Here is a 60948-nt window from a genome sequence, read left to right as displayed (position 1 = left end):
CTAAGTATATTTTTTGATTTTTATAAAAACATATTGCCTCAAGTTTGCGGAGCTGCTCAACCTGCCCCAGCGGTATTAGTTAAGCAATAGTGTAGGGTAAGTTGAGCAATCAACAAATGAATGAATATGCACGGTGCGAAACTTGGGTGAATTATCAATAAAATTTTCACTAACAGTTAGCGTGTATAATTTATAAACTTTTTATTTTATACACTTTAATGACATAAGTATGAGAAGAGAAAAAATTAAATAGTGAGAAAACGTCATTAAATTAAATATAGAAATATTATTTTATACAACTATCTTGAACTTTTAAGCCCGATTTAAAAATTATTTTAAAAATATATATAAATAATGAACCTTGGATTATTTTTCATCAAAGTTTTTTCTTTGTGTTCTAAAATTCAGTTTTATTTATTTTTTTCTAATCTGCTCAAACCCTACTCGACTAGGTGACATATTAGTTAGGTTTTAAAGAGAACAGTAAAATTTATGAAAAAACGGGTAATTTTAATCGAAAGTCCAATAAATTGTTAAATATCAACACAAGTGATGTCAGATAAAAAAATTTAAAAGCATCTAAGAGAAAAGTAGCAAAACTTTTTATTTTTTACTTTTTTGGTCCAAAATAGAAAAAGTGCAGTAATAACTTGTTGCGCATTGTGTTAAAATTCTAATTTCCCTAACTTTCACTCATTATATGTTTTGTCATGTAATGCGTAGGTTTTGAGATGTTTTAATTGCCCAATATGCCTGTATGCTCAACCAGCCCCGCTCTACCCTACTAATCTATGAGGTTTCGGTCGGGCCGTCATAAAAGAGTCAGACAGTCGACAGGTCAACAACGAGTTTGTTTACTTAATAATTGTTCAATAATAAAATTCGCTGAGTATACATTAAAAAAAATTGCCTTTAAATATAAATAAAAACTACAAAATTAAATAATAAAACTAAATTATTTACAATAATTCATTTCAAGTATTATTAGAGTCTATTTTACTTTGCGAAAATTTTCGACGTCTTCAAAAGTTAACGGTCCTTTTGGCATTGCCACGAGATTATAATCTTTTTCAAGTATGTATTCTGCATCTTCTAATAATATAATATGCATATAAATATAGGAAACATAAAAACAATAAAGAATCTATTTAGATGTCTGTTTAAAAAACATAAAATCTACATAAATAGGGAGCAATAATTTGAACAATTCTTGCAATAGGCCTTTACACCCAAAACAACCAAAAAAATTTACTTATTTTTATTTTTTAATCACTTTTGGATTAAAAAAAGAAGAAATGTTATTAATAAAAAAAGTTGGTAGGGGCGGTAATTAAAGGTTGAGGTTTGTGTTTTACAATATTGAAATAAGCAAAGTCTAAGTTTGAAGTGGCGAGAGAGTTTTTAATCGGGATCACAGTGATAACGTGACTACCAAATCTTGGGGGCCACTTTTTTACTCAATTTAAATGTCAACATATGAAAATATTTTTGTACTTGTTTCTATTGGTGTTGTTGTTGTTTCTATAAATAAATATCTATTTAAAAAAAGTTTTTATACAGCTGTATTTATTGAAATTCTATCCTTCGTTGTATAACAAGAACATGTGGGGTATATAATAATTTGGAATTAGCTCCACATAAAATGTCAATAATGACATCACACTAAAATATAGGTGGATATAGTAAATACATCAAATGATTTAAGCAGACAGTTTCCTCTTGCCGCAATAAGTACTCTTTATCTAAGTATCTGGAGAAGGAAAAATATAAGTTTATTTCTTTACCATTATAATATATCTTTTTTAGAGTATGTTGTACATTAATTAACTATTTATCTTGTTAAGTAGTTAATTAATATACAACATACTCTAAATTTTGAAGTTTTCTATTTTGAAAAATTTATTTTACAAAATAGAAAACTTCAAAATTTAAGAGATTAGTAGCTATTCAACTAATTGATAAGTTGTTTAGTTGATTTTATATCAATTTTCTATACAAAGGTCTTTTTAAAAGTAAAACTTGTTTCAGTAAACGGCCATGTTTACATATTTTATAATCATTATAACTATATTATAGTTATTTTTTTCAATTTCTTTTTAAAATGATTTTTTTTTAATTGTAAGACAATAATATCTTACTTCAATTAATAAATCTCCAAATCTCAAGATTTGACCTTTAAAGTCTAGGTCTGGTAAAATTTTGAATCATTAATTTCTAACCACACTTTTAAAGTTGTCCTTAGTAGACAACAATCTCCTTCTAACCCATTAACTTTTGAGGTTCATCACAAGATTCTTTCCATGGTCATATGTTGTTCTTTATTGATGATCTTTCTAATCTCTAAAGAAATTGTTAATGACAAAACTAAATCACGGAGAAAGTTTGATTGGTGCTAATTAAGATGGTAATTTATATTATATAAATTTTGTAAACCTTGACAAAAAGTAATAACATTTTGATCGCACAGAACAGAAAGCTAATCTTAAATCTGATGCTCTTCTGTAAGAGCTTGGGGCTGAGACAATGGATGCTGAACTATAACCCAAACAAAAACCAGTTGTTTATCCCTGATAATTACCACAATACTACTGATATTCCTCGACTACTATCTCTTCTATTGTCCGTGACCTCTTTTGACTCTCATTTATATAATCTATTGCAAAGTTTGCATTAGCTAAGTTGTCACTCTTTATTGTGCACACCATTTTTTTACTCTTAATTTCATTCTTTACTACTATAAACCTTTTTTTATCCGTGTATGAAATACTGCAGTTATATTAAGCTGGTTTCTTTAAATAAGACTCTTTCATTTTAAACATGGTTCAAATTTGTATTGTAAATGTTGTTGAGCCTCCTTTATCTACCTTATCTAGTTAAGCCACTTACCTCCTTATCTAGTTAAGCCACTGTCCCATGGTCATAAAATTGTGTCTCTTTTACTTCTATAAAAATACTATCATGGACAAGCAGGCTATCTTTACTTGTTCTATTACATCACGAGCAAGCTACTATCACTTGTTCTATTAGCCAAAACTCAATATCATGTGACTTATTGTGACTACCAGCCTTGTTGGGAGTGAACTCATTTCATTAAAAAAAAATTACTTTTTTCATACTGTAAACTTCTTATTTTTTTAAATTTGGTTGCAATCAAATTTAAAATTTATGCAATTTTGTTTTTAAGTATTGGCAATGTTATTTGCAATAATTTGTTGGTGCTCAGTCATACTTATTCTAGTTTTTTAACATTTTATTCTCGAACATTATTTGCTTGTGACTATTCAATGGTACTAGTTTTAATTAAACTAAAATTGCAAGTTATTTAAACAGAAAATGTGCTAAAATTAGGTCAAAAGTGTACAGATTGCAAAATATTTTTTGAAATCAGTACACTTTAACACCACTGTTTGAAGTGTACTTACATCAGAGATGTGAAACTGACTCAACAAAAAGTCTCCATACGCATTTACTTTTTATGCAAACAACCTCACACCAGCTTCTACTTCACTAACGCACCAGATGAACCAACAGCAACAAACCCAAAAAATTAACTAATTTTATTTTCTGATACTTAAGTAAGAAAGAAAATTACTTTCTGCTTCACTTACAAAATTAACAGCATTTGATGTCACTCAGTTACAAAAGATTCAAAAGTTTACCTGGTCAATATTTTGCCTAAATTAGTTGCAATAAAAAAAACAAGAAACCTTTTAGTTTTTCATTTCTTTCAAATAGAATTCACCCCCAACAAGACAAAGAAGTTAGTTAGAGAGCAAAAAAGCAGATGACAGAAGATTGAGGAGAGAATTTGATGAAGAACCGATGTTCAAAGAAAAAAACTTAACGAATAAAAGTTTGTTGAACATAAAAGAACAGTTAAAGTAAAAAAAATTATGAAATGTTAAATGATGAGTCATGGGAGATTTAATTTTAGTTGATAAAACAAGATGGTAGCTCATTTGAGCAGTAACCATAACAGTGTTTATAGAAAAGAGAGAACCTGACGATGGAACAGTAGCTTAGCAGCTAGAGCAGATCTTACAACTTTTGTGCTTACCTAAAAGTTTTTAAAAATCAAAAATCACAGTTGTCATTTTCCAGCAAGCAGGAAAACAAAAATTAAGTTATTTACTTGTTAAATGAGTAATGACGAGTCTTTTATAAGACTGATGGGAAATTTTGTGTGGACCACAAGCTGAAGAAGAGTTTAAGTGGGAAATAGCTTTACCAACATAAGCAGGAATGCTTTAAGTTTCTTACAATCAACTAACCTGATTCTTTGGGATGACAATGGATCTAATGACCAAGAGTGTGGTCATTAGCCACACTCTTGATCATTAGATTTGTCTCATTATCCATGAGACAAATTTTTTTTTTTAATTTCGACTCACTCCTAACATGGCTGCAAGCAGCCACTATTAAGTTGATAGTTATAGAGCAAGGAAACGGTTGACAGAAGACTTAAAAAGTTGAAGGTTGTATGAGTTATGAAAATATGAAGATGGGAGAGAGTTCCAAAAGGTTGAAGTGCCAGGAAAAAAGCTATATGAATAAAAGTTTTAGGAGCATGCAGGGACAGATACAGTAAAAGAATAAGACTTTGGTGAATGACAAGTCAGGTGAGAATGAGTTTTGGTTGATGGAACTAGAGATGAAAGCTCCCTTGAGCAGTGGCCATGATAATATTTGTAGAAAAAAGATAGAGACACATTTTTACGATGATGGGAAAGAAGCTCAAGCTTAGCAGATAGACTGGGTCCAACTACGTTTACAATTAGTTTTTGGACCTTGCCTAGAAGAGAAAGAGCATCATTAGAAGAACCAGCCCAAATATGACAACAGTATTCCATACAGGGATGAATAAGAGATTAGTAGAGATAGAGAATGGAATCAAGAGAGAGAAAATGGCAAGCACAATAAAGAGAAGCAACCTTAGCAGATGCTAATTTAGCAATCGATTGTATATATGGTTTCCATGAAAGGTCAGTGGTAAATGATAATCCAAGAGAACTCAGTGAGAGGGTTGCCATTCATTAATACTATTTTTTTTTTTAAGCATCTTCGCTTCCAACAAGGCTGCAAGGAACCACTAATTACAGTTGGAAGTTACTGGAAAAGAAACGATGAAGATTGTAGAGCAAGATAACAATTGACAGACAACTTAAAGGATTGTAAATTATATGAATCTGAATCAGGAATACATGATGAAGGAAGCCAATACCAAAGAACTGATGTTCAAGGAAAAAAACTAGAGGAATAAGAGTTTTTGGAGCACTTAGGAACATTCAAAGAAAAAGGATTAGACTTAATTGAATGACGAGTAACACAAAAATGAATTTTAGTACATGGCACAAAAGACACTAGCTCTTTAGAGTAGTGCCCATTATAGTATCTGTAGAAAAGAGAAAGAGAAGCAACACTATGACAATGCGTTTTTGCACCTTGTCTAAAAGAGAAAGGGCATCATTAGAAGATCCGCCCCAGATATGGCAAAGGTATTCCATACTAGACTGGATTTGAGATTTATAGAGATAGAGAATAGAATCTGAAGTAAGAAAGTGTCTAGCTCAATAAAGAGATGCAACCTTAGCAGATGCTAATTTTGCAACGGATCTGGTTTCCAAGAAAGATCGGAAGTAAGAGTTAATCCTAGAAGATGAAGGATAAATGACTCATCGAGTACATTACTGTTCATTAATATAGGAAGATCTAAATTATTGCAATAACGATTGGCTGAAAAAAATTGAGTTTTATCTAAATCAGCCACTGTAAGGCCCATGCTGTAGCATAAGTGAGATCCTTTTCAAGCTCAAATGCCCCCTCCAAGCAATCAGAGTGTTGGCTTCTTATTATGACAAGAATAAATGGTATCATCAGCAAACAATACCACCTTAGATGTGAGAATATCTGGAAGATCACTAATGTAAATTAAAAAGAGTATAGTGCCATGGATAGAACCTTAAAGAACCCCAGATGTTAGAGAATAAGAAGAGTGCTGTCCATCAAGGACAACTTTTATACTACGATTGGAAAGAAAGGATTCAATAATATTAAAGATGTTACCAGATATACTGTAAGAAGAAAGCTTATGGAGAAGACCAGCATACCAAACTTGATCAAAAGTTTTGGAAATGTCAAGAGCGATGGCCTTAACCTCTCCACCTTTATCTAATGCACAATAAAACCTATTGATTATTACAGTTAGCAAACAGCTGTAGAACAAGAAGATCAAAATCCATATTGATGAGCAGAAAGTAAGTTATTAGATTTAAGATGAGAGATTAAGTGTTTGTTAATTAAAGAGTCAAAAACCTTGCTTATGATAGAAAGAAGACTAATGGGATGTTAGTTAGATGAATCAGATCGCTCTCCAGAATTTTTGAAAATAGGGATAACAGATGCAGCAGGTTGCCTTTCCAGCAGGCTGGAAAACAAGACTCTGATAAGCACTTGTTGAATAGTTTTGAAAGTATAGATGACAGCTCTGGAGAACACTTCTGCAAGACTATAACAGGTATGTTGTCTGGGCTACAAGCTGTAGAAGAGTCTAAGCAGGAAATCACTTTAGATACAGATGCTGGAGTGATGCAAATGTCAAGCAATGGATCAACCTGTTTGTTGGCTATATCAGGTAGAATGCAACTAGTGGAATCAAGAGATTATATTGATGAAAAGTTTTAAGCAATAAATTCAGCTTTGTCTTTAGGTGAGGTGACAAAGTCTGAACCATACAAGAAGGGTGGAATTACAGATTTGCCCTTATTATTGATAATATTAAAGATTCTCCAGAAGTCACGAGAGCCTAATTTTCGCAATGAAATACGAGATTTCATGACTTGAGAATAGTGGACTTTGGCGTTAAACAAAACCTTTTTACAATGGTTTCTAGCAGTAATAAACAGACCCCTGTTTTCTGGAGAATTGTTTTGCTGATAGATATGGAAGTAACGGTTTCGATTGGTAATTGCAGCAGCACAATGTAAGGAAAACAATGGAGAAGAGTGAGGCTTGACCTGGAATTGTCGAGAGGGAATAAAAGATTCCGTGCCTGCCTGAGTCCACGAAGTTATGTAAGAAGCACATGTAGATAAGAAACAAAAAGCACATGTAGATAAGAAGTTACTGGAAATGAAGAAGAGTGTTGGCCTTTAAGGATGACTTTAATAAAGCGTTTAGAAAGAAACGATTTGATAATCTCAAAAACTTTCCCAGACACACCATATGAAGCAAACTTATGCAGAAGACCAACATGTCAAACTTTATCAAAAACCTTAAATATGTCAAGAGCAATAGCCCTAGCCTCTCCGCCTCTGTCTACTGTATTGATTGTCTGATAAATTTGTTTATCAAAAAGACTTTGACTCAAAGACCTTGCTTATAACAGAAAGAAGACTAATTGGACAAGAAATGGAGGGGTCAGAATGTTCACCAGAGTTTTTGAATATTGGAACAACAGATGCCATTTTCCAGCAGGCAGGAATACAAGACTCAGTCAAGCACTTACTAAATAGTTTAGAAAAAATTGAAGAGAGTTCTGAAGAACAATTTTGTAAGACTGTGACAGAAATGCTGTCTGGACCACAAACCGTAGAAGTGTTTAATTAAAATATGACTTTAGCAACAGAAGCTTGAATGACTCAAATGTCTAACAATGAGTTAACCTGTTTAATTGGAATGGAAGAAAGAGAATGGCCATAAGATTGGAGAGTCAAATTAGAAGGAAAGTTCTTTGCAAATAGTTCTGCCTTATCTATAGGAGAGGTAGTAATTCAGTTCCATGAATGAGAGATAGAATATTAGACCTATCTTTGTTAATGACACTGTTGAAGATTTTCCAAAAGTCTCTAGAGCGTAAATTCTGAGATAAGATTCGAGATTTAGTGAACTGAGAATAATGAAGCGTAGCATCAGAGAGCACCATTTTACATCAATTTCTTGCAATAATAAATAGCTGTTTGTTCTCAAGAGAGTTGCTCTTTTGAAAAAGATGAAAAAAAATTTACGATTAGATATAGCAGCTGCACAAGAGGGTGAAAACCATGGAGTAGAATGAGGCTTGACTTGGAACCAACAAGAAGCAATAAAAGCATCCCTTCCTGCCTGAATCTAGGAGGTTACATAAGAGGCGCATTTTTCAGCTGAGTGGGAAAAGACATCAGCCCAAGGAATGTCACAAACAAAATCCTAAAAAGAGTCCCAATCAGCTTTAGGGTAGTAGGAAGTAGTGCGATGATAGGGTGAGTCTGAAAAAGAAGTACGAGATGAAAGATTTAAAGAGATTATTGCATGGTCAGAACCACCTAAGGGAGAAAAGGGAGGAACTGAACACAAGCTAGGATCAGAGACCAGACATAAATCAAGGAGTGAAGGATAATGATTATGGGATACGAGTCACAAAGTTAACTATCTGAGTAAGAGATTGAGAAATGATTGAGACGTTATAGCCTTTAGTGCCAGCAGGATCAGTGGCGTTAGAGCCAAGCCATTTAGTGTGATAAGCATTAAAGTCACCAATAACAACAATATTGGCAGAGGGATAAAGAGAGAGGCATGGTCAATTTCATCAGAAATTACATCTAAAAGAGTGCAGTCTTGGGAAGAAGGAGAATGATAAAGAAGAAAGAGAAAAGTGATAGAGTGAAGAGGTGCTAAATGGAAGCACATAAAGGAATAGTCAAAAGATTCGAACCTGATTTCACAACAAATAGGTGAATTGATGCGTATGTGTACTCCAAGCATTTGACTATTGGAGTCTTATTATATTTAGGCTAATAGAGAACTTGACTCATTCATAGATAGAGCACAGCCTCCCAATGCAATGAGCTATTCAATTTTCTCAGTCCTGTTAATTAAGTCGTAACATAGGGCTCCTTAAATGGCCTCAATAATGTGCAACAAAAGCATTAACAGGGACACCATCCATGCGCAACATGGCACTGTTAATACTCTGTTGATATTTTGCAGCTGTTAATGGAATAAGCCTCTCTGAGAGCTACCACAGAGTTCAGGAAACCTTACTACCAGCCAGCCTCAGAACCATTAAACTGAGTTTTAGAGGTGAACCCTTATTAGGAGATAACAGGAAGAATTGCATAGCCACTATCAAGGAGGCACAAGCAAAAACTAATGAGAAAAGTCAAGAACTAGCATTAGATTAATAATTAGAATCCAGCATTCATCATCCAAGACAGGAAACAATATAACACAGGTTTACATCTACGCCAGCCTAATAGATGAAGAAGGGGTTCGAGGCTGGTCAAAATAATTATTCTGCTTACCCCTAAAGTCTTTGCCTTGGAGGCCTTATACAAGACAGTAACTGGATGCAGTTAACATCTTTCCAAGATAAGTATATTTCTCAAGACACTATCTTTAGCCTTTACTAAACCAAGAACCCCAGGGCAGGGGAAATTAAGGTGGATGCAGTTAACATCTACCCAAGATGAGTATTTTTATAGAGACACTGCGCCAGAGGTTCAGACAGAACACAAACATACAGATAGTTTAGATAAATTAGAGTAAAAGCTCTTTGCAAATAGTTCTGCCATATCCTTGGGAGAGGCAATGAGATTAGATCCATGTATACTTTTTGCATCAATTTCTTTCAATAATAAATAGATAATTGTTCTCCTAAGAGTTGTCCTTATAAATTACTGAAATATTCAGACTAAAAATATAATCGTTTACAAATATTTTAATATAACAATCCTTACTTTTTATTCGCTCCATTTTATTCCCGTAAACCATATCATAATTGTAAGCAGTTAAGAATCCTAATGGAATAATAGGTCCAATGAGTATAGGTTTTTTAGTTCTTGTAAATCTTAAAAAATTAAAAATACTATTTAACATTCAAAAATTTTTATATTCAGGATTATTTTATTATATAGAACACATTTAGTTGTTGAAGAACACTTACTTAAAAGTGTTCACACAATATACAAAAGTTGATTTCACTTGTATAAACATAAAACTAGAATTAACAACTTATTTTTCTATTTAAGATTACTAAAATGTTTTCAAAAACTGGCAATAAGTAATTAAAATAATAATAATAATAAAAATAATAATAATAAGTAACAAAAAACAACTTATATAAGTGCTTTTTCATTTTTCAAGACTTAAATTAAAATTTATTATTTGGGGTGTTGTTATGACTATTGACTGCTGCAATTCTAAAATAAAAGGACCTTTAACTCCTCACTAAATTTTCAAACTGAAGAAGTTGATTCTAAATTTCAACATCTTTATGGGAAGGTACACTACTTAAATGATTACAACATGGTGGCCACAAAATTTTAAAACTTAAATTCCAGGACATTTCAGGACTTTATGTTGCATTTTCAGGGATATTTTATACCTTAATAAATGAATATTATTATCTTTTCATTAGATTTTCTTCATACTTACTGAATAATAGAATATAATGTTAATATGAGTTTTAAATAATTTGGCTGTCAACTAAATTGACTATATTTTTAAAATTGTCTGAATAAAAATTTAATAACCATATATGAATACACACACACACACACACACACACACACACACACACACACACACACACACACACACACACACACACACACACACACACACACACACACACACACACACACACATATATATATATCAGCAAAACAATTCTCCAGAAAACAGACGTCTGTTTATTACTGCCAGAAACAATTGTAAAAAGGTTTTGTCTAACGCCAAAACCCGCTATTCTCAGGTCATGAAATCTCGTATCTCATCTCAAAAATTAGGCTCTCGTGACTTCTGGAGAATCTTTAATAATATCAATAACAAGGGCAAATCTATAATTCCACCTCTCTAGTATGGTTCAGACTTTGTCACCTCACCTTAAGGCAAAGCCGAATGGTTTGCTAAAAACTTTTCATCAATATCATCTCTTGATTCCACTAGTTGCGTTCTACCTGATATTGTCAACAAACAGGTTGATCCATTGCTTGACATTCATATCACTCCAGCATCTGTATCTAAAGTGATTTCCTGCCTAGACTTCCCTACAGCTTGTGGCCCGGACAACATACCAGTTATTGTCTTGCAGAAGTGTTCTCCAGAGCTGTCATCTATACTTTCAAAACTATTCAACAAGTGCTTATCAGAGTCTTGTTTTCCAGCCTGCTGGAAAGCGGCATCTGTTATCCCTATCTTCAAAAATTCTGGAGAGCGATCTGATTCGTCTAACTACCGTCCCATAAGTCTTCTTCCTATCATAAGCAAGGTTTTTGAATCTTTAATTAACAAACACTTAATTTCTCATCTTGAATCTAATAACTTACTTTCTTATCATCAATATGGATTTCGATCTTCTCGTTCTACAGCTGATTTGCTAACAGTAATAACTGACAGGTTTTATCGTGCATTAGATGAAGGTGGAGAGGTTAAGGCCATCGCTCTTGACATTTCAAAAGCTTTTGATAAAGTTTGGCATCCTGGTCTTCTCCATAAGTTTTCTTCTTGTAGTGTATCTGGCAACATCTTTAAGATCATTGAATCTTTCCTTTCCAACCGTAGCATAAAAGTTGTCCTCGATGGACAACACTCTTCTTCTTATTCTGGGGTTCCTCAAGGTTCTATATATGGCCCTATACTCTTTTTACGATCTTCCAGATATTAACGATCTTCCAGATATTCTCACATCTAAGGTGGCATTGTTTGCTGATGATACTACCATTTATTCTTGTCGTGATAAGAAACCAACACCCTCTGATTGCTTGGAGGGGGCATTTGAGCTTGAAAAGGATCTCACTTCTGCTACAGCATGGGGCTCACAGTGGCTGGTAAACTTTAATTTAGATAAAACTAAATTTTTTTCAGCCAATCGTTATCGCAATAATTTAGATCTTCCTATATTTATGAATGGTGATGTACTCAATGTCATCTACTCTTCATCTTCTAGGATTAACTCTTACTTCCAACCTTTCTTGGAAACCATATATCAAATCAGTTGCAAAATTAGCATCTGCTAAGGTTGCATCTCTTTATCGAGCCCGTCACTTTCTTACTTCGGATTCTATTCTTTATCTCTATAAATCTCAAGTCCGGCCTTGTATGGAACACTGTTGCCATATCTGGGGTGGATCTTCTAATGATGCCCTTTCTCTTTTAGACAAGGTGCAAAAACGCATTGTAAACATAGTTAGACCTGCTCTTGCAGCCAACCTCCAACCATTATCACATCGTCAAAATGTTGCTTCTCTTTCTCTTTTCTACAAATACTATAATGGGCACTGCTCTATAGGCTAGCGTCTCTTGTGCCATCTACTAAAATTCATTCTCGTGTTACTCGTCATTCAATTAAGTGTCATCCTTTTTCTGTGACTTTTTCTAAGTGCTCTAAAAACGCTGATTCGTCTAGTTTTTTTCTAGATATAATTTGCAATCTTTTAAGTCGTCCGTCAATCGTTATCTTGCTCTACAATCTCCATCTTTTCTTTTTCAGTAACTTCCAACTTTAATTAGTGGCTGCTTGCAGCCTTGTTGGAAGCGAAGATGTTAATATATATATATATATATATATATATATATATATATATATATATTTTATATATATATATATATATATATATATATATATATATATATATATATATATATATATATATATATATATATATATATATATATATATATATATATATATATATATATATATATGTATATATAATATGCTTCCTGATAAACCTACTCATGGAGAAATAAGCTGTCGAAGAAAATCAGATAAGTGTTTTTACTAATTTTTTATTGCTCTGTTCTTTAAGAACATTGAGCACTCTATTTGTAGAATACACTAACATAATTTATATATATTTCATCCCCTCTGTATATATATAATAGTTAAACAGAATTTTTATAGAAATCATACTCTTTAATGGAACTATATAAAAAAAATATTTACAAAAAAGATAAATAAGACTCAAACAATAGAAACGCTTTTTACACATAAAGCTTTTTCTAAAGTATCAAGCTTTTGCAATTTTAAAAATTTATCTTTTGGTAACTTTTTTAAATCATTTTAAATATAAAACTCAAATCCTTTTTCCCCTCAGCTTTTAATGCATAACTATCTGTTTCTTTTATTAAATCATCAGCTGATGCCTGAAGTAGCTTTTTTCTCCAAACAATGTCATTAATTTCAACGGTAACAGCTTTTCTTTTTAAACTTACAGTTAACAACTCTTTAACTTTTTTTTGCACTTTCCAACTCAACTTCATATTGCATTCTAGAGGATTTTATAGATTTTAACATTTCTCTAGTAATTGGAATATCTGCAGCATTTTGTTGCTTTGATTACATGTGATCCTTTACAATTCTTAAGGCAATTAGAGAATCTTTACTTAAATTTTTAACATTTTCAGAAAACATTGATATAAATAGTGAGTTTAGTCCTTCACGTGATCTTTGAAACGACTTTGACAAACCCACAGGTAAAACCCATCTAATTTCAGTAGCTATTATTTGTTCATTTATATCCAATGTTTTGATTTTTCAATAGTCTGAACTATACTAGTTTTTAAAGGTGATGATAATCGATTCTGCAAATAATTGCATAATGAACTTAATACAGGAGACAATAACTTATGCTTTTTACTTTTGAGATAACTTGTTAACGCATTTTCACACATATTTCTAACAATGTCTTTTTTACAAAAAATCCAATTTTTGTATTCAGGTGCTTGCAACCATGCATTCAAAAAATGTAAATCTTGAGGCATTCAACTATTTAAACTTTTACTATTTACACTTTTCCATTACTTCTTTTTTTTTTTTTTTGTCAGATTAGAACACCAGTTAAAAAAAGCTAATAATAATAATTGATAAAATGCTAAAAAACGTTTAAAATCTCACCCTGCTAGAAGACCTAGAGACACAGTAGCAGAAAATGCAGCAATCCAGGTAAACATTTCCCTTTGACGAGCAAGTTGCATAGCCATCATTTTTTGTTGAAGCAACTGCTGCATAGCCATTTGTCGACCTAACTAGAATATAGTGATAAAATGATAAATTATCAAAAATTATCAATAACTGCTAATGACAAACCATGTAAAATAATTGATGTATATGTATTTGTATAATTCTTCATGAAAGTGATCAGTGTATTAAAGAAATTAAAACAAAGCTATTAAAGCTGTCACAAAAACAAATTTATATTGTATATACATATATATATATATATTTATATATATATATATATATATATATATATATATATATATATATATATATATATATATATATCTATATATATATATATATCTATATATATATATATATATATATATATATATATATATATATATATATATATATATATATATATATATATATATATACATATATACATACATACATATATATATATAATATATATATATATATATATATATATATATATATATATATATATATATATATATATATATATCAACAATGGTTTGTTGCCCTCCTCTAGCAAGTCTCAAAAATGGTCCAAGAGGCAGTGATGTCCAACCAATAAATTTAGCCCTAATATATATATATATATATATATATATATATATATATATATATATATATATATATATATATATATATATATATCAGGGCTAAATTTATTGGTTAGACATCACTGCCTCTTGGACCATTTTTGAGACTTGCTAGAGGAGGGCAACAAACCATTGTTGATTTTTTCAGTGAAAATGAACAATGGTTGGTTGCCCCCATAAATCAGATCTCTAAAACAGTCCGGGGGCAGAGAGGTCCGACTGCTAAATTGAGCCCTATATATATAAAATTGTGGACACCCTTGAATTTTGTAAAAATGGTAACTGATCTAAGGATTTCATTAATCAGTGCACACAATATTGAAAACAAAACACAGTATTAATACAGTTAAGTCCATATAATTAGTAGTCTATTGTATAGCCTTTGGTCCTGATAACAGCTTTAAGCCTATCAGTCATTGACAATGCAAATTTTTCCAAAAAATTAACTGATAGTTCATGATTCCAAACTCTAATAATTCTGGCCCTGAGTTCAGTGGTATTCCTAAAAGTGTGTGTCCAAACATTCCTTTTTAATACTGACCAGATATTTTCGATTGGGTTCAAGTCAGCAGACTGAGGGGGCCAATCCAAAGTCTGCCAACCTTTACCCTTAAAAAAGTCTTGAACCACCTTAGCCCTATAGCAGGGTGCTTCATCATCTTGAAGCCAAGACTCCTGCTTAGCCCCAAAAAGAAGGCTGGCTGACCTACTGACCTGACCCTCTAATACTTTCAAGTACCACCTTGCATTGCAAATCTCATCAGGCTCCAGAAAACAAATACATCCAGCCCCTCCAGCTGAAAATGCTCCCCACATCATTACAGCAGCAGGATGCTTTACAGTGGGCATCACAAATGTAAACCTTTCCCCAGTTTTTCTCCTCAACCTAATTTTCCCACTGTCATTCCTAATGCAGATTCTGATCTCATCTGTGAATAACACGTTTCTCCAAAAGTCTGCATTCTTCCCCATGAACATCTTTGCAAAAGCTAGTCGTAGCTTCGGTGTTTGTCAGTCAGCAGGGGCTTTCTGGGGGCTATACGTGACGCCAATCCTATGCTGATCAAATTCTCATGGGTAGTTGAGTCGGCTGCATTGATTCCCCTGCTCCAAAGTTCCTGTTGTAAGCATTTTCTTGACTTTGTGGGAGATCTTCGCACCGTAAGCTCCAACACTCACAAATCTTGCTTTGATAAGATACGCTTTCTCCCAGTTTCTACTGGAGGAATCCAATGAGCCATCTTCTTTGTATTTCTAAATCAAAGCAGAATCATAATTGAACACTTGCATTCTGTTAGCATCTACCAAAGTTTTTTAAAATATCAAAATGTTTCCCCACTCCCCAAAAATTTTCACGCATACACACTTTTATAATTGATCCAACAGCACCATGAGAAATCCCCAACATTGATTATATCTGTCTGTATGAGTCACCTATACCATGCTGCTTCATAACTGCTAATTTCAAATCATTAGATATATCTTCCCTACATCTAGGAGGCATAATAATCTACTAATAATCAAAAAAATTCTAAAACTAATGAAAATGTAATGTTAAACAACAACAATAAGAATCAAAAACCATAAGAATACTTAACAAAACTAAACAGCACATTTGGACCAAATGTATTTTCACTTATTACAAAGAAAGAACAGAAAAATTTCTATAATATGCATTGTAAAATATCATACATAGCCGCTAATCTCAGTTAGGGTTTTTACACAAACTTTACTATAGATAACATTTGAAAAAAATTTTATACCACAACAAAAAATTTTTGCACAAATTTTTAAAAAACCAAGGTAACAGTATACATAAACAATGCAAGAACACATAAGGTGATTGTTTTGGTTGAGTTTTTTTAGCAGTGATGAGAAATATAATTTTGTGTAGTGCCCACAATTTTTCCGACAGTAGTGTATATGTGTGTGTATATATATATATATATATATATATATATATATATATATATATATATATATATATATATATATATATATATATATATAGAACCCTTAGATGTTGTCCGAAAGTTTTTTCCATATTTTGTTGACAAAAAGTAAAAATTAAAATGCAAGACCGGAATTTTTTTTTTTTAATAATGATAGACTGCCTGCCCCAACCAAACCCTCAGTCGATGTAGCAGCGCTCCCTTGCGGGTCAAGCTATTTGTCAGTCGATGTAGCAGCACTCCCTTGCGAGTCAGGCTATAAGATAGTCGATGTAGCAACACTCCGCGCATGATTTACAGTAAAAAAAATAAAAATAAAAACATTTTATTAAAAAAAATAAAAATAAAAACATTTTATTAAAAAAAATAAAAATAAAAACATTGTTTATATTGTTAAAAACATTCAAAATGTTTTTAAAACATTCAGAATGTTTTTAAAAACATTCTGGTCAATTAAATTTGCGTTTTTGTGGTTTTTTTAAAAAACGATTAATTTGTAATTAAATTAATGGTTTTTACTTTCGTGCAACACGGAAATGTTGGACGAAAGTTAAAAGTAATTAAAAGTGACGTATATGTTGGCGTAAGAATCACTTTTTTCCTTCCGCTCTTCCCAAAGCCAACAAACTATAGATCTATATATATATATATATATATATATATATATATAATATATATATATATATATATATAAAAATTATTATATATATATAAATTATTATATATATATAAATTATTATATATATATATAAATATATATATATATAAATATATATATATATATATATATATATATGTATATATATATATTTATATATATATATATATTTATATATATATATAATAATTTATATATATATATAATAATTTATATATATATAATAATTTATATATATATATATATATATATATATATATATATATATATATATATATATATATATATATATATATATATATATATATATACACACTATATATATATATTATATATATATATATATTTATATATAAATATATATATATATAAATAAAAATATATATATAATATATATATAATATATATATGTATATATATATATATATATATATATATATATATATATATATATATATATATATATATATATATATATATATATATATATATATATATAAATCTGCAACTCCTGTGTTGTTAACATGAACTCTTGATTTTTTTTTAAATTTTCATCCATTGAAGACTTCATTTGACCTGCAAGAAGTGCACCCATGTTTGTAATAACACAGTTTTTAACTATACTAAGATAACATAAATAATGCATTTAGTAAAATTATATAGCCAATAAATAAAAACTATAATCAATAAAGAAATCAAAAGTTGGATTTTTAAAAAAAGATTCATAGTGATTTAAAAAAAAGAAATTTTTAAGAAAAATTTCCCTTTCTTTTTTTTTTAATAAATTTTTTCTAATCAAAACAATTTATACTTTTCTAATTTTTATAAAGTTTGTTTATATAAAAATGCATTAAATAAAACATTGCAAGTCAAACAACTAAAAATGTTTTGTGACAAGCAAGTTTATTCTTTTGCTGTTAAAATGTTTTTACTGTTATAAATAACCTGGTTATATATTTAAGTGAAGCTCTTATCATCTCAATTAAATGAATGTATTTGAGGAATGTTCAACAAACATTCCTCAAATACATTTAATCAAGACGATTAGGAACATTTTATGCAAACTTTTGTTACCAAAGTAACAATAATACCATGGTCTAAAGTATGAACTTTATATATACTTTTGTTACCACTGTAAAAAAAAAATGATACATTTATTTTTTATATGTAAGAAAAAAAATCATTAATATGTTTTATCATACAACTTATATATTAATATAAAACTTTTATACACATCTTTGGTAACATTTGGATTTAGTATTTATAGATGTTGATCAGCTTGATAACATCTAAGCAACTTAAAAACATTTATCTATATATGCCATATAGTATATGCAATTTATACTTGTTGTAATAATATATATACTTGTTGTTATAATATATATATACAAGCAAATAATAAATGCATAAAACAAATACTTTTGTACTTTTTTTTTTGATACAAACATAAATATGTCTATTCTAGATTTCCAAAAAGAAATTCCAACATAAATATATGTAACCTGAATTTTTCTAATTTTAAATACAAATATTTGTACTTAATGTAAAGAAAAAATGGTTGTCGACCCCTGGTATAAACATTTAAATAATATAATGTAGACTATGTATTTGCATAAATCTTTTTTGTTTGCACAGCAAACTAACCAACAACAACTTTGAAAAAATATTAGCGCTACGAGTAAATATCTTGTGTGTGCTTATTAGTTCTGCATGTGTCAGGTCTTTTTAAAGCACGGTTTTTAAAAAATAGTAATATAAATAGCTTTATTAAAATAATGAAAGTTGGGCAAGTGTGTAACACAGGACTGCAAACACTGCCTAGTTATTCTTTTATTAAGTAATTAAATTTATTTAGTAAAAGTAACATTATTGACGTCAACTTGCCTTAACCTAATTTGAGTTCTTTGTTTTTATCACCAGTACTATTGAACTCGTTATAGCTAATAAAAATTTGTTTGGCTTGCATAAATTATGGTTCATGAAACATTTTTTTGAACCTCTTAATCAAAAAACTTACACTAATAGGAAGTTAATATTTAAAATTGCGTATTCTTGACTAATAAACATAAAAAAGTTTAAATAACAGAGCTTTTCTCATTCTAAAAGTGTTTGTAATCGCATTATTTGAAGCAGCTTAAATGTCATATACGCATTTGTTAAAAAGAAATTAGTTACAGTTGTAGTAATATTACCTAGTGTTTTATGTATTTTACTTCAGCCTTTCTGAAAAAAAAAGCGCCTTTCTGAAAAAAAAAACGAAAATTGTCTGGTGCAGTAAAAAAAATTTATTAATAATTTGCTGGCCCTGCTACTAACGTTACTTCTTTATCTCCTTCTTACCCTGCCACTACTGTTACTACTTTATCTTTTGCTGTCTCTGTATCTCTGCTACTTCTTCATCATCTGTTAACTCTATCTTAAATTTTAATAATTTTATTTCATAGCGTTCCCTATACTAATGTAAACTTTGCTTCCTTATTTTTTAAATTTACCGAATATTACAGTCTGCATCGATCTGTGTTATTTTTCATAAAGCGAATACGTGGTGGTCTGTTGGAATCAACTTATGAGCAATGATACAAGCTGTTTCAGTGGTTGCATTACAAAGAATTGCGAAGAGCAAAAATATATCAAACTTTTTTACTAATAATAAGGAATACTGACAAAATTGACATATTCTGTTATGTCTCATATATCTCTTATATAGTTTCTCAAAAATCGATTTTTTGCCCACCCCTGTTTTTAACTTCCTAGTAGATATAGAAGCGTCTAGAATAGGTCAAAGTTTAATCAATTTTGGTCGAAAAATAAATAAAACGTTTAGTAACCAATTATTGACCAAAATTTGACAGTTGATTTGGATCAACACTTTAAACCTTTTAATGTATACGTTGATTAAACTTTTACAATATTGACAAAAATGTCAATACTGTAAACTTTCTGGGCCGTCGTGAAGAACGATGGGGGAGGGGAGGGGGGACGGGTGAGGGGAAAGAAGGGGGTGAAAAAAAAAGGGATTTTGCCGTCTAAGGGCAAAAATTTTGCTGACTAAGACCTTTAATAAAAAAACTTACTGCCAACTAAAAATCCAAAATTGCCGACTCCAGTGTCCAAATTTGTCAACTAACTTTCGAATAAAATTTTCCAAAAGAATGAGATAAAAAAAAATGAGAAAGGAAAATCTATTCAAAAATATTTAAAGTAACTTATTTTTAACAAATTTTCTTTAATTTTTATTTAAAGTTACGAAAAAGGTTTTCAAATTTTTCTTTATTAAAAAAAAAATAATTGTAAATTACTGGCGATGATGCCCATTAATTTCTGCACAACTGTTATTATCATTTTCTTGCTTAAAGCAGGCAAAACTATTCATTCAGGCAAAACTATTCATTCACTGAATTAATAGTTTTGCCTGTTTTACGAAAATATTCTTTGCCAATACCCCGATTTTTTTGATGGCCTGGAAATGTAGGCAAATCGGTGGATTGAGCTTTTTTGGTACTAAGTTAACCTTTATAAATTTATTCCACTCCAAAGTTTTTTGTCATGACAAACAAACAAGGTCTGGCATGCGATCAAGTGAGTGGCAAAGTTGCTTTTGAAGAAACTCTTGAATATAAATTTCTGATGTCAATTTTGATGACGTTACAAAGCTCTTTTTTCCACAATTACAAAATGCTTGCCATAAGAGCAGTTTTTTGACAATATATTTACCAGAAATAAAGATATATGCATTGGTTTCGTTTAAATATATAAAATTGTAATGTACTCAATATTCTGGATGGTTCACTCTCTTATAGCAGAGCTAAAACATGGAGAGCGACCACGGACAGACAAATAAAAAAGAAAAAAAAAACAAGAAATAAACAATGAAAGAAATATGGATTAACATTTATATGCAAGGCTCGAGAAATAATTTTTTAGTTTGGTTTTAAACACTTGTGTTTGTAGATCACAAAAAGGATATCATTTAACTGGTTTTGCAGATAATTCCAATCTTAAATTGCCGAATTTATGAAGGAACATTTTTCATAAGATATTGTATTATAACTTTGAGAGTATTTAGGTGACCTCTGTGGGAATATCTCGTAAAATGACTTTTTACTCCATTACGTAAAGTGAACCAATCGTTAAATATATGTGGGAGCTTTTTATTTTGGTATCTGTGTATAAAAAAGCACTTTTCAATTTTTAGTATATCATAAATAGTACAGATTAAAGTTGTTTAAAATATGTATCTGTATTAGAATTATATGGCAAAATTTTAAAGTATATTTGAAGTATCTATAAAGGATTTACAATTGATGTTTTGACCCCAAGCTATGAGGCTGTATGTTAGATGAGAATTAAATAGAGCGTAATAAATAGGTTTAAAATTTTTTCATCTACAAAGTGTCTTATTCTAGATGTAATAGCTATACTGTTGTTTAATTTAGTTGAGATATTTTTATAAAGATTAATCCAGGTTAAATTCTCATTCATTGTTACTCCTAAACAGTTTACGAACTCCTTACAATAAATCTTTTCCCATTTAATTTAATATTGATTTATATGTCTAACTTTTTTTGCTTGCTTTTAAATAGTGGGCCCAGAACAGATCCCAAACGGTAAGAAATGATTTAAACCATTAACTTTACACCCCTCTCATAGAAACAAATTTTTCAAGTAGGATCACAGCATTAACAGTATCAAAGGTCTTTTGGAGTTCAATAAAAATGCTACACGCAAACATTCCTCCATCAAGAGCTTTCTTAATGTTGTCAGCCAAATTGAGTAATGCAAATGATGTTGAACAGTTTGTTCGAAATCCATGTTGTAAGTCACAGAGCAAATTATTTGTGTTAAGAAAATCGTAAAAAGGGTTAAACATAAGTCTTTCAAGTATTTTATCAATGTTTGAGATGAGAGATATTGGTCTGTAATTTGAAACTAAAAGTTTTGTACTATTTTTAAAGATGGGCATAATTTTAGCTGTCTTTAGATTTTCTGGGAAGACGCCATTCAAGAATGAAGTATTAAATATTATTGTAAGAATTTTAGAGATTGCTGTTTTAATTAGTATTAAAATTTCTACTTTTTGGTCCTGGCAATTTACAAGATTTAAGTAAGTTAATGATTTTAGAGATTTCAAACTCATTTATGGTGTTAATAAAGAAAGATTTTAAGAAAAAATGTGAATCTAAAAGCTTTACGACATATTACTCAAAATAAAACTTTATAACCATGGTACAAAGATGCTATGATTATAAATGTAAATCTGATTATAATACAGATCCTGATCTGAAATCTAAAAGCTACCATTTTTTTCCTGCTGATGAAAACATTTGTAAGCGATGGCTAAGGAGAATTAAAAAAGAAAATTTTGTTCCTACAAAAAACAGCACTTTTACTCCTTACACTTTTTAAAAACAGATAAAATACAAGTTCTGATTCTAACAGAAGTCGCAAGCGAACTCTTATGGAAAAAAAATTTAGAAAGGAAAGTATTAAGTTCTGAAGCCTGTATATAAATATAGAACCTATATTTTTAAATATATTTTTTTAAATATTTTTATATTTTTGTTTTATTTTCATTAATTGTATTTTAAGATGCAATTGATAAACAAAGTAAAAATAAAAAATAAAAACAATAATATGTATAAAATGATACATAAAGATCTTGAAGTTGCATCTTGGAAAGATTCTTTATCATATATAATATTAAAGAGTCACTTTTCTCTTGTATAAATTTTTAGTCTTATTAGTATTAAGAGTGTTTTCGAAACGAAACAAATTTTCTATTACAAGATGAAACAGTATTTCTATTTATCTATAAACTAAACTAATTTTCCATTAGTTAATAAGGCTGATCAACCTGAATCAGAATAACGCTCATCCAAAAAAAACTACAACAGATAATTAAGTTGCGTTCTTCATTTTCTGCATCGCTACAATTTACATTGTTTAGTATATTCAAATATTCATGTTGCATATAAAATGAAATTATGTCTCCCTTGCATACAAGTCAAGTGTGAGCGAGCTTTTTCGAAGTTAAAGTTTGTAAAAAGTTGGCTTTGTAATCTTTTGGGTAAAGAGCACCTTATATCAAAAAAATGTTTGTTTAAATGACACTAACAATAAGATTTCAAAATACAGCAACTTTGCAGCAGCCTTAGCTAAGCCAGGATCACAACCTAAAACAGCTCTCGTTAGTGCAATATCTACAAATGCTAAAGCAACTGAAAACAAAGCTAAAAAGGCTATATTTGTAGGCTTGTTCCCTTCAGATACCTTAGAACAGGTTGCAGACGAATCTATAACTACTGAAAAAAAGAAACAAATAATATCATGTTTAAAAGTTAACGCTAAAATTGTATTGGCAGTTGCATCCAATCTTTCCAAAACTGAACACAAGAATGTTTTTATCAGACCTGATCAAACAATTGCGGAACAAGCTGAGTTTAATAAGCTTAACATTGTAACAAGCTGAACAAGCTGAACAAGCTGAGTTTATTAAGCTTAACATTGAAAGAAAAACAGCATACAGCAATCTTGAAAAGCATGGTAATCTTGATAACCCATTTCAATTTGTCATCCGCAGTGACAGGGCCCGTTGCATCGATGTATCTATGACCCTTGAAATCAACGGCCGTTCAATACACCCATTTGTTGAATGGCAAAAAGTCCATATTGCAGAATGTTATTTGAAATGCTGGTACACAAACACTACGTCGTTAAATAATAAATATAATGAGTTGTTAATTGAGGTTGAGAGAAATTCAATAATAATTAATAAAACCAACATTTCATCTTGAAAATAATAAAAATAAACAATATTTTGGATCTGGTAATAACAGAAAGAAATTTTAAGAAATTTGAATTTAGTACACCACCCACCACTTCAACACAGACTTAATGGACATCATATTCTTACTTTTTGCTATAATTTTACTCCATCAAAAAAAAATTGTTAGTCAATCATACGCTACAAAATATATGTATCATAAACTACTATATATATTATGTATCATAAATTATTCCGTACTAAAGTACAGAATAATTTTTTTCATTCAGTTTTTCAAAAGGAAAACGACAATGTACCAACGTTTAATAAAGCATTACCTAAACCAATTGCAAATCCGGATATAAATATTGACACCGTTATTAAAAATTTAAGTAAATTGAATGTTAATAAATCTACTGGAAAAAATAAAGTGCACCCGAGAGTTTTAAAAAAATGTTCCTATAGTATTTCAACTTCGTTGTCAATTATTTTTAATCGATTCTACTCAAGTGGCATAATTTCGAGATTATGGCAGTGTGAAAATATTATCTCTATATTTAAAAAACGAAGACAAATTGAAAGCAACAAACTACCGTACTAGTATTGGAGTGTATAATAAGTGACGCTTTGTGAAGCATCTTATTGAAAATAAATTAATATCTGATTCGCAGCACGGCTTTGTCAGTAGTAAAAACTGTTCCACAAATTTACTAGAGTCTTTAAACTTAATTATGCAGTCTCTGGAATGTGGTTTTTCAATTGATATAGTTTTTTTGGACTTCTCCAAAGCATTTGATACAGTTGCACACAAAAGATTGTTAATAAAATTAAAAGCATATTGTGAAAATGAAGTTTTAGTAAATTGGTTTAAAGCATATCTGACTAAACGAATTCAAAGAGTTGCCCTTGGTACTTATAAATCAGAATTGAAGGAGGTAACAAGTAGAGTGCCACAGGGCTCAGTAATAGGTCCGCTATTATTTGTAATATATATTGCTAATTATTTCGCTGATTACAAATATCAATGATAACTATGCAATGCAAGTGGATTTATTGAACCTTAGTAAATGGTTTAAAAAATGGTTATTACACTTTAACAATGAAAAATACAAAATTTTGCATATAGGGAAAAAAAAACCTCGCTATAATTAATATATGAGCTAACCAATGAGCAATGAAAATCATTACACTATGATAAAAACATCTTTGGAACAAGGTTTAGGTGTCCTAATATCTAATGATATAAAATGGAAAAACCATATAGATATGATCGCAGGAAAAGCAAACAGAATACTTGGCCAAATCAAACATTGTTTTACATACTTAGATAAAGACCTAATAAAACTGCTGTATTGTTCGATAGTTCGACCCCACTTGGAATTTGCTTCACCAATTTGGAATCCTTATTATAAAAAAGACATCAATTAAATAGAACAAGTACAACGAAGAGCAACTGGAATAAGATGTTTAAAAGGTATGAAATATGAGAAGCGATTAAAAGAATTTGGATTGACGTCATTAGAAAAACAAAGAGAACGGATCGATATAATAGAATATTATAAAATTAAATAAGGTATTCATAAAGTAAATTTAAATTCAAAATTAAGAGGTCATAATCAACGGTTGCACAAACAAAATGTTCGTATTTCGGAAGCAAGAACGCATTACTTTACTAATAGGATTGTTAATAAATGGAACAGTCTAACCTATGAAGTTGTTAACTTTGTTAATTTAAATACTTTTAAAAATAGAAGAAAAAGATTCAAGAAATGTTATTATTTTTTTATATCACCAATTTCATTAGTATTTTTCATTTTACTGTAAAAGTCACACAACTACATTTTAGTGACTCACATATTGTTATATGTACAGTTTAACATCATTATTATTACTATTAATATAATATAAGATTAATATAAGATTAGTCATAAAACATAAATAACATTAAAACATATATTTTATCAATATAAACAACAACAATTGTAAAACATTTAGTTAAAAACCGAAAGTTAAATTCTCTTAACGTTACAAAATGGAAATAAAACCCTAATATTCTAACGTCACGATATGCTGGTTTTTATTATTATTATTAGTTTTTTGCATGTAGCTTGCAACTGTTGCAATTTAAAGCTTCGTTTTTAAAAGCTTCATAACTTTTTATATGCTTTTTTTTTGATAACTTTAGGAATATTTTAAAGTTCTTGTCAATACTAGGCATATTCAAATCAATTGACAAAATTAAGCTCATAACACTTGATAACTCTTTTTTTAAGTAAGAGACTTTTAGAAAAATTGTTACTTCATAATTAGTGGTCTTAACTGGGTTGATAAATTAATTAACTTACTTAACAAAAGGAAAGTTACATTCATCTCTTCATCTTCCCAACCAATGTATGGAATCAAAATTGCCTTATCAGTAGAGTAGATGGAATAAAAAAATTGACGTTGTAATAATAATATAATCGAAACAAAAGAAAAAGTATTTATTGACAAATTATGCACTAGATAAAAGAGGATTTAGCAACTTATCAGATAAAAATTATATTGTCTACGATAAAACAGTTTCGCGTAACTTTGTTTATTTTATGTTTCAAAACTTGTCTTGCCAAAATAGTTTGTGATTTAACGCAATTAAGGTTACGTCATTGCATAGGTTTACGCAAAAAGTAGAAATATTTTTTTCTCAGAATGCCAAATTTAAAGACGTATTTGATGTCATAGCTTGCTATAAAATCAAAGAAATACATATTTGAGCTTTTGCTTATGTATATATTTGAGCTCTAGCTTTTGGTATGAGACCATTGAATAGCAAGTTATATTATGAAATTCAAACAAATAAATAAAATTTAATGCAAAACATAATAATTTTGTTACGTGCAGCAACAAATGACTTAAACTTTAACATTTAATGCATGTGTTAAATAAAAGAATATGTTAATTATTTGCTGCACATTTTAAAATAATGTTTTGCATTTAAAAGTGAAGTCAAAAATATAATTGGATTAAAAAATAACTTAGACTATTAAATTTTGTTTATTTCTTATTTATTTATTTGAATTTCATGCTATAATTTGCTATATAATGCTCTTTTATCAAAAAATAATATTAGCTTATCATAGCATAACAGCCACAAATAGGCATAAAGACTAATTCAAAGCGTCCGTAATTGACCTACATGTTTGCGTACCGAAGAACTACTCAGTTGCTTACTTGGTGGTGAATGTGTTTAAACTCGTATTGCACTACAGTCCGAGTTTCAGCAAGTTGTTTGACGCTCTAGCTAACTGAGCTTTCCAGCCACAAAAAGTGAATGCTGTTTTTAGATGTTGTTTCTAACAGTAGCTGTCTAAAGAATAAAATCTGAATTGAAATGTTATTAAAATTGATAATGAATTAGAAATTGAAAGCTAGTGCTTTAAAAAGCGACTGCAGCAGCTACCTTCATAAACATGAAAAAAAGAACTTTGAGAGCGTGATAAATTTAATGCAACTCATATAAATAAAAAATATTTTCAAATGATTTTTTTAAATCTTTGCAACGATTTCAAGAAAAATTTAACTATTTTAATGTAATATGACCTCCTAAAACTTATTATAGTTCTGATGACTCAAATTTAAATATCTCAAAACACCTAATTACTCATATGTTAACGAAAACTTACGATATTTTATTAGAAATGACACGAGTATTTCTAACGTCATCATGTTACAGTCGTTTGAAAAGTTTAAAATTCATTTCATTCATTTTTAAAGTTCAAAATCATTAATCATAATATAACAACTTAATAATGTTAAATTATAATATGATAGATGATCTTTTTAAAAGCGTAAAAGTGCTTAGCACCTCATATTTCTTTTTTTTTAAATGAATTTAGCGTTTCGTAATTGATGGACACAACATCCACGACGTGAGTTTCCTAAAGTAGAAATAAATCATAAATTTAAGAAAATCAAAGGGTCATAGATTAAAACGGGTTTTCAAAAGTCTTTAAAATTTATAATAAATATCTAAAATTAAAAGCAATTGAGAGTAAAGCCATTTACAAAAGTTAAGCTAGATCATTTTAACGCATGATCAAATATTGAAAAAAAATACTACACCGGTTTTCTTGAATAATCAAACAGTTTCTTTCAGGGTTAGGTTCAGTGTCAGGCCAAGATTAAAAAAATTCAGATAAAGTATTTTTATTATCATGTAGATTACAGTTTTTACAAAAAAATTGTAGTCTATATGAGTTTATTATTTGTAATCTATATGAGTTTATCTATATGAGTAAATTAATTAAGAGAAAGGGGGCTAAATAGTGGCAAAATAAAGAGCATACTAATCAAAACTAAAAATAAGCAAAATGGTACATATGCAGAGTGGTATATATAGTAATAATCCACAAAAAGGTTCAAATAGTACAAATAGTGAGACTACCATAGGGTATAAAGGAAAAAAAGCTCAGCTTAAATAAAAAGTAACCAATCAAACTGAACTATTTTTCATGTATAAAATATAAATCAATACATTCATTCTACACTTACAAAATGTATTTGTTGACATAATTCACATGTATAACATATGATTTGTAAATCAGATAATGAACACGCAACTCGTGCGTATGCTTCACAAATTAGACACTGTATCATCCTTCTAAATGCCCTTGTGAAACCCAAAGCAGTACCAACCCTGCCCTTTGTTACCTTTAAAGGTTGTGCCATTTTGATTGTACTGCCCCTTCAATCAACAAGTACTTGTAGTACATTTTTTTTTTTTGAAAACTTTCTTACTTAAATTTTAAATTGATTTCTTTTAACATTGTCAGTTGTTCTTTTAGTTTTGGGGGTGCTTTTAATTAAAAGGTGTTTTTTTTATTGAATTTGATGTTATTATCTGGAAGTTTTCTTTTTTTCTTTCTCTTTTTGTTTGCATCTTGGCATGAACAGAAATTGGTGAAATGTGTTTTACAGGAAATGTAGGTAATTCTTTGAGGCTGCTATCACATACTGCTGCCTTAAAAGAAGGCAGTCATAGTGAACTACATCCTCCCCAATCATGGAAACATGAGGATAACTGCGGAGGATGGAAATTCATCCATACCATACTTAAGTATAGCATTGTGCTTGGAGTTGAGCAATTAAAGATCTTTGAAAAGGTTTACTGGTAACAATACTAGCTTTAGTACTAGAGATGTCAATAGGCTGCATGCAATGTGTAGTATGTGGTGGAAGGTCCAACATCATTACGTCAGACTCTGATGATTTCAAAATAAAATTTGTTGGTTTTACAATATATAAAGTGTAAATTTTGATAAAATTGATGGTTTTACAATATATAAAGTGCTTAATCCACTTTTCAAACAGTTCTGTTTTCATTCATCCCCTTTTAACTTATTTTCCATTCTTTTACGTTCAAAAATTACCATAAGTGGAACAAATTTGCCAGCTGCATTCATACAAAATATACAGGTTGTAACACTCTTCTGAGCACAGAAAGGATAATCAACCTCGTGCTCTCCTTTTCCTCCTATGATTTTAATCTGGACTTAGGAACTGTTGACAAATTATTTTTGTTAATGTATAATATTGTCAATATTGTCAATAATTTTAGCCTCAAGTGAATGTTTATCCAGGATATATTGTAGCTTGTCATTGAAGTCAGCAAGAACTGCAAAGTTGAATCCGGACTTTATAGCAATTGATGTAGGTTCTGGCTGCCGTAGACTCAGTGCAGGGTACTTTTAGATAAAATAGTAGTACCAATGCCTTCAAACAATTATTTTTTCTTTATTAAAGTTATGTGACCCACCATAAGTCTCTGCTATCTGAAAAGCTAAATGTATTAGGATTTTTTTTTGAAATGCTAAACGTTATTGATTTAAAATTTAGAATGTGCTTGACAAGATCTTCTTTGACTCCAGGTGGAAGATTTGTTGACCTGTCTCTCACTTTTTACTCCATTACTTACAAACTTACTTTTGTTCAGCAAATGACGTCTTAAAGTGTGTTTAGAAAGTCCATATAACCTTGCACAATTATTTAGACCATAAACATTATCTTTTTAAGCAAGCAGCACATTATTTTGACTTTCTTCAAATAAATAAAAAACCTTCTGTTTATATGAGAAAATGTGTGTAAAACTAAAAAAGAATTCTACAAAATGTAACATAATGAAAAAAATTAGTTAAAATTTATTATTTTATTTCTGAAAAAATGAAAAGACAAACAAGTTTACCTAGATCAAGATCAGAAAATGTAGGTAGGGGAGGCTTTTAAAAACCAATAATATCCATTAATAATCAAATAGGCCTAATAACTCTCGAGGAAAAAAAAAGAAGAGTCATCTAAACGACTGTTGCTTTTACATATGTTAATGATTATAAGAAGGCTAAGAACAAGAAAAAAATTACTTTATCTTAACTTACTATTATCTATTGTACCTGTATCGCAAGATGAAAATATGCTTTCTCCAATTCCACCAACAACAGATCAAATCAACATGTATAGGATTTATATATATTGGATAAAGATGATTAAAAAAAAAGTACAACAATGTTAATACTTTTATGTTAGTATTACTACAACAGGAATATACGTAGATATTTCAAAAGTTTTTTTTCAAAATTATTAACTGGTGCATTTACTGGATCACAAGTAAGACAAATGTTTGAATTAGAAGCTCTTCAAAGAAAAATGGCCGAAAAAGAAAAAAGAGCTTGGTTTTTTGTTGTTTTTTTTACCTAAATTTGTTAGTCCTTGCACAGCTTTATATAACCAATAATAAAAAGAATAATATAAACTTACAATAATAAAAGATATAACAAATATAAACAAGGTTTCTGAAAAAAGATCGCAAAGATCTTGTCGTCAGAATCTTAAATAAGCATTTAACAAAGATAAGATAAAAAAAAATTAATAAACTTTTACAAAATTGCAAGGTAAATAACATGTGTCTGAAGAAAGATCAAGAGGATCTTCTCAGCAGAATTTTAAACAAGAGTAAACCAACATAAGTTAAAAAGTAAAAAGTATAAGAACAATAAATAAAATAAGTAGGAGTAAACTTTTATAAACGTAAACATGTATATAAACTTGTATATAAAGTAGACCAAAATATATCTTTAACTTTTACTACTAATAATAACTCAGTACATTATCTAATGAAAGAATGAGGTTTTTCAGTTTTTTTTAAAAAAGCAAAAAGTAATAGGTACTTCAAAATTAAAATTCGGTAAAACAATTTTATTTCAAAGGTGTGGCGCTCGATAGGTAATACAAAATGGATTAAAGTTTGTTTGAATAAAAAGTTCATTTAAAAAGTTATTATTTCTCAAAATGTATTTACTGATTGGTTTAAAAGAGAAAAGATCTTTGAAGACGACTTGGGATAGGTTATTTATCTACATATATACAAAACATAAAATATTAAACACATTTTAACTCGTATATATTCAGAATTCTCATTTCAATAAAATGTTTCGAATGAGTGAAGCGATTTGCAAAATTGATTTTACGGTTATAACAGTATTTTACAAATTACAACTCTGTAATTTGTAAAATACTGTTATTTTATTTATAATTTTTGCTTACTGCGTGAAAGGAGAATTTATGTATCGAATTATGTATTATATGTCAAGTGGAAGTTCCTTTAACTTCTTCTTGTCGTAATACAACTGATTTTAGAATGTGTATAGTGTGTTACAGGTTTTAATGTTGAAATAGTTTTCGGCCATTTTTAAATGCTGTTTTTATTTTATTTTAGCGCCATTTTTTTATTAGAGAATTTTGTTACTTTAAATTTATAATCAAATTAAAATTAGTAGATAGTAGGGATGCCAGACGTCCCGGATTTGCCAGGAAGTCCCGGATTCAAGCGTCTGTGTCCCGCGCCCAGGCTCAACCCTCCCTGGGACGTTAAATGTTCTTAATCCAAAAATTGATGAAAATTGGTTTCAAAATCATTCAAATGTAATCAATTGTTCTAAATCTTCGAGCCTTAACAAACTTGTGATGATTAAATATAAATAACATTTCTTGAATACTTAATAACTACAACTTTAATCATTTACTCTTGCGGGTCTTGCAGTCGCACTGTCGCACGCCGGAAGTTGTATTAATTTATTGTAACGCGCGCATTAGTGCAGACAAAAAATGGAAATCAGTAATTTAGAGCTTCGCAGTGGCTTCGCTAAATGGCGTTCGTCTTTTTTTCAACGGAAAAAATAAAAAAATAATTAAATAGTAAAGAAAAGAAAAAAGAAAAAGAAAAAAAAGAAAATGAAAAGAAAATAATTAAAAGAAAACTAATAGGGATAAAGTTGAAAAATAAAAGAAAAAAGGAAAGTATGATGAAACAAATAATATTTAAGAAAAATAGATGATAAGCGAAAAAAAAGAAAAGTCGGAGAAGAGAATTAAAAGATATATATTTAAATTAAAACTTTTTTTTACGATTTTTGTTGTTGTTGTTGTTGTTGTTGTTGTTGTTGTTATTGTTGTTGTTGTTGTTGTTGTTGTTGTTGTTGTTGTTGTTGTTGTTGTTGTTGTTGTTGTTGTTTCTGTTAGTCCAGTATCGTTAGTTAATATTTGTCGTAAGCTATTTATGTTTTCTTAATTTATGATCTGTTGTTATTGTTTTTTTTTTTTTTTTGCTTTTTTTAAGAGGTTCTTACTCTTAATTTTTTTTTTACGTATGTTATGTGTAATTTTTTATGGTAATTATTTTTAAAGTGTTATTTCTTTCCTCTCTAAATATTGTAGTTATTATTATGTTATCATTAACTTGGTATAATTCTTTTTATCTAATCATACGTTTTCTTTCCTAAATATATTTTTTATTGAATCGATGCTTTTTCTTTTTTTCTTTCACTTTTTATTGTTATTATTAAGGTTGTTCGCGGAAGAAAAAGTTGAATTTTCGATTAAAAAAAAATAGTTTTCGAAACTCTATTTTTGTTTCGGTAAGTTCGAAATAATTTCAAACTAATTAATTTTGCATCGAAACGATTTTTTCATTTCGAAATTGTAAAATTTGCTTGGAAATATTATTTTGATTTCGAAATTCTGAAAATGTTACCGAAACAATTTTTCACTTTCGAAATTGTAAAATTTGTTTCGAAATATTTTTGCGATTTGATATTCTGAAAATATTACCGAAACAATTTTTCACCTTCGAAATTCTAAAATTTGCTGCGAAATATTTTTGCGATTTCGAAATTCTAAAAATAACACGGAAACAATTTTTCACTTTCGGAATTCTAAAATTTACTTCGAAATATTTTTGAGATTTCGAAATTCTAAAAATAATATTGAAACAATTTTTTACTTTCGAAATTCTAAATTTTGCTTCGGAATATTTTTGTGATTTCGAAATTCTGAAAATAATACCGAAACAATATTTTACTTTCGAAATTCTAAAATTTGCTTCGAAACATTTTTTCAGAGATCAGAACCCCAACGGTTCTTTTGCAGGGATTAGAACCATCAGGATAAGATAGGGGGTTGATATTTTGTGACATTTTGTGGAAAAAGGGAGGAGGGGGATCTGAAAATTTTTTTGCGCGACATAATTTGCAAATGACCCCTTACATCTACACGGTGAAATGTTTCATATAAAATATTAGTCTCAAACTGAATAAAACCTACCTATAGCATAAGCTACTTAAGTGTTTTTGTTTACAAATTAAATTGTAAATTCAAAACTATATTTGGTTAAACTATAGTTTATTGTCGAAATGTGAGGAGGGGGGGGGGAGAGTAATAAAAGAAATCAAGTAATTTATATCTGTTTTATATATTTTTAAATTATAAAACTTAAATAATAATGAAAGAAAACAATATGAACGCCACGCAGGATAAATTTTGCTAGGTCCAAAATGATTTAATATTGTGAAAAAGTCCTTTTGATATCTTGATAAATATAAAACAAATATAAGTCTAAAATAGTAAAATAAAAGTAAATATAAGTTTTAAAATAAACTATTTAGACATGAAGGGTCTCACAATTTAATCATCTTTAGAGCCCTAGTTAAAGAACGGAACGGATTGGCACTGTATATCGGATCGATATTGTATGAGAATCTTTTTAATAATCACATGCAAAGACTGCTAAAAAAAAAAAAAAAGAAATGTTTTTTAATATAATAATTATTGTCATATGTTATGAAGTTGTTTAATAATGCAGGGCCGTCAGGAAAAATCTTTGGACCATAAAAAAGGCAGATGCCAAAAATCATGCGGAAAAACCATTTTTTGCGAGCCCTCGTTAGTCGTAATCGTAATAGGGTTTAATCAGTCGTAAACCCAAAAATACAGAAGCTAACTAACAATATTTTGGATTTAAATTATTTGGGATATCGAAAAAAGAAATTTTTAATTTTTATTATTTGTTATTTATAAAAATACTAAAGAAACGAAAAAATAATATAAATAAAATGTTAATATAGTAAAAATATAGAAAAAGTATACAAAAATAGTGCAAGATGAAAATTATATTATTTTTACAAACACACACCCAATGAATTTCCCAACCTCTTTTCAGGCCTGATTGTTTGTATATTATTTTTTAGATACTATGTTAGAATTAAGAGTCGGCAAGTTACTTACTGATAACATTACGAATTGTTAACTTGAGCGGAATTTAATTCTAGTTACCATACATAATTACCGGAAGACGTTGTGAATCTACTTTCAGTGTATTATAAGTTACTCTTGAGTACTTAGTTGTTCTCAAGTGACCGCAGATAACGGTAGCGGTAACTAAAAGTTATTTTTTTGGAAGTTGCTGAAATCCTCAAACCCTTAATAGAACTTCAAGAGAGTAAACAAAAAACTTAGTGCTAGATTAGGAGAGAGGTCGTTGGGATGGAGGGAGTTACTATATTTTAATTTTTTAATTTAATATGAAAGGAAGGGGGGCAAATATTTTATTCCGGCTCTGAAAAAACTACATTCTATTCAAAAGTCATATTTGCTTTTGTTAACAAAATAAAATTAAATGTTCAATCAAATAAAATGATATTAGAAATGCATGCATAAGTACTATTATTTGACTAAATCGACTTTTGTTGATTAGTAGATAATCCAAAGTCGATAAGATCCACTATTAGATTTTTCAAAGTCGACTAATTTCGACTAGTAGACTTTTAGTCGATTTAGTCGAAGTCGATAGCAACGCTAGTTTAAACACTTTTTAATTTTAAATTTGCATAACGTAAGTTTAAACCTTAGATTTAGAATTTACATAAAAGTTCGTGCGCTTTTCCTAAATGATATAACTATGATGTTTAAAAGTTATAATGCGCAACTCCGTAAGGGGCTCTAACGCAAGTATATGAAATCATTGTTGCAACGTAAACGGCTAATTACTCTTTAGTGGTCATTTAGATGAGATTTACAACGATTTCAAACAATTATATTTATACCTTAGCAATTTTTTTGTTACATAACTCTAAAGTGTAACTTAAGTTATAATAATCTCCTTAATCGTTCGGTAATCTGAGTGAAGTAACATGTGTTACACATTTACTAATAACATAAGATACTAATTGATTAATATTTGTTGTATGCATACGACTAAAAAAACTACTTGCTTTTTAGTTTGAGTAAACATGTCAAAAACAAATAAATCCGTTATTAAGAAAGGAATAAGAAAACGAAGCTTCGTTTGGACATATTTTGAAAAAGACCAAAAGAATCAAACAAAATGCAGCATATATTATATAATTCTACCTTACAACAGTTCGACCATTTATCAATTGATCATTGCATTAATTCAAAAATATCTAAAAAATCAACAATTTTACTCAACGACGGCGATATATCCGATATTGAGAGCGGTAATGAAAATAGTTTTGAAGAGACGGGTCATAAAAGATTAAACAAGTTATTGATGAACTTTATTGTTAATACTGATCAGCCGATTTCGATGTACGTCATCCAGATTTCGTAAATTTAGTTAGTTAGTTAAACAAAAGCTACAAAATGCCATGTATAAATCCAGTGAGCAAAAAATTAATTCCATCAATTACGGACAATCTAAGATCAATTTTAATGCTAGAATTGAAGGGATGTCATTTCATTACAATTACTTGTGATGTTTGGACATCATTGAGTAAAAACAGCTACCTCGGTGTGACTTGTCATTTTATTGACAAAAATATGATTCTGGTTGACCGAAACCTGGATCTTAGGTTTATGTCTCAAGTGAAAACAGCTGAATATTTTTTTAATACGTTAAACGAAATCTTCAGTGAATGGTCAATCAGTAATAAGATTTTTGCACTAGTTACTGACTCAGGTGCAAACATTTTCTTTGCAGTAAATAAATTTGATGCTAATGTTCTTAAGATTCCATGTGCTGGTCATCGTTTGAATCTTGTGGTTAACGATCTTTTAAACGCGAGAGATATAAAAGTAAAAAAATTAAAAAATGGTTTAAAGTGTTACGAAGTAAAGGATTACGACGGTAATGGAAAATTAATTAATAAAGAAATTACAGAAAATGAAGTTAAAGAAATTGAAAAAATTAACGAAGGCAAATTGGAAATTGCCAAGGTAATTTCATCCTGTAGGCACATTGTTGGTTCATTTAAGCACTCGGAGTTGTTACAAAAAAAGTTAAGAGAAGTTCAAGAAACACTTCGATATGAAACTAAAATAAAGTTAGTACAAGATATAGCTATTCGTTGGAATAGCAAATTCGATATGATTATATCTATATTAACTAATAAAACTGCGTTGGATATGATAAGCATCGAATACCAAAATATAAGAGACTATCTTTCCACTGCTAATGAATTTAAGGTGCTGGAGGATTTATGTGATTTGTTACACCCAATTAAAGAGCTAACAAACTTTTTAGCGGAAAGAAATATGCTACAGTAACATTTCTGTTTCCAACATTGTATTCTCTACTAAATGGAATACTTGAATCGCAACCCATTTTTACAGAACTAGTTAAGACTTTTCAAAAGAAATTATTCAGGTCTCTAAAAGGGCGTTTTAAGTACATTTTTGCTAATGATTTTTTCTTAGCAGCTACTTTTCTTGATTTCAAATTTCGTAAATTTGAGTTTATCAAAAATGATATCGATAGATATGAATGCATTACAAAGGCAAAAATGTTTATAAAAACATTTTATGAAATGCATCTAAAAGAATCCAAAGAAATCGATAAAACAATTGAAACAAATTGTTTAAATAACACTTTAAACTCATCAAACAGCTCAACTGACAATACCATAAAAACATTTCAGCAATCGTCAACGCCACCGTTTGCAAATACTACTACTTTCGTTAACAACAAAAGACGAAAGCCAATCAACTTAATTGAACTTGTAACAGATAAATCATGTCATTTAATTGAAAGCAATGATAAACTTGAAAAAGAAATAAACGATTACAGTCTGCAATACTTTCAGAGCTACGAAAATAGTGCCATCGAATTTTTCCAAGCTAATCAAAAATTGTTCCCGGTTTTGACACAAATTGCACGCGTAATATTTTCAGTTCCAGCGACATCGGTACCATCAGAATGCTTATTTAGTTCAACCGGTTTAATAGATACATAGCTACGGAACCGGCTGGCGCCGAGCTTATTGAAGCAGTTAGTTTTTATTAAAGAAAACAAATAATAAAAAACATTTCTTTATCAAATAATGTTAAAAGAGTTCGAATTGAACTGAAATTTGTTTTCACTTATAATTCTTAGTAACTTAAAACACTTGTATTCTTTTTTGTTTATCTGATGAGCTTTTTTACAAACAGCTTAATTAATGACAAGTTGTTTTCTTTCCAGTCTTTATTTTCTTTTCCTGTCTGGAAAAAACACCAGTGTTCAATCATTGAGCTGCCACCAGGGCAGCTGTTAGTAGATGTCACGTGGTGGGGTGCAATTAAAATTTTCGCTAAGTACAAAAAAAGGTCCTTGTTTTTTGAAATTTGAAATTGTTTTTTAGATTTTTTGAATCATAGTGCCTCTTTAAATTATATTTGCACACTAAAACAGATTCATTACATATAAGTATACTGGCACCAAACTACATTTACCATAATGGTATTATTTTGCTATATATACATATATCTCTATATATAACATATATATATGTATATATATATATATATATATATATATATATATATATAATAAAAGGTCTACCTGCTGAAACACCCCGTGGTAAATAATTTTGGCGCCCGGTTATTTTAATTTTTTTATGCAAATAAAATATAATGTATTAAAATTACTTTTTGGAATAAATTTAACTTTCCGAAATTTTTTTTTTTTAAATATTGTTTGGTTTTTTTCGAAATTAATTGCATATTTTAAAATTATTTTTTTTTTTTCGAAATTAAGCTCACTTTTCGAAATCCTTTTTTTTTTTTCGAAATAAATTTCACTTTTCGAAATTCTGTTTTTTCTTTCGAAATTAATTTCACTTTTCGAAGTTCAATTTTTTATTTCGAAATTAATATTACATTTCGAAATTTTTTTTTTATTTCCGAAATTAATTTGGCTAGTTTGATTATTTTCACAAGTTTTTATAGATTTCGAAAAAAAGAGAAGTATTTCGGTACCGTTTTAATCGAAAATTTTCGAAATTTGCAATTTCGATAATGAACCTAAGTTATTATCGTTTTTTTTTTGTATTTATTATTATTATTATTATATATATATATATATATATATATATATATATATATATATATATATATATATATATATATATATATATATATATATATATATATATATATATAGACCTGAATTTTTTGGTGTTTACATAACATTAGTTGAATTACTATTTGTAAATATCAATGAAAATAATTTTTCAGAACATATATGATTGATGATATTAGTAATAGTGACTGAAATCACTGATTCTAACTCGGAAATGGATAACGCCGCAACGGCAAAGTTGTCAATAGCGCTCGATCATGATACACCTAAAAAAAAGAAAGCGAAGCGATTGAGTCGATTTCAAAAAAAGTGTGAGTCCGATTTCGATTGGCGTCGTCGAGTGCCAGGAAATATGTTTGAAGCTAACTGCACCCTTTATAACCGAAATTTTGGAATTGGACATGGCGGACGCAACGATTTAAATTATCATTCCAAGTCCAATCTCCACAAGGGAAACGTGAATACTGCTCGTTCTTTGTCAGTGCTCTTATACTTTGTAAAATCTACACCTACAAGCCAAGACAAACAGGTTAGTTTCACTCAGGGCTCGACATTGATTACGATGATTTGCAACTGAAAGTCACCGAAGTTTATATATTTTTTGTCCAAAACCTGTGTTGTATCTTTGAAAAAACTGTTCTTGTTTTGGAAAGAGGTAACAAGTCCTTTTGCGAGCTGTATAATATTATGTATGACAAGAAATTGAACAACAAGCTTTTTTGGGTTTTCTTAAGTCAGAGTTAATTTCCGCAGCCATGAAAAAGTTAATTAAGTCAAATTTATGTGCTGGTTTGCAGACAGCTGTAACTTATTTAGAGCAGTGTTTTGACTTTTCATCTGGAGCAGTTACACGTGTTTTGGAGCCATTCTCGCTACAGGTTGTCCTCAGCTTTGAGAACGTCATTACTGCTTGTGGCGTCCTTGGTCTAACTTCAAGTATAGACGTGGACATCATATACGATGAGTTTTCATCAGTCAAGTCAGGATTAAAAAACTTTATTGCGGATGATAAAAGTGACAGTGCTGCTGTAAAATGACAAACATTGTTCGTTAGTTGTTGTGAAAAATATGTTCCAGTAAATTTACTAAAAATTGTTTCTTATGTGTTGTCTATCTCGGCAAGTAATGCATTTTGTAAAAGAATCTTCTCACTCATGAATGCCAAGTGGAGGTCGGAAAGAAATAGAGCAACTATTGAACTTGTAAGCGCAGAGCTCCAAGTTTCAGGGAATTTTTCTAAATCGTGTACTGAGTTTTATGAATTTGTTCTAAAAGATCAGAAAGTACTTGATGCGGCTGCCAGCAGCCAGAAATACGGTTACATAATGAAGAAGAAAAAGTAATAGTATATTAAATGGATGACTTAGCGCCAAACCAGCCTATACAGCGAATACGTTGAAATGAGATAATTTGACGCAAAGTCTTTAACAAAAAATCTTAAAAAAAAGTCTTTAACAAAAACCTCTAATTAATTGCAGTAATTGCAGTTCAGTGCACTTATTTTAATTATAGTATTTTGGTGTTTGCTAAGAAACACTACATAAATCTTTTTTTTAAATAAACTAATTTTTTTAAACTTTGTTGCATAGGCTAGTTTGGCGCTAAACTATCCAAATATATTTATAGTTTCATAGACAAAATTATTTTCGGGCTTTCGTCCTCGTTATAATGTCCCGGGCTGACAAATAGAATATCTGGCAACCCTAGTGATGATGACGAAGAAGATTATAATGATAACGATAACTGATGTATTTTTATATTAAACTATTATGAATTATATGTAACATTTTATTAAGCAAACAAACATATTGTATTTGTTTTCTCTATTTATGCTTTTATCCTTATTTAATTTACCTTTTTTTATTTATTCTTTTTGTACACTTTTATATATTTGTCTTTAATTGTTTTATATGTTTATATTAAATTTATACATAGATTATACGAATATTTTTAATTAATTTTAATGATTACAAGAACTTTTATTTGTTAGCAGTACAAAACAAATTTAGTAAATGTGCTTTGTACTGATAACAAATAAAAGTTCTTGTAATAATCATTAAAATTATTTTAAAATATTTGTATGTATATATTATATATCATAATCAATCACAAATTATCTAATTTTTTCTTTGACAACTTGTTTCACCATCAGTAGGTTCATCAGGAAGCTTCCTGATAAAAATACTGATGATGAAACAAGTTGGCGAAGAAAAAATTAGATAAGTAACTTTTCTAATACATACATACAGGAAAGACAAAAAACTGTTTTGAACCTTTATTTTTAAACTTGGGGTATTCAATTTTTTCCTAGTTATTCAACAGTTAGTTGGGGTCTGAAAGATATATACATCATTTTTATAATGTATTTTGTTATGATTGTAGGTCATGTTTTTAGGCATGGACTTTTTGCAGTAAATGAGGTTTAAAAATAAAAAAGACTTTATTTAGGCAACACTAATTAAATAATGCTATTTTATTGTTTAATAATCATAATAAAATACACAGTACAACTTAAGAACGTTATTTATTCAGTTGGTTGATCTTCTTGAATGGACACAGTAGTTACAGGCCATAACTTTATTTCATTCCAAAATTGGAGCTTTTCATCCGGAATATAAACCATAGTTTTCTTTATGTACACAATTTTTAAGTGGTTAATGGATAATACAGATGAATTGGCTTTATTAGTTGGTAGTTCAAAGTCCTCTATGGTGTTTTGTAAATAAAAAATGTCACTTATCAATCCAGCAGTATGCATACTGCATTCAATCTCCCCTGGTTCATCAGAAGAAACTGACATCTTACGATATTTTGAGATTGAAAACGCTATTTTGTTAGATTTTAGTACATTTTCCTCATAAAAGTCATTGCTTATGCATGTTCTCTTGTAAAACTTGGGCCCCATAGTCAGTAAAATTTTCAAATGACATTTTTTTACAGTAAACTTTCCAGGGGTTTTTGAAGAACTTTTAATCAGATTAATTACTTCGTTAGTTCATAATATCATTTTTAGTTTTCTCCTTATAATTCCAAAATCACGGTTTAATTAGTCATTCGGCATAAAAAAATGTCCCCTAACAGGAGACACCGAATTTATTTTTTTAAATCTCTTAGTTTCATAAAGAGCCATCATAAGTCTAATAAGGGTGTGGTTCTTGTTTTGACCAGCACAGTTGTCACCAAAAGGGTGAAAAGTTTTAACTTCATCTGAAATTCTGTTTTTTTACGCACCACATAATCATGTAATCTACACATAATCCAACTTGTTTAGGGTCTTTTACGCATATCTCTGCAGTATCTTTTATTTTGTTGTAAAACTTTTTAGCCCTCCTATTGTGGACCATAAGCTCTGCTATTGCGTGTCTTTTCTCATTGTCATTAAGAAAAGGACTTTTTATTTTTAACTTAAGTTCCTCACAGCAACACATGCATCTTTTGTAGGTTGACCAAAACTTAATGAATAATTTTCTTTGAAATAATGCCAGAAAAACTTATATAACAGCCTTTTTTCACTGCCAAGAGTAGTTAAAAGGAAATATTTTTGTTTTTTTATAAACATCTCATACATAGATTTTGCGTCCAAATTAGCTGGCAAGTATTCTTTACCTCTTCTAGTATAGTGTTTAGTTTCTGTAGAATATTGTTCAATATGAGCTCTCAAACGAGTGATTACAGTGCCAGGAATGGCATTAGCAGAAACATTCCTGCTTCTTTTATCTACTGGAGTTTTGCTTATCTTAACAGATGCGAGAGCCTGTAACACTGTTTGGAAGTACATCGTATGATTTCATAAATCCATTTTTACATATCTTAGTACAAACCCGATTGTGAATAATATGGTACTTCGCTATGAAAAATTTAGGTTTTGCAGAAAAAGAACCTGGTCTAGATCTTTGACGGAATAGTGTCAAGACCAAGGTCCAAATTTTTGACCATAAGGTAAGGCCGAGGCCAAGGCCAAGGGCTAATAACTCTGATTAGTATGCCTTATAAATTCATTAAAAAATCCTTTTTTTTTTTTTTTTGATCTTTATGTATATAAAATTAATTTTGGGGTTTTTCTTAAATTACGGCACGCAATTTTTAACCGCTTTTTGCCCCCCTTTTTAGTAACAAACCCCGTACGAGTTGAAAAAATACCACTAACCTCTTTTCCCTCTAGAGTGTGACGTAATTTAGGGATAACTCTTTTCTCATTTTGTTTCTTAATACTATATTCTTAAACGTAATAATTAAAAATTGAGATCAAATAAAAAATAAAAAATCCGGATTTTGATTTGATTTCGTATATGATGTTTAATAAGGTATTATGACGTACATACGCGATTTCGATTTTTATGTATGTGAATATATATTACCGAGGGATTATTAGGGGCTTTGCGATAAAACTAAAGTAAGTTGTTCTTATCTCGGCTATTTGTATATTTTACAAATATTAAAGTTGGGAATATTTTAACAACGGCAAACTTACAGTAAAAATAATAAATAGATTTAATTAAGTTTTTTTCTAAACAAGAAAGAAAGCTTAGAGACAATTTTGAAACTATTGATTTATTATGTGACGAGAGTAATTTTAAGCTGCACAGTTTGTACAGCTGTTTATAATAAGATGCGTTTTCTAACAAACTTAATTAACAAGGAAAAGTACAATGTTTTAATTTTAGTTTTATTAATGTTAAAAGCAATGTTTTTAATTTTAACATTTAACAATTTCAAATTCTTTTAGATGAACAAGTAAAAAGTTTTACAATTATTTGCAATGTTATAAATTTTTATTTTTGTAACAAATAGAAAAGTTATCTAGTAAAGTTAGCTCATAATAAGCTTTCATAAATTAGATACTCTGCTTACACCGGGTCCTCTGATTGATCAGGGGCCGTTTTCTCATCTCTTAAACTTAACGTAGCGTTACTCAGTGTAGTTAAGGCAATTTTAAAATATTATAGCGTATGTATGATATTTTGTTGACTACGACATATTTCCGTTAAATCATCAGGTCTGTGAATTATGAAAAGACGAAAAAAATTTAAATGATAAATTTTGCGGTATCATAAAGTATAAATGTTTGTTGCGGAAAAACCCAGACCGATGATTCTTTTTTTTTTTTTTTTAAAATCTTCTTAAAATCACAATCGCTTGTCCAAACTTGTATGAGATTTTAAATAAATTAGTTGTTTAGGTGAAATAAGCATCATAACTTAATAATATGATCTGTTCTGATCGTTTATTGGCATTTTTTTCTTAATTATAAGCTCTTTGTTCTTCGGAATTCTAGTATTATTTTGTGAAAATTGATAGAAATATTGTATTTTGACAAATATATAGTTATTATACATCAGAACTGATTAAAACTAGGATCTATAGTGGGTTTAGGCACTTTTTTAAAAGATTTTAACTAAATTTATGTTAACGCCGATGAGCGAAAGTGATCTAAAGACTCCAAATGTTTTTATTTAGGTTCACTCTTAGGTGTCGTAAAAACCTGATGCAAAAAAAACTATAACATCTCAAGCTCTTGTTTGGACATAATACGCTGATAAAATCATGCTAATTCCAAAATAAAGAACTCGAATAGTTTGTAAATCCCCTTAACTACACCGAGTAGTTAAAAAAAAAAAATTTACACAACATTTATAAAAAAAATCTTCAAAGATGTAATTTTTTAAACTTAAATGTTTTATTAGTATTAGTTTTGTTTAAATAAATTTATATAAACTTTTCGTCATTTCTTTACTTAGAAATATTGTAATGAAATTTCAGACGAAAGCTTCGTTGACAAAAGCGAGATGTAAATACGGCTGCAGGTCCTTTGCTTGATCCGGTACTCAGTTTACTTTTTCTTTTGTAAAATCTTTATATTAGAATTTTTAACCGGAAGGTTATGTAAAATTTTGGAAAAAAAAATTATTTCGAAAGGATAACGAAAGGATAATTGATAACGAAAAATTATCTTTCTCCGTACCGAAATAAATAAATCATTTTAAATCGCCGATGTTCGAAATGAACATGAATGAGAATGAATACTTGCGAAAAAAATGGAATGACTACTTGCAAAATGCAAGTACTTATTCCATTAGTACAATTCCAAAATGAAGCATTTCGCAAGTTGAATTTCAAAATAAACTTTTTTCTTCATACGAAATTAGCGCTTTCTGATGTAGCCTTTGCAAAACTAGCGCTCTCGCTAAACGACGTTTCAAAGTTCATTATGAAAATTTGGATAGAATTGCAAAAATTAAACATCTTTATGTTCCAAAATGTTTTTAAATTAAATTTTATTTTCAGATTTACAAAATATTAACAATGTAAAAATTTACTTTTTGAAACAATGACAAAAATAAAAATTTATATTAAAATAAAGTTTTTCGCAACTTGCGGAACAGTTTCTTCGGAAAAAAATTTACATGTTTTATGAACCAAAAATGTTTAATTAACTATGTAACTAAGTGCTATGTATTTATTCATATTCATAAGTGTCAAACGCGTATACATAATTTTATAAATAAATAACGATATTCATAATATATACTTCTGTAATGTCATTTAACGAACTTTAATTAAATAATGTAAACAACATGAACAACACTAAAAAAAGTTAAAGCAACTAAATCATAAGTGGGATTATGTAGATACACCAATAAGTAATAATAAATTTGTAATCCGTCGACATTCCAAAAAAAAAATATTCTGAAGAAAATAGTAAATAAAAAATAATATAGTCTTGAAATGCGGGCTGTTTTCTATAGATTTCTTGAAATAAATTATGAGAATGTATCAAATATTTTTTAAATAACATTTTATGGCACAGACTTTAATAATTTGAATAACTTCGATTCTTTTTTGGCTGCTACTTATTGGAAACAGACCTCAACTAATAATAGTTCAAATAGAAATTCAGATTGCAGAAAAGATTGCCTTAGATAAAGGGTACCCAGCTGTAAGCTGAATTTAAAATTTAAAATCAAGTACAAATATTTCAAGTATTTCAAGAAGAAGCAAGAATATTAAAGAAGAAGTGAAATGACTTGAACCGACTAAAACGGCTATTTTCATCTGTCTTTTTAATTTTAAAATATTAATGACTACACTACTATTTTACATATATTTTATTAAATAAATAAATTTAGTTTTATACAAATCGGAGAAACATTATCTTGTAAATAATACAAACAATTTTTACGGGTCAGGGTAACAACATTCAATCAATCAATAATTTATTTCTGAATTAAGATTTTACATTCAATAAAAACAATAATAACAATAATATTAATATTAAGAATATTAATATTAGTAGTAATAGTTAAAAGTAGTTAATAGTAGTAATGTAAATATTTATAAAAATAACAATAAGCAATAGTAATGACAACAAAATATATAATAGAAATTAAAAAAAAAAAAAAAAAACAATACTTAAGACAACAAAAATTGATTATAGAAATTATAAACATTAACTATTTTTTTTTAATAAAAAGTAGAATAAACTAGTTTTAAAGGTTGAGAATGAATTGAGAGCTTTTAGTTCATAAGGAAGGTTGTTCCAAGTTTTAATGCTTTGATATTTTATAGATTTATGCCCGTATTTATGAGAGCAGTGTTTAGAGACAGACAGGTTTAAGTTACTATTGGTAACAACATTAGTTTTTGTCATACCTAATAAGAACTGTCCAATAACATCTGTAAATATAATTAGATATAATAAGATCTGTCCAACAACATCTATAATTTCATCGATGTCTAATAACATCTGTTCAAAAATTAAATAAATATTACTGCTGTAGTTACATCTTTTAAATTATCAAAGTGTAATAACATGTGTGCAACTACATCTGTAGATTTAAAGATGAAGTTATTTTTAAGATGAATTAACTAATAATGCATTATTTTAACCAGATGTTATTACATATAGAAATTTTTTCAGATGTAACTACACCTGGAAAAAAATATTAACTATTAATACATTATTTTAACCAGATGTATTTACATATAAGATTTTTTTCAGATGTAACTACATCTGAAGAAAATTCTTCCAAATGTTATTGAACTTGAAGAAAAATTACAAGATGTAGTTACATCTTTCTAAAGATGTTGATAGGGGTCGTTGAATTTTCAGATGATATTTGACAGTTGTTATTAGAGTAAAATAAAAATAAAGATGATCAAAAATGGACAAAAGTGTACAGATGATCTTTGACGTAGATGTTGTTGGACAGATGTAGTAATCTTTTACCATTTTTACTTGCTTTTATTTTTTTTTTTTAATTTTTTTTTTGGCATGACTCAATACTATAATACTATAACTTTATATTACCCGTGTAGCACCTGTGTAATACGTGTAGCTAAATACATTTCATTTCCAGCTACTAAAATATATTTTAGTTATTATTGAAGCCAAAGTCATTAAAAGATGGGTTATTCTTGCAAGCACTAAGAGATTGTTGGTGTCGAAATAAATTTTCAAATAAGCTATTCCATAATGTAAATAAAAATTTTAATATAGCAAAAACTAATCACGTAGGCAGCAAGATTAACACTTCTTAAAAATTATGTTGTCAACTTTATATGCTCAAAAGGATGTTTAGGTAAAATACGAATACCATATTCTCTGTCTTTATAGAATATATAAGCAATATGGTTCCGCAATATAAACATTCCACCATTCTGTAACTTAACTTAATACACTGTGATTTTCAAATAGAATTCTGTAATCTTCTTTAAATACAATCTACTATTTTTCTTTTAACTAAATACTATTTTATTATGTATGTTAGTAATGCAATATTCGGTAGCACTAATCCAGCTAAGTAGACTTAATATAGAATATAGAGTTTATAAGGCTCTATTGGCTAACATTTTAAATAAATATACTCCGAATATACGATACAAAGCATTAGTACCCTTAGACATCCAGTCCCAGTGGACACACGACGTTATTTCAACGTTGATTTACGGTTGATTTTTAGTCGCGACGTCATATAACCAAAAATCAACATTTTATCAACGTTGAAAATTCGTTGAAAACGATCAACTTAACGCGACGTTGAATCAACGTTAATTCAACGTCTATATTATGAGTTCCACTGTTCGTTTTGCATTTTGAGAACTCAAATACGCATGCGTGACTTTACGAGTCATTGATTAGGCCATCTATTGCCATTTCATAAGGTTTTGAGTTTGTCAATTTAACGATACCACATTGCTTAATTTGCGATGCATTAGTGATAAATATTAAATAGATCTTTTTTTTTATTTCATCAGTGTGTATTGCATGAAGAATTTGCTTGAATTTGTTTTAGAGTTTGTTTAAGTAAGTTGTTTTTTAGAGTTTGATTAAATTGTTTTACTATGTATGTTAGTATATTTGACTATACTAATTTTATATTATATAAATATAAAATATATATTATCAATGTTATATATATATATATATATATATATATATATATATATATATATATATATATATATATATATATATATATATATATATATATATATATATATATATATATATATATATATATATATATATATATATAACATATAATATATACATAAAATGTATGATATGTTAATAATATATCATATAGACTGCAATAATCATAATACTATATTATAGTATTTTTATTATTGTTGTTATTATTATTTTTATATTTACAAATATATATATATATATATATATATATATATATTTATATACAAGTGGAAGTTTTTAGAATAAAATAGCTAAATTAAAATAACATAAAACACACTGTTTAATTATATAGTGCGTGATTCTTCACCATTTAGTAAACTTGGCATCGATGTTCATTTTCACCCCGTTGTTCATAGTCACCCCTTTTCACGGTATATATTATATATGTATATTTATTTATATATTTATACATATAATATATGATATATTTATATATATATATGATATTATTATATATAACATATGATATATACATAAAATATATGATATGTTAATAATATATCATATAGACTATAATAATCATAATACTATATTATAGTATTTTTATTATTGTTATTATTATTTTTATATTTTTTTTAAATTTGGGAAGAGCAGAAGTTAAAAAGTGATTCTTACGCCAACACATACGTCACTTTTAATTTCTTTTGACTTTCGTCCAACATTTGCGAGTTGTCAGAAAGTTAAAACCATTAATTTAATTACAAATTGATCGTTTTTTTAAAAAGCCGCAAAAACGCAAATTTAATTGACCAGAATGTTTTTAAAAACATTCTGAATGTTTTTAACACTATAAACAATGTTTTTATTTTTATTTTTTTTGTTAAAATGTTTTTATTTTTGTTTTTTTTTAATAAAATGTTTTTATTTTTATTTTTTTTTTACTGTAAATCATGCACGGAGTGCTGCTACATCGACTATCTTATAGCCTGACTCACTAGGGAGTGCTGCTACATCGACTGACAAATAGCCTGACTCGCAAGGGAGTGCTGCTATATCGACTGATAAATAGACTGACTCGCAACGGAGTGCTGCTACATCTACTATCTTTTAGCCTGACTCGCAAGGGAGTGCTACATCGACTGAGGGTTTGGTTGGGGCAGGCAGTCTATCAATTAATAAAAAAAAAAATTCGGTCTTGCATTTTAACTTTTACTTTTTGTCAACAAAATAAGGAAGAAAACTTTCAGACAACATATAAGTGTATATATACATACTATAAAAGTGCCTTCTGTTGTTTAGGGAAATGGCTACCCGGTTAAAGCGATGGAGACGGAATAATGTTTTGGTTAATGAGCTTCTTAGTAGTGACATTGATATTGATTGCTCAGCTTCATTAAATGAAGATGTCTGTAGCAGCAGCAATTGTGAGGCTACTGCAATAGTAGATTCTGAATATAATTTAGACTCTATATTACAGGATGAAATTTAAAAATAAAAAATAAAAAGCAACTCAGATGAAAGCAAATTAAGAGGGAAAATAAGGGGAGGGGGGGGATATTCCGGACTTTTTCCGCAAACAATTTTTCGGATTTTTCAAATTTGACCTGGATGATCTATTATATATATGTATAATTTTTATTGAAATTGACCTATTTCTACAAACAAACAAAAAAAGTCATTGAATTTTTGAAATTTTAAAACCATTCGGAATTCCGCGGTATACGCGGTGCCATTGGGCTACCTAACCTGATATTGTATCAAAGTTTAATGTATTTATAAAAATAATAACTTTTTGTTGTAGGTTGATGACCAACGGTTTACAATCAAAGTTCAACATGGCTGGCGGCAAGGGTAAAGAGAAATTTAAAGGCACAAACATTTGTAAGGTTGTTGTTGGTAAGTCATGAGTAATGTTATCTGTTATTGAAAAACACAATTTGATGCTTTGGTGCTACTTTAATTTCAAGTTCTTGCTGTACTTGTTGCAAATTACTCTGGCAATACCTTTTTTTATAGAGAGCGTCATGCTTAGTAAAGCGACTGCTACGGTTGCTGAAGTCAGAACAGATATCATGAGTTTGTTGAAATATGCACCCGACAGATCCAATGGTGGCGGTCGGTGCGTAAATGACGATTCGAATATGTTAATATAAAATGTATATATAAAATGGTAACATTCTATCTATTTCTTATATAAACTCCCTTAAAATAATTTTTTGAACATGAAATACACTACTTTTAGCGCAAAATATTGCTTTTTTATTGTCTTATTTTATCGCAATCCAAGTCGAGACAATTTAACATGTTAACGATGACAATTTAACATGGCTGCAGCCTATTGGATATAAGTTATATTCAATAGGCTGTATAATTTTTATCAAATGACCAAAATTTAACGTTGAAATTAGGTTGTTTGAACGTTGTTCTAACGTCTTATCGACAATATTTCAACCATATATGGTTGATATATTGTCGATAAGACGTTAAAACAACGTAATTTCAACGTTGAACTTTTAATTTTCATTTTATCGAAGTTGAAATATGGATGATATGTAGTCGATAAGACGTTAGAACAACGTTGAAACAACGTTTTCATCGACGTTGTTTCAACGTCGTGGTTTTCAACGTCGGATTTTGTTTCCAATTCCACCAAATTTCAACGTTGTTTCAACATTGCATTTCGTCGGTTTGCGACGTTGTTTCAACGTTATTTCAACGTCATTGTGCCCACTGGGGTTATACAGCCGATAAAATTTTTGCATCTATAACATATTTTCATAATATGTTATAGATGCAAAAATTTTATCGACTTATATTTACGACTTATATTTATAATATGCATATTCAAACTACAACAAACTCTGTAACGTAACTATATTTATTAATTGTTTAAGTCTTTATTTTATGCTATATTTTTATCATTAATATTCGGAATACGAAATATATATGCAGTCTAAAATAATATCTTACACAATTTGCTCCTGCTATTTCAATATTTATCCCAAAGTATATGCAACTTAAATATAGTGAAATATAATGTTTACTTTAATTGGATGCACTCTAAAGTAGGCTGAGCACTATAGTGCTCAGCCTACTTTAGAGTGCATCTAATTAAAGTAAACATTATATTATAAAATTGCATCAAATTGTACAGTCTACTTTAAAGTGCCTCATTCCTCTCTATAGTATAGTATAGAAAAAAACTCATGTGTTATAACGGCCGGCGTTTCCAGACTAGCTACATGCTAAGACTATGGTTAAAGAGAACTTCTAATATTTATTGAAATTTAACGACCTTTTCAAATATTTAATAACTTAAATTTTGATAATTTTTGTGTTACAAATAAAATAACAGAAACACAAAGGCTAAAAATTTAAACATAATACAATACATTGAACACTTTGCTAAATTACAAGCCAAGCCAGAGTGAGTTTTTGTTGATTGAACTAGAAATAATTGAATACTTAATGCATCAAAGTGTTGTTCACTAAGACACTTTATGAGACACTTTATGCATCAAAGTGTTGTTAACTATGACATTTTATGAGACACTTTATAAGACACTTTATGCATCAAAGTGTTGTTCACTAAGACATTTTATGAGACACTTTATAAGATACTTTATGCATCAAAGCGTTGTTCACTAAGACATAGGTTTTAATTACAAAGTTAAACTTATTTCAATCTAAATTATGAAAACTTTAAAAAATTTTCTGGCTTGTCAGACCCAATCATATTCTTGTTTTTCTTATGTTATACTTTTTTAAATTATGTAAGTTTCAGGTATATAATAAACTATTTATTTTAAACGTTTTTATGTTTATTCTTGTGTCAAATGAGTAAGTTTTGTTAAAATTTTTGTTTTAGTTAGCTCAATAACCGCGCATTTTAGTGTTAACATCTAATTATATGCTTTTAAAAAAGCGAAAAACTTATTTGAATTGAGATTATGCAACTTTAGTTTAAAAATATTAAAAAATGTTTTTAAAAAACATATTTTTAAATATTTAAAAATATGTTTAGTATAAAATATATAGTTTAAAATAATACTAAGAAAAGTAAGAACTTTATACATCTATTTATAAAATAAAACAAATATTTTATTTTTTTTCAACTATAAAAATATACTTTTTTTTAAAAAATCTTCATAAATTACAAAATAATTTCAATAAATAAAACAATGCCTATCGTTATTAATATACAAATACGGAAATAAAAATATATCGAGTTGGTTTTTAAACAGTTAAATACAAGTCAGTTTTTAAATGATAATACAGCCTTTTGAAATTTCAATCAATTATTGAATTTTTAATATTAAATACGTCCTGAGGTAATGACATAATTTCTCATTCACAGTTATGTAATAGAACTGCATTTTCATGTCAACTTTTCGGTATTTATCAACTTTAGTATGGCTTCTTTATAACGAAGTATGATCAATTATCAATGCAATTATAAGTCGAATGTCTTTTTTGTAAAATTGGGCAATTTTTTCATTTAATCTAACAAGACTTGTTTATGATCGTGACTTGTTATGTTGTTGTTGTTTTTTTTTCTATGCCCACCTGCTTCATTGTTCTTGCTCCCTTACAACCCTTTTAAAAAACATTTCACTTTAAATATCAATTTTATCATTTAGTTCAGGTAAATTTGATTGTCAACTGTGACAGGATAGTTTTGCATCATATTACTGGATCCAAAACCTAAAAAAAAGTCCATTTACTTATTAATAATTTAATATTTAAAAGTTAGTTACTAAACAACAAAAAGATTTATTATGTTCTAGACTACTATAGTCAATAATTCTACACATAATCTTTTTATAATATGTTCTTGACTCCTATAGTCAATAATCCTACTTATAATCTTTTTATAATTTTTTAAACAGGTGTCAAACGTTATCTCACTTAACTTTTTACAAAAGAAGTATTTTCTGTTACATTATATTTATTATGCTAACATAAAACACCGGTCATAACATAAAACCGGTCAAATATAAATGCTGTTAGTTAACTTGTTAATCAATTTTTTTAAATTAAAGAACAGTTAATCATAAAAAATTATAAGATACATTTATAAATAATTTACCATTTGCACATAAATGCTGTTCCCCTGTAAAACTGCCGTCAGTGATGTCACCAAATGCTTGTGAGTACAATCCGTTTGACTGACTCTGGCCGTCATACGATTCTGTTGAATTTGCATTATTGCAAGTAGCGTTGCAATCTTGAACATTCTGATTTAATAAAATTAATAAAGTAAATGAAGTGAGCACGTTTCTCATAACAAACATTTACGGCGGAGTTTTTGATCTAACTAAATTAAGGTTTTTACGGCGCTCCCCAACGTTAAAAAAATCTGGTCACCTTACTTATAAATGGAGAATATCAAAATTAATTGTCATTTAAAATGATTTTCTAATGTTTTAATATTTTCAAAAACTAACCTGTTCCATAGAATTTGTGTTCATCCTTTTATCGCTAAATGTTCGAAGCATACTTTGGTGACTGTTAAAAGCTAATGACGAATAGTTATTTGCGTCATTAAAATTTGGAAAAGTATGTAGCTGATTTGAAAGATCGTTAGTTTGATGAAAATTTGATGACGCTGCACTTAATTGCCACGGAAAAACGCTGTTACTATGTAACTGAGTTCGATGGTATACGTCTATTAAGCCAAGTTTGTCTCCTTATCAAAGAAAATAAATTAAGCAAACTTAATAAAGCAAATATAAACTAAATTAACTTCCAAGTTAAATTGATATAAGTTATATATAATTTAAATTTATCTAACTTGATAAACAAAAATTTTCAAACAAATATTAGTTATAAATAATAAAAAAAATTTTACCTTCTGATATCATTTTGTTGATGTGCTGCTGGTATAGATTTTGAACTTGTTCTTGCTGATACAATTGATTTTTTGTGAAAACCATAGAATTACTCGAGAATGCATCTCCTGGACTCAATGAAGAATATTCCACTTTCACTTTTGGTGGCGTGCTTACACCTATATTAATTTAGAATGAGTTTTAAAAAAAACCTCGGAATTGAGGTTAAAAAAATAAGGTTAATAAAAAATTATAAAATAGTTAAACAAAGTAAAAAAACCAAAAGGTAAAAACTATGACTATAAGAGATGCTTAATGAACTTTTGATTTCTGTAAACCTTTTAGCAATTTTAGTATTTTACCTGAGTCAGTATCGCTATAACCAGCTCCGTCCCGTTCATACGTTGTTATTTTACTATCACTAACGGTTGACTTTTGACATTGATAGGGATGTACCCTTGGAGTACATCTTATATTTACAGGTTGTGCAATTTGAATAGAACGAGAATATGGTGGTGAAGGGATATCTGTAAATACAAAAGCAAGATTAACTCAAAACAAAATATTTTTTGTTTGAACATATTTTAAACGAATTAAATAGTACTTTTCACACCTTGTAAATTGCTATACTGATCAAAATCTGTTTCTGAGACAACTCCTGATAATAGCATATTTGGTCCTGGTGCTGAATCTGTTAATGTTTAGACAAAATATACATGTGTAAGAAAAAAAAAGATTCGTTATATGTGTGCGTATATATATATATATATATATATATATATATATATATATATATATATATATATATATATATATATATATATATATATATATATATATATATATATATATATATATATATATATATATATATATATATATATACATTACTTGATTATCAACTTACCGGCTTGATATAAATTTTTAGAAATAAAAAGATCCAACTCTTTGGCTACAAGTCCAATATGTGATGGATTAACACAAAGTAAAGGCTCTTTACATTTCGAAATTTTGCTAAGTCTTTCTCCGTCGGTGCTTTCTAGCGGTGCGCCGTGAAATAAAATCATCATTACCAAATCCAATCTTTAAAGTAAAATAGATAAAAAAAAGTTGTTTAAGTTAATCATTTTGAAAAATTTTATTATTAAAATTATTAAAAAGTATTGAAATAATATACATAGAAAAAGAGAAAAAAGGTTTAAATAAAACTAAACACTTTCTCGATTGCAATATAGTTGACTTTATAAGATCAAAATACTCAGCTGCATATTTGTAACCATAACTGACTTACATAAGAATACATAATACAAGGCTTGCGAAAGTGCAGTTCGTGGTACCAATATTTGTTTAACAAATTTTTATTATTTTTTACATTTTATAAGGCAAGTCAATTTTGTGCTGAAATATATGATAGATGAGACCCAAAGTAGGTCCAACAAAAAGATTTTCTGGGTACTTTGCAGTTAATACATATAAAGTTAATACATTATAAAGCAGTGATAATAAGTTTTACCTCCATACTTTATCAGCTTGTCGTAAACAATCTATTCGTCGCATTTTCTGCTTTTGATCAGGATTTGAAATAACGCATCCGCTTTCAAAACCTTTCATGGCTTTTATAAACTCGTCTCTAACAAAAAAAATTTAGGGATTTTAACTTACTGAAAGTAAGAATAGAAAAGAAAAGGTAACAATTTAAAAAAAAGTACATATAATGAAATATAAACCATAAAAGTTAATAATTTCTCTTTTTATTGAGATAATTATTATATGTTTTCTTAAATTCAATAAAGATAAAATCTTAAAGTCTTAAATTTTTTTTAATTTCAATCTTATTTATTTTTTGTTTTTCTTTTTTTTTCTTTCTACATTTATACTATATAATATATTTGGTTTGTTATTTAAGTGCTCGGCTAATTTGTTATATAAAAAAAAAATATATTATAAAAGAATTTGCATCAATATTTTGTGTAAAAAATAGAAGTAATAATTCCTAAACACTTAAATACAGCTTGTCGTGTAAGAATTATGTGAGTTCCATATTTTTTTATGTTATAAGAATTTAGCTTTTAACCTTTTGATTAACAATTAATAACAAAAAACAAACAAAAAATGTAAAAACTTAAACAGTATAAATAGTATTATAAGTTTAATCATAAAACATAATTAACATAAATGACATAAAGTTTTTAATTATAAAGAATAACAGCATTAATTCTTACAACATAAAATATGTTAAAGCTAAAACCTTAAAATTCGCATGCATCGAGTGATGGTGAGTCTTCTCTAAGTAAAAAAATATTTATAAGTGGTATAACCTCTTTCAAGATGGCTAAGAAGATGCAAAAAAGATAAGATACCTCACACTTGATCCATCCATCCCCTCTCTTCCCCTATTATATCAACAATAAATAAGAACGTTGAAGAAGTGAAATATTTTGAAAAATTGTTGAATGATTGTTACTGTTTCCTTTTAATTTAATGACGTTTTAACTTTAGCATTTCTTAATTTTTCCTGAGACTTTTTTACTGTTATTCTTTAAAAACCAAAGTTATACTTAAATTTTTAAAAGATAACAGTACAACCTCCTTATTATTAACATTATCTAACATTAATTTTATTTCCCAAACGGTAAAAATGTCATCTTGCGTGTGTGGAAGATACGCAGTATTAAGTATACAAAAATGCAATATAAAGTTGACTTAGTAATTCTTTTTTATTTCCAAAAAATATTTTAAGTTATATAACATCTTAATTGAATTATTTTTAGTAACACATTAAAATGTTTATTAAACTTTTTATATTTTTTATATTTAGTATTTATTTTCATCTGATTTTAATGGTAATAGAAAATCGATCCCAAAATTGTCACTTTCGTCTAAAATGCTAAGAATAGTTTAACCAATTAATTAGTTATATAGACGTATAAAAAGTTGATAATCTTTTTTACTACTTGTTAATAACTTCAATAATTTTATTATTATTTAGTTTTATTATCATATATTCATTATTTGAGTTTGATTAATGATTATTTACTATGCCTGTTGAATATACGGTTGTTTATGGTTACTTCGCAAGTTCTTATCAAATGGCCAATGATTTGTTAACTTTATTATTAGTATAGTTATAAATTCCACGTTTTCTCAATGACTACATTTTTTTTTTATTATTAATGAAATGAATTAATTTTTTTTTGTATGAGTTTGGGAATATTTAAAAACAAAAGTGATCTACTAATATTAATTTAGTTGAACAAATATTTAATGTCAAAATAAGGGTGTTTTAAAAAACAAAATGGACGCACTTAAAATATTTTAGCATAAACCCTTCGGAATAATATAAAGTTGTGGACACAACTTTATGTTAAATCTTATGTGGTTAAATTTTTTTTCAATAAACCCTTCAGATAATATATAGTCGTAATAACTAACCGATCCTTAAAAAAATAGCTTTGTTACGTTTTTGAAAATAAATGCGGCATTGTATTTTAAAACATTGCATAAATATTGTTTTTAATTAACACATTTTTGCACATATTATTTTAAATTAATAAAAACTTGGAATTAAAATCTTCCAAATAATTTTAAAAATTTCAATTGAATATCAATTAAACATCTAAATAACTTTATTAAAATGTCAGATGAAAAAAAAAATGTCGGGATCTTTCTTCTTTCTTACTTCAATTTTATCTTTGAAAGTGTTTAATATGACATCTTTTTTAATTGATCGAATTCTAATCCGCGTATTTAAACACTGATTGACCAGAAAAATACTCCTAATTCCTGCAAAATCTACTTAAATAATTGATTGCACGAGGATTCATTTAGTTTGTTTTAAAAAGCAATTTAATCTTGACTGCCAAAACAATAATTAATGCTAGTAAAAATTTATCTGGAGAACAAAATTCTAAATTATTTCCAATTATTAATGTTTCATCCGTTTTATGTTTTAACAAACTAACGAAACAATTTACAAAAAAAAAGATTTTGATTCAATGGGAATGTTGAGGGGGGTTATGTTTTTATATGAGAGTATATATTTAAAACTTACCGAGATTCTGGTTTAATGTCTTTTTTTAACTTTTTAAGAAGGTTATGAGCCCATCTTTGTTTTTCTTCGATTGGTTGATCTTCTATTTCTCTTCTCATTTTGAACATTTCATCCATTCTCATGGACCTTTCATTTTTTTTAATAAACCGTCTTTTTCTTGCTTGATAATGCAACCAGAAATATGCAAACTCAAGCTTTAGCTTTGGAAAACAAGCTTCTACAAATGGATGGAATTCTTCCTAACACAAATAATATATAAAAATAAATAAATATATATTTAAATTAATAATGATAAAAATAAAAGGAAAGTGCTATCAAAGACAAACATGCATATATAAAAAAATAATGCAAAGGAGTGCTTGCAACAAACAATTTTAAAAATGTACACCAAAAAGTTACATTTCTTACCTGACAAGTAAAAGAAGAATACATTGGATACATTTTGAGTACTTTATCTAGCTTATTGAATTGTTAACTGCTGATTCACAGAACCTTTTTTTCCAAAGCAGTTTTTGATCTGATTTAACCGCAAAAAGTCCATGTAATGTAATGATTTTAATTGCTCAGCTTATGCATGCGGGATTCTTAATTAATTTCATTTCAAATATCTAATTCTTTTTTTACGCGTTGCTTAATGATTAGGCGCCTTAATATATATCGCAACATTCGAATTAACACGCGGTTTTAACAGTCTTAATCTATACATGTGCCATTTTGTGAGTTGGAGTAATTACCGGAAGAGAATTTATTTTAAAAGCAATTTATTATTATTTTGCCTCTTAATGTAACAAATTTATTACTAAACAGTTTTGGTTGGATTTTTCCACTTAATAAAAACACGATTGAAAGAATAAAAGATTTAAAAGAATACAGCAGTTGCGTAAAACAAAAAATTTTGGACAAAAAAATTAAAATGAATGAAACTTTTTTTCAAAACTGTTTGCAGCTAACATATAAGTTTTTAATGTTGCCTTGTGTGGCTCAATACCAAACAATTGGAACAACTTATTGATAGTGTTTTTTATAGATTTTTAAAAGCCAACCAATTTTAATAAAGAACTAAATAAAAACCTTGCTATATATAAATTATTCAAATAATTTTAAATTCTATTTTTAAAAGAAAGTGTTGTATGCATGACCTCTAAATACATAAATAAATATTCCCATGATAAAAATTTAAATCGGAATCAGGTTTCAAAGAGCATTAACGCGTAGTGTGGGATTTTAACTGGTTCAAAAAGTAAAAAAAGAGATAGCTAAAATAAAGAGGACTTTAGAACTTTCTAACTACCCCTAAGCCCCTCCTTCATTCAGACAGGCATATATATATATATATATATATATATATATATATATATATATATATATATATATATATATATATATATATATATATATCTGTGTGCACACATTATATACGCAATATAATAACGTCACCTTTTTAAATTCTAATTTAATGTTGTCTCAATTATACCGTTGTTGAACTTAAATTTAATGACAATATAACGATAATAGTGTCTCAAAACAAAACATTATCCCTAACAAATTGTTAGCATCAAATATATCTAGTAATTTTATAAGAAAATTAAAAAAAAAGAAACATCAAAAAACCGAGAGAAAAAGTAGATTCAAAGAGTGTATAAATAAATATAGACCAAAAATGTAAAAATCAAATGAGGCTAAATTAATTTTACAATAAAAATACTTAAAAAACACAAACAAAAACAATAAAAAAACAACAATAAAAACTAATTAAAATAAAACATAAAATAATTTACATAAAGAATATGTCTACAAGAACAATAGAAAAATATTACAAAAATACTCAATAGTTGAAAAAGCGAAGTAATGCAACGAAATATAAAACGAAATTCAGACACCAAGCTAAAAAGAAATGGAAATAAATTGTTGACTTTTATCAAAGGAATAAAACCATGCATGTCATACGTATGTATGTCATGCATTGTGTGTACTTTAAAATTAAAAGTTCATGAAAATTTACTGAATAGGCGCGATGCAAATAGAAAGAAAAAAAAGATACAGAAAAATGGTGTTGCTATAAATTAGTATGAGTCCATTGATCAATTAATTTTTAACATAGGGTTAACTCGAGCGTTGTTATTTCACGAAATGGTAACGTTTCTAACCTTTATGGAACAGATTCATTTATATTGAATGTATGTTAAAAAGGATTGAGCATTAAATATATTACTATTGTTATATATTTAAGAATTACATTTGTAATTATCACTCCTTTTTAATTGAATTGAATGTGTATTTTCTTTTTTTTTCATAATTGATCATAATATGTGTGATAACAGTATAAAGTAATTTGTACTCACTTCTTCCCCTCCCCTTCCCCTTCACTATTACTTTACTTAATAAAACGTATTTGCGAATTTTAAACGTTTAAAGAGTTCTCAAGTTTATTTTCTAAATCTGTCACCCTTTTCTGTACATATGTTTTTGTTTGAAGTTGTTTCAACAGTGACAGGTTCTCACAATTTGTTATCATTGGTAAATCCTTCAGTATTTTTTTAACCTTTTGTATTTTTGGTTACAAACAACTTTGCAAAATTCAATGAAAAAAGAAATTGTATTGTGTTTTTTTTAGATTAAAAACCTTGTGTGTTTTAACTATTATGACGTATTTTAAAGCTTTCCTCATATGGGTTGTCTTTATTTTAAATATTTTTTTACAAGCAAAGAATTACAAACATTGTTTCGCAAACTGCTTGCACTCATCCCGGAAAATGCTAATAGGTATGAATCATTGTTCTTGACACGCGTTTTTTTTTATAAAATTAAGCAACAATTTGTAAACTTAAAAGATGAACTAACCAATAAGCTGTTGTTGTTATTATATGACTTATTTTAGATTTTTAAAAGAATTTTGATTGGTTGTTAAAATTCTGTAAAAAGTTTAGTATAGTATCAGTAGTTATAGGACCGTTAAATTATCAAATACTATAATTCTAAATATAACATCTTCTATATTTGTAACTTATAGGAAATAACCTGCCCAGTAGTTATTTCTAAAAAAAGAATTTGTTTTTCTTCCACCCCATA

General features: G+C 28.4%; 2 protein-coding genes and 1 long non-coding RNA gene across 3 annotated transcripts; 1 reads left to right on the top strand and 2 right to left on the bottom strand.

The window, feature by feature from the left end:
• Positions 1-937: 937 nt before the first annotated feature.
• Positions 938-17819, bottom strand: LOC136082366 (plasminogen receptor (KT)-like). Its single transcript, XM_065801451.1, has 5 exons — positions 17670-17819; positions 15835-15841; positions 13874-14004; positions 9714-9823; positions 938-1092 (listed from the first exon to the last, which is right to left on the bottom strand). The coding sequence occupies exons 1-5, from the start codon at positions 17804-17806 to the stop codon at positions 992-994; spliced, it is 486 nt and encodes a 161-aa protein (XP_065657523.1). The 5' UTR covers positions 17807-17819; the 3' UTR covers positions 938-991.
• A 29638-nt stretch (positions 17820-47457) lies between these two features.
• On the top strand, positions 47458-50246 carry LOC136082139 (uncharacterized). The gene is made up of 3 exons (XR_010639422.1): positions 47458-47889; positions 49799-49893; positions 50014-50246. It is a non-coding gene; the product is annotated as an uncharacterized LOC136082139 (long non-coding RNA).
• A 1813-nt stretch (positions 50247-52059) lies between these two features.
• Positions 52060-58940, bottom strand: LOC100211197 (nuclear factor 1 B-type). The gene is made up of 10 exons (XM_065801450.1): positions 58288-58940; positions 57880-58118; positions 55342-55458; positions 54736-54911; positions 54442-54519; positions 54191-54355; positions 53849-54007; positions 53445-53686; positions 53087-53234; positions 52060-52701 (listed from the first exon to the last, which is right to left on the bottom strand). The coding sequence occupies exons 1-10, from the start codon at positions 58318-58320 to the stop codon at positions 52634-52636; spliced, it is 1425 nt and encodes a 474-aa protein (XP_065657522.1). The 5' UTR covers positions 58321-58940; the 3' UTR covers positions 52060-52633.
• Between the last annotated feature and the right edge of the window lie 2008 nt (positions 58941-60948).

This window comes from Hydra vulgaris, chromosome 07 (assembly GCF_038396675.1).
Source record: "Hydra vulgaris chromosome 07, alternate assembly HydraT2T_AEP".
In the NCBI taxonomy this organism is placed as follows: Eukaryota; Metazoa; Cnidaria; class Hydrozoa; order Anthoathecata; family Hydridae; genus Hydra; species Hydra vulgaris.
Note: the sequence above shows the minus strand (reverse complement) of the source record. Positions and strands in the feature narration are given on the sequence as shown.

What these genes read in the sequence shown, in the direction of transcription:
- LOC136082366 (XM_065801451.1), bottom strand. Translation starts at nt 17,806, where the DNA reads ATGCATTATTTATGTTATCTTAGTATAGTTAAAAACTGTGTTATTACA. An exon ending in TCTCTAGGTCTTCTAGCAGG is followed by an intron (nt 9,824 to 13,873) that starts GTGAGATTTTAA and finishes TAATTTTTTAAG; the next exon opens with ATTTACAAGAACTAAAAAAC. An exon ending in TAAAATGGAGCGAATAAAAA is followed by an intron (nt 1,093 to 9,713) that starts GTAAGGATTGTT and finishes TTATATTATTAG; the next exon opens with AAGATGCAGAATACATACTT.
- LOC100211197 (XM_065801450.1), bottom strand. Translation starts at nt 58,320, where the DNA reads ATGTATCCAATGTATTCTTCTTTTACTTGTCAG. An exon ending in ATTCTTCTTTTACTTGTCAG is followed by an intron (nt 58,119 to 58,287) that starts GTAAGAAATGTA and finishes TATTTGTGTTAG; the next exon opens with GAAGAATTCCATCCATTTGT. An exon ending in CAAGCTGATAAAGTATGGAG is followed by an intron (nt 54,912 to 55,341) that starts GTAAAACTTATT and finishes TTTACTTTAAAG; the next exon opens with ATTGGATTTGGTAATGATGA.